The sequence below is a fragment of the Macrobrachium rosenbergii genome, chromosome 31 (assembly GCF_040412425.1).
Source record: "Macrobrachium rosenbergii isolate ZJJX-2024 chromosome 31, ASM4041242v1, whole genome shotgun sequence".
Taxonomy (NCBI): domain Eukaryota; kingdom Metazoa; phylum Arthropoda; class Malacostraca; order Decapoda; family Palaemonidae; genus Macrobrachium; species Macrobrachium rosenbergii.
Genome location: NC_089771.1, coordinates 17,949,767 through 18,021,855, shown reverse-complemented (window position 1 = coordinate 18,021,855; position 72,089 = coordinate 17,949,767). Strand labels below are relative to the sequence as shown.

Below are 72,089 nucleotides of genomic sequence, written 5' to 3'. Positions count from 1 at the left end.
TGGTCAAATCGTGTACATGGAAGTTAGTTACTATAGCCCTCAACTCATACCCTCTCTACAGTATCCATCACCATCACAATTAGGTTGGACTTATCTACTGTGTCAAACCAGTTGACTCTTTTATTGTTTGACTTGTACACTTCACTTGCTCATTTTTCAGACATTCCCTTCTGTCTTAGGCACAAGTATATAACCACCTTTTGGTAGAGACATAGAGGATTAGTCAGTCCCATATGAAGTTGAACTTCAAGAGCAAAAGCCTATTGATTACTTCTCTACGAGCCTGACTGCAAATATCCATCAGTACTGAATACTGCAGTGGAGCTTGGTACTGTTTTGCCATGTGGGGACTGGACTTTTGATGAAGTTGCTTGAATTTGTGGTCTCCATTTCCCGACAATGGTAAGAATTCAGACTTAAGCTCTGTACATGGCAAAGGTGCTCGTGCTACTTTAGCAACAACTTTCATTGTCATTCTTAGTCCTTAAGTGTTAAGGTATTGCATTTAGCTGTAATTTTAAAGAACATGAAGGTACTGTACTTGTCCATTTCGGTGTGGGTATGTCACCCTTATGGATTCCAGAGGTTTTTCATTCGCTGAAAGTTACATTGTGAAGTCTTGATATCATAGGTTTTTATTCTCTCCTAGTGAGTTGATGTAAAAATGGTTGACAGCACCATACTCTTTAATGTTTTAACCTTATTTTGGAACATTTTTAATTGTGTTTAGTGAATTTTATTTTTATTTTCCATTTTCAACCCTTTAAGGTCTGTACTGTTTGGAACAAACATTGTCTTTAACAAAACTTGCTGTTATACATTTTAGTTAAATGCATTAGAATAGATTGTAAACAATAATAACAGGAATCACATACTCTCTTCCCATTGTTTAACTGAGGATGTATAGATCTGTGTGATGTATACAGTGGTCAACATTTTCTTTCTCCATTGGTCATATGGTTCTTAGTCCAAGGATTTATTAGGACCTGATGACTGTTGAAAGAACAGAACTAACACCAGTGTAGTTTCATCCTCAGATTTTATCCCTCTACAGTCCAAAGCATGTCTAAGCACATTCATTCTAAGTTTAGTAACCGTATGCTGGAACTCTGGGGTTTCCTTCGCAGAAAGCATAAGTGTAGACACTGCTTATGATGATTTGGATTTTCTGAGGGAAAAAAAGGTGCAACAAACCTAGAGGTGCCATTGGGATTTGTAACTTGAGATCACATCATCAAGTACAATTTATCTTTTGTCTTTTCCTTATATGATTGCAGACGTTGTAGGATGAATGGTCTATTTCCTTCCAACCAGTTTATGAAGCCTAATTGGCTGTAGAGGTGGTGTTGGCCAGCAATTCCTTATCTGGGAAAGCTGTTGTAAAAGGCCATTCAGATTACCTCTTTGGTAGTCTTTTTGTCTTGTGAACTAAATCTCTATTGGAATTATTTTAAGAGTTCTTTGGCTTGACTTGAAGAGGGATCGGCTGTTATCCATGGGCTGACATTCCCCAGCTGTAATTGTGGCCTTTATGAACGCATAAGACTCATAGGCACGACCTTAGTGACTGTCACCTTTATGGGTCTTCACTGTGCTGAGGATATGGGTAGGGTATACCTGGAATTACCAACCCTAGAGGGTGAATCCTTGCTTCACAGTGACAGTTCGTACAGTTACTTTAGCTGGACTAATCCAGACACACTGGTGCTGTTGAAGTGCAAGACTATAATTCAAGGAGTTTTGTCATCACCATCCCAACAAAGCCACCCCTTGCCCATCGTATTTTAAGAATTTGCTAACGCAAAATTCCTTGTGTTACAGAGCAAAGCACTCTCCTGCATGCGTGTTTAGAAGCACCCTTTGCCTACGACTTTTGACTGAAACATGAAAATGGTCAGGGAGTGATGGTAGAACGATTAGGCCTAACTGCGCCTTGACTTTTTTTTTTTTTTTTCCAGCAGACCAGCATTCAAGTCTTGATAAGTTAGTTTTAGTTTTTATACAGTTACTGGTTTAGACTTTGTTTCCTCTATGATACTGCTAGCTTTAACTGAATTCTTTTAAGATTAGTTTGGTGTGAAAACATTGATTTTTCAGTGTGATAGATCAGTATGAAAGTATCTGAAACAACCATGGTGTTCTTAAGGCATTTAATTTTCTGATAGTTTTGTTAAAGCAACCCTAATCCTTTCCGAGATAAACCTAGTGTATCACCAGATGGTTCAGAAGTGAAAATTCACTTGCATTAATACCCCTCCATTTTAAAGTGTAACAACACTAACAAAGGCTTGATTCAAATTATAATTTCTCCACTTGTCCTAACGTATATAAAGTAGTCTCCTTGGTAATATTTGTAGGTTTGCTAACCTTGAGGTAGTTAAAAAATCGGGAAATGATTTGCTTAACAGCTAAGGCTGACATGAAAGGCATCTGTAGAGCTCATAGGCTGCTTGTTTTGAAATCTTCGTCTCACTCTCTTTAGTAAAGTATTATTCATTAAGTAGCTAAAAAACAAATCGAGATAAGCTGAGAGGTTAAACCCAATGTTTACATCTATAAGCCATACTAGAGTCACAGACGCCTTGCAGAAATGGTGGTGTAGCCTGTATAAATAATTGTACAATGGCAGAAATAAAAACAAATAACCAAACAGTCTTTAATTTACGTCCACAACGATACATTTTAAATTTTTGGGGTTATTCATCTTGACAATAAATGCCTGGAAGATTTTTGTATTCCTTGGAGCCAGCATTGCAGTGCCTGAGGAGGGAGCATCCTCAGCAGAAGGCATATAACAAGTCAGTTATCAGCTTCAAAGCCAACTCGAGGAGCAGTTTTCAAAGCTGACAGCAGATTGCCAAAATGGAAAAAGCTTAAGTGCCCCCTTTGTGCTTATCCAAATGGATTCCCGTTTTCTGTCACTTTCTTAAGAATGAAGACAGTCGGATCAGCTCAAATGTCAAAGAAGACATATATTATGTAATGGGAGCCCAAAGGGGAATGTTACACCACTAAGACAAGCCTCTGAGCACGTCATTCTTATGGCTGTAATTTTGTACTTAAGAGCAAATAACTTGGCTCAGTGTAGTATCGAGAAACATGCCAATAAAACCACCTACAGATTTTTACAGCCAGAGTTTCATTCTAATGGAAAGCATGAAGGCCAAAGAAATAATGTCCCGTTTCTATGGATAACATGCACACCTCTACGGGTGTTAACATACATTTTTCGTCATTTCAAAACCCTCTCTCTCGTCCACGTCTTATTATAGAAAACGGGTTTCATTCACCCTCATAGAAAACCAGAGAACATTCAGCAGAAGTACACTAACTACGATAAATATATTCTCGGTTATTAGCCCTTTTTAATACTGACATTGTACTTGACAGAATACTTAACCTTGAGCTGTAATGATAACTCACTTGTAAATATTAATAAATAGGGATGTTTATCCTTACTTTCAGAGATATTTATATGTAAAATAACTAGTTTCTCAATATGGAGTTGACTTAAAAACCTAGCATACTCCAGGTGTTTAACAGCCTATTCTTTGGCGTAGTCTAGCATTTTGCCACCAAATTTGACACCAATATGTCCGTAAAGATGATAAAATTGACCATTATCCCTGTTTATTAACACGAGAAACTTCAATTTTACCATCAACAATGGCCACTGATGTAAAATAGCATTAAATGCTGCAATGTCATGAGAATATATTGCTGTGCTAGCCCTAAATGCAGAAATATTGCTATACTAGCCCTAAATGCAGAAATATTGCTATACTAGCCCTAAATGCAGAAATATTGCTGTGCTAGCCCTAAAGGCTGAAATATTGCTATACTAGCCTTAAATGCAGAAATATTGCTGTGCTTGCCCTAAATGCAGAAATATTGCTGTGCTTGCCCTAAATGCAGAGACATTGCTATACTAGCCCTAAATGCAGAAATATTGCTGTGCTAGCCCTAAATGCAGAAATATTGCTATACTAGCCCTAAATGCAGCCTGAGTACAAATGCAGAAATACTGGCCTAAATGCATATACCTAGCCCAAATGCAGAAATATTAACTATATTTAGCCTAAATGCAGAAATATTGCTGTACTAGGCCTAAATGCAGAAATATTGCTGTACTAGGCCTAAATGCAGAAATATTGCTATGCTAGCCTTACATATATAAGTACTCCTGTCACTGACTTCACAGTCTTTTTATTCCCCGCTAGAAACAATATTCTTACAGAACTTTTTAAAACTGAAATAACCCAATCTCACTGATAATGCAGTATTAGCCTTCATTCTTTAAACACCCATATCCTGACAGACTTCATCGCTGTAAATTTGTCAAAAAAAATGCACCCCATTGTAACCTTCTGTAAAACATCACCGCCACACTGCTCAAATTCCGTTTAACTAAGAGCCACTACTACACAGTAATTTCTTGTAATAGTCATTGGCTAATACGTCTTGCTAAAATTTAATTTTTGATGACATTACATGCATTTTAGGTATTTAACTTCACTGGGAATAGAGAATTTTTGCTGAACAAAGTTTTTGCCGATATTCAAAAATACTAACTTTCAATAATAAATAAACCTCATGATGTGCTAAGTTGAATATTTACCACTTCGAGATCTTGTGCAAACGATCTTCTAAACAATTAGTATTGAATTTTTTAGTCAAATTCAAGCTTATTACTTATGAATTTTCCCCTCTGTGCACAATATTTATTTGCCAAGTATGAATAATCATCCATTCTTCTCAGATGTCTTGCAAACAAGGGATTTATGAGAAACTCAAAAGTAATGAAAAAATTAAATGAACTTTATTTAAAACTACAAGTCATCCTTCCAATCTTTATTACAGCAAAATCAATTGATCACACCAAGACACATACCAACTTCTCAAAAGCAGACAAGTGACTCAAATGCCTAATACATCATCTCATGGCCCAACACCATTCAATGTAAGTGATTGAGTCGGGTAAATGGTCAGAGACATGCAAAACTACTATCCTCCTGTCCCGTTCTTCCTCCCCCAGCAGGACAGCAGGTCGGACTAACGTCAACCTTCACCGTACACGTGGATCACCAGGCCAGTTTAGGCTCTGTGGGATAACACCTTACAAATTAATCTCATTGTCAGCCAATTAGGGAGGAATATCCAGTACCTGATTTGGACATTCCTTACGGTATTTTGGAGATGGGATGTTATCTCAAATCTTTCAGTTTACAGTTTGATCAAAACTGAAAAAATAATCAGTTTTGTACTGATCACCAAAACAAGCTCACAAGATGAAGACCTGACTTTTTCACATTTTCTCAACTGATACAGGACTATAAACATGTCCTGTTTGTTTAGCTTATCAGAATAAGGCAACAGGATTATAAGAATTGTGTTTTCTTACTGGAAAGGGTGACAAATCTATGTAAATTACAGTTTCATATGGCTCATATGAGCAGGGCTATAAATCGAGTTTCCCTTGCTCATTACAGCAGGGTTACAAGATAGTAAAAACACTGCCTTTTCATAACAACATTCAGGACAGGACTACCACTGCTAGAATTATGACCATCGAGTATTGAACAGGAAAACTTTACTGAAAGCATACTGCTCCTAATTAAGGCAACCTAATAACTTGCCTATGAAAAGATAATACCCTACCAAACTGCTGACAATCTTCAAGTTTCCCATAACTTGAGCATGCTTTTTTTGTCATAATTTAATATATGCCCTTGGCCCTTTGTCACTTTTCTTCAAGAATGACAACTCACTTCTTTAAAACATTTTTAATTACATGAACCTATGCAGCAAGCCCTCCAAAATTAACATAATTTTTATGTACAAAACTCTTCCAACCTCACACAATAAAGACAAAATATTCCCACACAACTGATACACTTTATAGGTACAAAACTCCTCCAAACTGACATATTTTGGGCACAAAACTCCCCCAAAATGACTATTTTTTTAGGTATGGGCTCACCTGGAAATTAGATATGTCAATGAAATGAAAAATACAAAAATTCCATGAAATTATTTTAAAACAGAAAGAATGACATAAACTCTGCCAAAATTCAACTTAAATGGCCCTTTTTAAGTATAAAAATCTTCAAAAACTGACATACTTTCAAGATACAAAACCCTCCCAAACTAATTAATTTTTTCGGGTACGCAACTCTCCGACCCTGACACACTTTTTGGGTACATAACTCCAAACTGACATATTTATGATACAAAACTCTCCTAAACTGTTATGCTTTTTGGATACAAAATACTCCTCAACTGACACACTTTTTGAGCATAAAACTCTAACAAACTGACAATTTTTTAGCATGAAACTCGAACCGACACATTTTTAGCATGAAGCTCTAACAAACTGACACACTTTTTGAGAGTAAAACTCTAACAAACTGACGCACTTTTTGAGCATAAAATTCTAACAAACTGATACACTTTTTGAGCATAAAACTTTAACACACTGACACACTTTTACAGCATAAAACTCTAACTAACTGGCACATTTTTTAAAAATAAAACTAACAAACTGGCGTACTTTTTGAGCATAAAACTCTATAAACAAACCGACACTTTTTGAGCATAAACCTCTAACAAATTGACACACTTTTTGAACATAAAACTAACAAACTGACACAGTTTTTGAGCATTAAACTCTAACAAATTAACACTTTTTGAATATAAAACTAACAAACTTTTGAGCATAAAACTCTAAAAAAACTTACACACTTTTGAGCATAAAACTCTAAACACTGATACACTTTTTGGGTAGAAAACCCAACCAACACTTGCACACATTTCTGGTAAAATAATTCCCTTCCCAATTGTCTTTCCTCAGGCAAAAAGCCCTCCATTTTTAGGCATAGCGCTCTCCTAAAAAAAAAAAAAAAAAAAAAGCTCCCTAATCATAAACTGGCAAATATATATAAAAAAAGTCTCACTTTTTTATGAAAAACCAACGCTCTTTCCATTTAAAAAATCTCAAACAAACTAAATTTCAGAGAAAAAAATGCTCCCTTGAATTCACAGGCTTTCTATACAAGCGTCTCTCCCAAGCTTAACAAAATAACACTTTCTTGAGAAAAAACTCTCTTAAACTAACAGACTTTCTGGAAAAAAAAAAATTCCAATACTGCTGAACTTTCAGGGCAAAGGCACACTCCCAAACCTAAATACTTTCGGGACCAAACCAATACAAATTTCCAAACTTTCAAAGTGAAAAACTCATGAACTTACATAATTTTTTATCTTGAAACTCCCAAGCTATGAAATGTCGTCATCCTTAAGCTACAAAATATCCTAAGACATGAATGGACTTTCAAATAATAAGCCTAATTCCACACAAACTAATAAAGACACCCACTACAAAAATCCGACAATCTAAGACTTTCTTGACAAAACAATTTAAAACACTTCCAGTGCAAAAAAAAAAAACTTCATAGCTAATGGACTTTCTAGGCAAAATCTAACAAAGGAAGACAACTTAAATGCAAAAGCATCAAAGCTAATCACATTCTGTTTGCAAATCTACAGTAAAACCAACAGACTGTGAAGGCCAAAGCAATCGTACAAACTTGTCAATGAACATATATCACCACAACCTTCTACTGGGAGAATATCACATACCAATAGATTTTCAAACCACCAATATATCGCAAGAACACACTTTCGGCACACTTTTTTGAAAAATAAACAAGACATTCAAATGCTTCAAGATTGTTCATCAGCTTTTTCCAGATCCTAAAATCGTCATTTAACAGATTTAAAAGTAAAAGGTTTCAAAAGAAATTTCTGAATGCAAAATATATGAAACTTTCTATAAATTAAAGAATAAACTGATGATTTAGTGGTATATAAAGTATCCTGACAGCACATACTTCTAGTTCAATTCTAGCCATTTTCAGACTTGGAATCAAAACAAAGATGCAGGAAACAAAGACTGTATCTGAATCAAAACCATTTTTCTGACGGTCGAATACTTTGTGAATGTACCATCTTCAATCAAGAATCAAAATGGCATTGGGCAGTGCCATCCGTGCAACTCATGAAATTTTCCTCAACAGGCATTACTTTTAATAAAGGCTACATACTACAAACCCCCTCTCATGAATTTGAGGCTAGTACTCCACTAGTTATGTGCTAGGATATACTTCCACTTCCCGCTCTCATTGCCAGACAAAAGTCTAAACAAAACAAAATTTTCAGTTACACAACTTTCAAATCCATTTACTTCTTAATTTTTCCTTAATGCATATCTAAATGATTTTTCAGGAGTTACAAACTGACTAAATCACAGAACTACCCAATCTGCATTTATTTTAAAATCGTGTACCTGAAACAACACAACGTCAATAACAACCGTCACTTGCACATGCTGAATGGCACACAATGCCTAATCAACACTAAACTCTAAATTCCAGTGCGTAATCAACCTAAATGAATACTAATCTCATTTGAGAAGTGATTTTATTACCTACCCAGGTCACCAACTCAATACAGAATTTCAATCCACTGGAACAAATGACATCTGAATCCATACTATTTTGGCAAACAATTTCTGGACTGCCACTATTTCAAGTAAATACTCTGGGCCAAACACCACGACAGGAAAAACCAGTTTTCCCACATGAGAATCACTGTCATAAAAAAGCTTAATTTGTCCAAGACTTTACCATCAAGGAAATAACTTTTTTAATTACCTAACAAAAAATTCCACCACAGTGAACTCTGAATGAAAACCCAGACACATTAAAAGTTTAAAATCAAAGTCATAAACAAACTTTGGAAAATCAATAACACTGAATAGTTTACAAGTTTATATAGTGTAAAACCAAATTTTTAACAATACTTTGAATGCAAAACCAACTCTGCTAAACATCATCAGCTTCAAACACATCACAACCCCATAACTTGATTGTAAATTTTCCAATAAGAATGACAGTTAATCCAAATAATGGGGTTCATAGCAGACAAGGTTTTTTGCATGCGATTGCACCAGGTTCAACTGTATGCAGTTAATCCAAAACAAAAGATCAAAAATATAAACATTTAGGCCAAATCCACAACATCTTCTGGAAATTGCAAGGTCATGTCCAAATGCTGAAAGGAATAACCTAGATCCTTTGAAAGCCTGAAACAGGAGGACAACAAGACTGGCGGTATTACACTATGGATCAACCCAGCCCAACGAGTTTTAAAATTTTTAGATGGAAGAAGACAACTTGCTAGGTACAGAAAAGGGTAAAAGGGGGTTGAAGCTGGCGACCAAGGGATTTAGAAACCATCCAAATCAAGTGTCTTACCATTACAGACTATCAATGAATTCCAGGTGACAGACAATAACCAATGTCTTCACGAAGACGTCAGTCTATATTTCGCACCCTCCTAACACCGTTCTTCAAAATGAGGTCATTATACTACATTTTCAATGCTCTTCTAAATAAACAGGAAGATCTTGAAAATATCTGAAATCAATGAGACAACCATTAACTGAAGTAAACATCTTTGTAATTACTGAATTTAGATCTAAGCTACTGATAAAGTCTTGAAAGGTCAATTAAGTTGAGGTCCAAAAAATTATGTTCATTTCAAATGACACAACCATTCCTCATTAACTTCAAAGCTTTCATGCTGTTATTTTTGTAAGGAAATAATCAAAAATGAGGAAAGGAACACCATTTAGCTGCAGAAGGTGACTTTGCAACTAAAACCAAGATATCATCCAATAACACAAAACTCCCAATACCTTGCCTTAGAAAATTTCATATTGATTACATTTAAACCTTTTTCAACACAACAGATCTTCATCTTTTTCCTATGCCAGATCCAAATCACTTCAAACTCCTCTAAAATTCACAACCTGGTTACCTGCTTTTGACTTTACAAATATAAAGAATAGTGTTGTTAGGCTTCTACGAGCAAAAACATAATTTTATTTATCCCTCTTTATGTCAAGTACACGAATAAAATGTTTACTACAATGACAATGACTTAATTTCAAGGCTGGTACCACATTTTATAATCTTTGAACAGGCAAGATGTAAGTCATATTCCCACTGTAACAGCTTGTGTGGATAACTTTAACTTCTTATAAATGTTCTGATACACTTAATGTAGTTTAAGACATATTTCACTTTTCCCATAGTGTTCCTGGTTTTGTTTTATGAAGAATAATCGTTCAACTGTGACCATCTCTGTTGAAGACTCAACCAGCATGTGATGTAGTTAATCATAAGAAGTAAGTAAATGTTGGATTTAACCAAGAAAATAAGGCTGGTTAACAGCTCTCTAGGAGCTGGCGAAGGAGAATTATTTTTACGTGGCTAAGAAATTGTTACTGGTTACCTGAACGGACCTAGGAAAAATTGTGAAACAAACCAACCATGCATGAGAAATGAATTTCTATCACCGAAATAAATTCCAATCTTGGCGCTACAAAAATCTCTGAAGACAGATCGAAAACTCTCACCCATGATCAAGAAATTATCCACAGAGCTCTAGGGTATAATTCTATTGACTAGAAACCCTTTAAGGCCAAAAGATCACCAAGTCTGACAATAACACATCGTGATCAGCCTCTTTGAACAAATTCTTCTACAAGCTATTTTGTAAATAATGAATTCTGCAACAAGATTTTGAAAACAATGTAAAGTCCATTGTACAACAGAAACAGCAATCACGAAATGCAACCGCAGATTCCAAAGTTCACTGGATTGGGCGTAGTAGAATGCCAGCTTGATGCTAAAATGCATTTAGAGCAAACTCAAATCTAGCTGTAACAAATCTTTGAATACAGTGTTACAACTTGATCATCTAGATAAAAAGTTTAATCAGCTGTTGCTTAGGCAAGAACTAATACGGCCATAAGACAGAAACAAATAACATGTACATGACACAAACACATAACACTGTATGACTACCCAGAAATAAATTTAATTTGTAGAATAAAACTGGTTAATATTCTACTCTTTTACACTAAACTGAAAATACATCTCGACAAAGCACGAAGGAAGCAATGCACTGTAAGCTGATTCTATCTTAACAACCAAAAATCAAGCATTAACACAATTCTATGAGTCTACTTTTAATCATGATAATACACTAGTCACAATACCTCCCGAATGAAATGGCAAACTATTTACAACTTCAGCACTGAAAGCTGGGATTTTGCAACAAGTCCTCTTCATCATGTAATGCTTGTAGTCTGTTTTCAGTTTACTATGTACTAGGTTCAGTGGGCTAATCAATGTATTTTAATTTGATTTCGTCCATGTTTACATCCCTATGCTCTAATAAAGAGAAAATTACTCAATTTTCTTAAACACATATTTATTCAGCATTTACAGATTCACTGATTGCTCTAGTTCTCATGAGTCCTGAAGCCATGCAACAAAGCCATTCAGTGCTGAAAAGTTAAGATAAAATTCACAAATTAAACAATGGCACAAAAATATTTCAAGCTGTTTGTGGAAAAACCTGTCATTCTTCATTCACATTTCAGGGCCAAAAAAACAACAATTACAGATTTCAGTAATACTCTAACCAGTAAGAAGTTAATATCTGAGAACAGTCACTTAAATGACAGGTATGAGCACAAAAGCTTAACTAATCCTATCTCTGGATGAACAGGGGCTTTTTAGGAAACATGTAGTGCAGACTAATCTTGACAAACAGGGCTGTAGTGATCTTCTGAAAGGACAAAAGAGCCAACATTTAAGAAGCTTCCAGGAAAACCTGTATAAAACTGATGTTGGATCTGGTTCAATGAACCAAGGAACAGGGCTCACTTCAGCTCTGTAATGGAGAATAGATTAATGTCTAAAACAATGAAGCTCAGAATTTGGCAGTTTTCAGATGAAACTCAGAGGACACCAATAAAAAAGCTAAACTAGGCAATGATGATATACTTGAAGAAGTGTGAAAGTTTTACCTTATGAAAATTATAATAGCAGTTAAGGAAAACATTGCAACTTGACAAATTTAATATAATGGATACAAAGGATCATCAGGAGGGTAGTCTGGCAAAACTCAATGGAGAGACCCCAGAGTCTTCTGTAAGAATGCAAATGGCCCCTTGCAAAAGTGTTAAAGTCATCAGAACTTGTTTCAAAGAGTACAGTTGCACTAAATGCATTTTCCAAAACTGTTCCAGGTAAACAGTTGTCATTTTCTTTCAGACCTAGGAAACTGCTTATGTCTTGAACTAGTTGCAAGTGCCCAGATTAAAAAAAAAAAAAAAAAGCAAGCTGAATAAGAAATGGGACTGGGCAAGAATTAAGCATATTTTTGGAAAACAATTCAAGCACAATCAATGAAATATTCAAGTCTGTTTCAGAGGCAAACAACACAAACAATTAAGTGCCAACTCTATTACAGAAGAATTTTGACCAAAGGAATCATTTGTTTATACTACTGGTCCTAAATTAGAAACTTAGGTTATATGATTATATTTTCTCTGAGCAAAGGAATAAAGAAGCAAAAAGGTAAAGTTGATTTCAAATCACCTGATCAAAATTGTTGTACATTCAGTGCCTCCAAAGATGGAGTGTCAAGACAAATAAAACAAAGTAGAGCTCAGACTCTCATGAGAACCGCTTTGTCAAGCTGAAATTTGTAGCCCTATCATAAAAACAACTCAAACTTTCACATTATATTATAAATTTTTCATTTATTTACATTTTGATTCAATTGTTTCAAATTATGGTAACTTAATCTTACTTTTCATTATAATTCTTGAAATTAAATCAGAAATAAATTTGCAAAGCTAACATACACAAAAGGATGTTTTTACCCATTAATCACAAAATAAAAATACATTCTAAGACACTATAGCACATGCTCATATGGCCCCTTAAGAACTTTCAGTTTTAATTAATGCTGGGGTTATGAATGGATCAAAATTTTGACAATTAAAACATCAAAGCATCCAGAAAACAGCCTAAACTAAAGATAACTACATTAAAGAGAGAGAGAGAGAGAGAGAGAAAACTCTTCACTACCAAAATCTCAAACTGATAGTTTCTCATACCATACATACAAACTGAAGTTATGTAACAGCCCTTTATTGTAGGTGGTTTCATACCACCAGACACTTTACGTATAAATGAATGTAGAATTGTTCTTGGAACAACAATAATATTACACCCCATCAGATCATCTCAAATCTATAAATTAATGCCTTTATCTCTTCCAAATGTTAAATTCCAATTTCTTTGCAACCTAACCTTTACCTTTTTTACACCATTTGTTGGAAATTACTCCTGCATGTGAAAACCTCAACAGGGAAAGATATCTTGTTAACAGTTAATTACCATCAAAAATTGGCTATAACATAACTAAGGGAGTCATTTTAAAAATGAATTTTTGTTTATAAATGAAAGTCTGGAAAATATTTATATAAAATAGCCAGCAAAAAAAAAAAAAGTTTTCAAGGCAATTTGCATTTTTCAATGTAGTGCATTGAGTTGCATTAAGATAAAGAAACATTTTCAGGTATAAATCTGAGTTTACTTATCCCTTGGTCTTGGAAAACATCTTGGAAAAGGTCTTGGATTCACAAGCCTAAAATATCTTTGATTTAAAGAAACTGTTTTGTTCTAGCATTTATCTCAGACAGTCATCTACCTAAAAATAAAAAAATAAAAAAACTACTAAAAAATAAACTGCAACTACAAAACAATGAAATGACAAAATCCCCTACAAAAAACCTGGACTGCAAAAAAAATGATACTACAAAAAAACTGAAACTACAAAAACCCTCTGATGTAACACTTTCAAATTGGAACACTTCTTACAAAAATCTGAAACTACAAAAAACCTGAAACTACAAAAAATGCCTCGACAAGATAAAAAGCAACCTAAAACTATCAAAATAACCTGGAAACAGCAAAAAAGATGCAAAAATTTATACAAGCTGAGCTAGGCAAAAAACCACTGTCAATCACTACAAAAAGAACCTGAGATTTGTTAAAAAACTGGGAATAACAAACCAAATTCAGAAATATCTGAACTAGCCCGAGCTGCTATAAAAACTAGAAACTTTAAAATCCCTACAAAAAACTGAAACTACAAAACTGAAACTACAAAAAAAACTGAAACTACAAATAAAACTGAAACTACAAAAAAACTGAAACTACAAAAAACCTGAAACTATAAAAAAACAAACTACCAAAAGAAACCTGAAACTTAAAAACTGAAACTACAAAAAGAAACCTGAAACTATAAAAAAACTGAATCTACAAAAGAAACCTGAAACTACAAAAAACTGAAACTACAAAAAAATTATCAAACTCATTTAAGTATTTAGCTGAAAATGATAGGCTATTGATAAAATAGGGTTTGTTCATACTTACCTGGGTGAATATATATATAGCTGTATTCTCCGAAAGTCCGATTAAATTCAAATTTCAGGCACCCGTACACGTGAGGTGGGAGGTCAGGTGGTTAGGCACCATTCCCACCGCTGGGAGGCGGATATCAGGGGAACCATTCCCATTTCCTATTCAGATTTTCATAAAGTGCCACTCCTGAGGGGAGGAGGTGGGCACTGAATATATATCACCAGGTAGTAGTGCACAAACCTTATTTTATCATTAAAATATCATTTTGTTCATGAAACTTACCTGTCAGATATATAGCTGAATCACCATTGGCGGTGGGGCAGAGACAGCATAGGATTGAGAAACAAAACAATGTAGATGGATTACATCTTGGTTCATACCTTTTAGCATAGCTGACTTCGATTACTGTCACCCAAGTCTGCGTCTGTTGACTGAGTTTCAACGAGGCAGAGACCTATATGGTTGGAGAGTTTCAGATGATCTGCCAACGACGTGACCACTATGTGACCAGATCTGTGAGCCCTCAAGAAGGAAGCAAAGAGGCAAAAATAACCCACCTGACCTACAAACATCGTGACTCAGTTAAAAACTAAGGAAAGGAGAGACTGCTCACAGTCACCCCAACCATAAAATTACTAAACAAAAATTTTTAAAAACTATTCCTAAACAACATTAAAGGATAGGATGGGTACTGCCTCCCTTCTCCCAAGATCGTACCAGCCAGCTCAAAAGGTCCCAATGAACAGCAAGACTCATACACTGTTCTTACGTCCTTTAGGTAATGAGGCGGGCCTGATACCAGCAAATGACCTCCTCAGCCGGTGGCATTCATAGCTATCGTTCAAGCCATGTTCTTTTGAAAGGCTACTGACATTTGCACAGCCCAACCTCATGCGCTAACTTTCAAAAGTTTGAGTCACTCTCCTGACAACTTTATGCTTCTTGAATGGCAGGACCTCAAGAAGAAAGCCAGCATTCTTTTGACATGGGGACGTCAGGTCTTCTCTCACCGATACACCATAACCTATCCATAAGACCTCTCTTGACTCTTTCGTCTTGTCCGCAGAACTTTAGAGTCGAACAACAGGCATAGCAATCTTTCTGGTTCTGACCCAGAATACCCGGCCAAACCTTTCATTTTCAAAGGACTTGGGCCAGGGGTGGGCAGGTTCTCACATTCTTGGCAAGAAACGACGGAGGAGCACACGCGATCGGTATCCTTTTAAAACCAATTAGCGATATTGCATGAATCTCGCTGATTCTCTTTTACGTGGCGAAACTAAAAATAACGTCATCTTCTGTTCGCCCTCAAAGAAGCAGCATGAAGCGTTTCAAAGGGCTTTTGCATCGTAATCTTAGAACTACGTCAAATTCCAAGATGGAAACCAAAACTGATGCACAGCAGTCGTCTCGAACGACCTAATGAGGTCATGCAGGTCCGTATTGTTGGCGATATCTAATCCTCCTGCCGAAAACCGACGACAACATACTCTTATATCCCTTAATAGTAGAGACTGCCAGCTTTCGGAACTTCCTGGGAAAAGAAGGAAGTCTGCAATCTGAGCTCACAGTGTCGTGGGAAGAGAAATCCCTCTGCGTTTACACCACTGCCAAATACGCCCACTTCGGACTGGTAAACGATAAGATGACTCTCCCGGCTCTTTAACGCCTTGCCACCTGCTTGAAAACTCGCTCTGTAGCCATTTCGATAGTCTGAACGCAGTCAGACCGAGAGCAGAGGATTTTGATTGCATCGTTCTGGCGGGCTGTCTTGAGATCTGGACGAAGAGGCAACACCTTGAAAGTCTACCAGAAGCGACGTTACCTCCGGGAACCACTCCTTGTAAGGCCAATACGGAGTTTTATCAGAGCTGGTCCTTGTGTCTTGCGACACGCCAACTTCCGACCACCCTCCCAGGATCTTGAAGGGGAGGGGAAAGCATAGGTCAGACGAGACCAGTCCCAAAGAAGGGCGTCTATTGATACTGCTCACGGATCCAGGACAGGAGAGCAGCAGAGCGGAAGCCTGTTGTTCTTTTGATGTTGCAAACAGGTCTACTAAGGGTCGACCCGATAAACTTCGGCAGTTTTGACACACCTCTGGTTCAGAGTCCACTCTGTCGGGGCAGTTGATGACAACACAGCAGGTCCGCTCTCACGTTCTGAACGCCTGCTACAAACCTCGCCAGGATCAACGTTCCTGAACTTCGCCCACAACAGGATCTCTTTCGCAAGGACGAACAGGAACCAGAATGAGTGCCTCCTGCTTTTTCAGGCAAGCTAGAGCTGTGGTATTGTCCGTTTACCTGGACTGTGCGACTGGACACTTGATCTTCGAAGAATCGAAGGGCTAGAAGAATCGCCTAATTCTTTCATATTGATATGCCAGGTCACCTGTTCCTCCAGGTGCTCGACACTTCTCTCTTCCCCAGTGTTGCTCCCCACCCGACATTGACGCGTCGGAGAACAACACTAGGTCGGGGTTCAGGAAGGCTGAGAGATGCGTTCTCTGGAAAGCTTCGAGGGATCCAACCACCACCTGAGATGCCCTTCACTGAGGGAAAGTTTGAGACAACTCGAGATTTTCCTTGTCTTCCCAGTTGTCTTGCAGGAAGAACTGAAGAGGCCTGAGATGGGTCTCCCTAGGGAAACAAACTTTTCCAGTGAGGAAATGGTCCCCAGCAGACTCATCCACTCCTCACCGAACATGTTTCTTTCCCTAGAAGGCCAGGACTTTTCCATGCTTTGTGTTGACGTTCAGGGACGGAAAAGCTCCGAAAGCCACTGAGTCCATCTGAATCCCCAGATGATACACGATGGACTGAGTTGGGCCAGGTGTGACTTTTCGAAGTTGACCAACAGGCGAGTTCTTTCATCCAGGATCAAAGTTTGCTTGAAGATCCTCCAGACACCTCTCCCCGATGACGCCGAATCAGCCAGTCGTCCAAGTAGAGCGACACACGTGCCTGTCAGATGCAGCCACCTTGCTACATTCCTCCTGATGACGGTGAAAATCATGGGAGCTGTGGACAGGCCAAAGCAAAGAGCTCTGAATTGATACACCTTTCCCTCAAGACGAACCTCAGAACTTCCTTTGACTGAGGATGTATCAGTACGTGGAAAGTACGCGTCCTGAAGGTCGAGGATTTACCCATCCAATCCCCTGGTCTTAAGGCTCCTAGAACAGACTGAGCCGTCTCCCATCTTGAAAGTTTCTTTCTCGCCTGAAGAAGTTCAGGCTGCTGACATCCAGCACAGGTCTCAACTTCCACTGTTTCAGGACCAGGAACAGCCTGTTGTAGAAGCCCGGGAATTCAGGTCTATCCAGACCTCTTCTACTGCTCTCTTGAGCATTGCCACCTTAGAGTCGTATAGGATCTCTTGTTTTTCTGGACCGTACGACGGAGGAGAGGTCCATGGGCGAAAGGCTTAGGAGGAGGGGGAGAAAGAAAGGGATCTTGTATCCTTTCTCTAAACCGAAAGGACCAACTGTCTGCCCCTCTCACTTTCCAGGCCTTGAAAACGAAGAAGCCTGGCACCCACCGGTATCTGGAGGAGAATCACATCACTTCTTGCCTACCACCTCTAGCAAGGGCTTTTCCTCTCGAGAGGTTCTTTCCTCGAGAAGAAGGCTTTGAAGATGATCCGGCACGAAAGGGCTTCTTCATCTTGGGTGAATGCTGACGGGTTGACGCTCGCCGAGGTCACGAACCGCAGGGCGCCGATGACTGAGCCAACAGGTCCTGTGTGGTCTTCTCTTGCAAGCTTGCAGCGATGTCCTTTACCATCAGGCGGGAAAAGATGACTGGAAAGGGGAGCAAACAACAGTTCTCCTTTCTGTGCCAAGGAGACGGACTTCGTGAAACCGCAGAAGAGAGACCTCTTCTTTGAGCACTCCAGTCGCAAAGTGCGAGGCCAATTCGTCAGAACCATCTCGGACCGCCTTGTCCATGCAAGACAAGATGCTCAAAAGGTCCGACAAGGAGATCGAGTCCTGACTCCGAGACTTAATGTCCAAAGCTCCAAGACACCAGTCAAGGAAGTTGAAAACTTAACGCCTTGAAAAGGCCCTTCAAAAGATGGTCCATCTCCGTAAGAGTCCAGGGAACCTTGGCCGTCGACAGATGAGACCTCCTACTCGAATCAACGAGGCGAAGTCTCCTTAGATGAGGAAGGAAGACGTAAGCCTAAGTCTTCTCCGGTCTCATACCACATCAGCCGCTTTTCCGAGAGTCTTGAAGGGGGAAGGGCGAAAGAAGACTTCTTGAGCTTTGCGAGTCCATCCACAAATGGACTTTCTTGAAGGCCCGCTTAGTGGAGAGCGATTTAGTCATCTTCAGAAATCCTGGGCTTTCTAGACTTAGTCGAAGTCAGTTGAGAAGGAGGGGAGAGAGGTACTGCTGGCAGAAACTTGTCGGAAACAATTCCTTCAACAGCTTGACGAGATCTGGTAGTCCGACGACGAGGACTGATCCTTCAACTCATCTTCAGACTCGAGACCTTGAGTCTATCTCCAACATCGGGCGGGGAAGAGCAGAGAGAAGTTGGAGAGGAAACACGCCGCAGGGACCTCTGCTTGGAAGAGGAACTGGCGTACAAAGCAGCAGGAGAACCAGGAACCACACGAGAGCCGACAGCAACGGCAGGTGGAGCGTCTTGAAGGAGTCAAACGCCCATCGGGCCACGCCTGGCAGCATGACGAGCTTCTGAGCGTCAATCGAGCGCCACGGGCAGCATGACGAACGTCTGGATCGCCTCTCAGAGCGTCGACTGGCAGCATGACAAACGCCAGGAGCCTGACGAAGCGCCATCAACAAAAAAGGTGAACGTGACGCCTAGAACGAAGGGAGGAGGGACGTCCTGGGGTGACGTCAAGACGATCCTCCCAACACCCTCCGGGGACGAGAGTCTAGGTTCCTTCCACGACGAGCAGGCGAAGCAGACGAAGGTGACGAACGAGGAGCAGAAAGGAGAACGCCTAGATCTCTTCACTGAAGTCTAACATCCTTCCGACGAGGACGGGACCTGGACTCTCTCTGCAATGAATGAGGAGAGTTGCTGCTGCATGGAGGCAATAAGGGTCCTCGTTGGTGACGCCTCTGGAGAATTACGTAACCTAGAGGCAGAAGGACGAGGGGCGTCCCTAATCCTCTTCTCTGAGGAGGAGAGCTCTTGGAGCGCGCTCAAACACGTCTTCTTGGGATGACGTCCGGTACTTCTTTTGGCGGGGGAAACGCATCCACAAACTCTGGCGAGGAGCACAGAGTAGGAGAGAGAGGACGTGAAGCGTCCCTCCTCCCTAAAGCTTCTCTAAGAGGGCGAGAGTCTATCTGACGGTTCCAACCCCTGCGTGGGGGAGTGTGTCAGAAGACGAAGAAGCAGTCCTTCAGGACCCGAACACGATCGAGCCTGGGCAGCCTGGGAAACGCCTTCAGGACCCGCCGAGCGGGACGCCAGACTTGGTGGGGTTCCCGTCACCCTCCTTCAGCTTTCGGCATGCTCTCTCCCTGAGTCCTGGGAGTCCAGCAGAGGTCCAGGCCTAGAGGCATGATGGGGCCAGTCTGGGACGCCCTCCACTGCACTGGGGCACTAGTCACTTCACAACACTTTTCTTGGAGAGCTGACACCTTAGATTCTAAAGCACAATCGATTCCATCATAGCGAAAGCATATTAGTCTCCACTGGCACGATCTCAGGGGCTGGAGACAAAACCACAGGGTTAGGATTCTAAAGGTACAGGAGTTAGGGCCGACATCAACACTTCCGCAAAGAGAAGCACTCCTGAGGAAGACCTCCTCAGTCGATCACGCTCCAACTTCCTCACATATTTATCATCACGCTCCATTCATTTTCAGACAAAGAAGCACATTCATCACACCTATCATTCAACATGCATATATGCTTCCTACAGTTAGAACATACAGTGTGAGGGTCAACCGCAGCTTTCGGCAACCTCACCTTACATTCAGACATCACACACGCATTACCAGCAGAGCCAGGACCCAGACATAATGATAATCTAAATCAAAACCCAAAGAAAAGTCAAAGCGTATGCCGATCTACCGATCCAAAGTCAAAATACCAAAAGACAATGAGATACCAAGAAAAAGCAAATCTTATGACGGAGGTGCAGACAACAGTTGTTGACAACACCGGCGACAGAGAAAATCTGAATGGAAAATGGAATGGTTCTGATATCCGCCTCTCAGCGGCGGAATGGGTACTTACCACTTGACCAGCACCGCGCAGCCGCGAAATTTGAAATTTGTCGGACCTTCGGAGAATACAGCTATATATATATCTGACAGGTAAAGTTTCATGAACAAAATATCAATTACAAAAGTTTTTCCACAAAACTATTTCAAGTTATGGAAACATTCAAAAACAATACTTATTTCTAAATGAATTTTGTATTATATTTGCACTTCAGGAAAATGACTGAAAATAAGAAAAATAATCTACTATAAATCTTGAAAGTACTTAGGTGTATATATAATACAACAATTTAGATAAAATAACATAGTGGACTAGACACATTGGATTTACAATTTTAGTGTTCTGGCGCCACTGTAATTTCCATATATACCCATTATTCTAAAGATCTGACTATTAGAGTATTTTTTCATAGAGAAATATTCACAAATGATGTACTTTCAAACGACAGACTAAATGCAACAGAAAAACATTAAACTACCAAAACAGAGTTTTTGGTATTTTGAACTATTAAACAAGATGTGTTTTTAGAGGGGTATCAAGTATTCAGGAGCAAAATTTGAGGGGTATCCATTTCCCCTACCGGGGTCCACTGTAACCAAGAGTTCTATGCTACATGACTAAAAAAAAGAACAAAATCAGTTACCCCCAAAACTTATTAGTTTATTAAATATAAAATAGTCAAAATGTAGCCATGGCTACCAAATAGCTGATAACACAATGACAAGAAAAATAAAGTTTAACATTCTGTAAACTGTAATATCTGATAGCTGATATCTTAACTGCTATGAAATTCAAGTGGAAAACTAAGTATCTTAAACCATAGTGAACTACCAGATTTTTTATGGCTTATCATGCATTATGCACACTCTTAAAAGAAGTACATGTAATACATTACTTTTAAAAGAAATACATTTAAAGCTCTACCTACACAAACATACTCAGCTACCTGATAGCTGATATCAACCTGCTACGAAATTCATGTAAACATAATTATTTATCCTGATACGACCTAAACTGTTTGACAGCTGAATTCAAAACATATGCAAAATGAAAAACTATGCATCCTGATACAGAGATTACACTTAAATGTTTAACCTAAACATTAAACTTAAATCTAAAACCAAATATGCTTCCTCAAACATACCATGCTACTTGTAGCCAAAAAAATATACTGATAAGAAATTAAACTAAAAAGAGCAATGTACCTTGAAACAAACTGACCTACCTGACAGCTCAAATCAAATTCAAGAATCTCATATAAAAAATAACTGTCTTGAAGTACAGTGGTGCCACATTTTTGATACCAAGATGAAACATTTTCAAAATAAACAACGTACCCTAATATGTTGAAATAACTGCAATGGTAAACTGATACAAAAATCCCTAAGAAACTAAGTTCTGAAAAACACACTGAGCTATATGTCATGGATACTAAACTTATAAGTGAAATGAATTAATATTAAAGTATACTCACAATCAAAAATTGAATCACAATGCTGAGGCATGTGGCAGATAAAACTTTATAATAATTTTAAGTAAAAACATCAATTTAATAACCAAACATATGAGCTACCATATGGTAATTATTAAATTAAGAAGAAATAGTCAGAAATATATATCCTGAACTCTTCTTCAATGTAAAGACTAAAAGCTACTAAATTAGGAAGTGCTTTAACTCTAATCAACTTGAATGCAACAGGCACTGGAAAGATAAAACCAACAAAAAAATACTATAACCCTATCCTACATTAGTCAAAGGTGATATATTATGAGAAATATAACCTTAACGACATTTTATAATAATGGGCCATTTTTTTGGGTCAATTTGTCACTAACAAGAACTACCATTTGTAATGACCACTAATTCTGTAGCCCTATCAAATATGATCAATAAAACGAAGTTGTTTTTTTTTAACCTTTTCTTCATTAGATATTGGAAGTCCGAGTAACATATTTGTCCTGTCAAATGTTTTGATCTTGTGATTCACACCCGGTGAACAAATTAACAAGTCAAATTGACATCTAGCTTGCAAGACATCTAAGATACAAGATAACTAGTTATAACTGGCACTGTATCCTATATCCTGCTTGTTACTGGGGCAGAGATGGACAGGGTCTTTATTATCAACGACTGTCATGTAAGTAATAAAGTAATTACAGATTGGACTGCACTACAACACAGAGACAGAGGCTGCTTCGTTAAATTTCAAAAAGAAAATCATAATAAATACATAATCTGAATTAAGTATTAATATTATTATTATTATTATTATTATTATTATTATTGCCACATGGGGCTGGCTTTAACATTTGTAAAACCATTTCAAAATTTTCTATATATCTGGTAAACTTTATAGTGTCAATAAAATCCACCCTCCCTCTCTCTGATTTGTCTTAAATCATCTAGGTACTCTAGTGGTTGGTTCAATCATTTTCAGAAAACATCCATTCACTGCTCTAGCTAACTTACTCTCTCATGGTACCTTCAAAGACCAGAGAGACTGTCCTATTATGCACCAGAAAAGACCCATAATTATTTGGGAAATGTAGAAAAATTGAAACAAAATGATATTTTAATGATAAAATAAAGTTTATCTCTACTTTTACCTGGCAGATATATATACAGCTGTATTTTCTCCGAAATCCCAGAATTTCAAAACTCGCGGCACACGCAGTGTGGCCAGGTGGTTAGCACTCATTCCCTGCCGCTGGGAGGTGGGAATCAGAACCATTCCCATTTTCTATTCAGATTTTCTAGTGCCACTGTCTCCTGAGGGGAGGTGGTAAGGTCTATAATTGAGATAGTATCTGCTAGTAGGCATGAACAAACTTTATTTTATCATTAAAATATCATTTTGTTCATGAAACTTACCTGTCAGATATATATATACAGCTGAATCCCACCATTGGAGGTGGGTAGAGACAGAATAGGATTTAGGAAACAAATAAATGTAGGCGATTGACGCCTTTGGTTCTTACCTGTTAGCATAGCTGACTTCTGAGATTACAGTCACCCAAGCCTGCTTTGCTTTACTAGAGTCTCCAGCAAGGTAGGGACCTATAAAGCTGGTGAGATCTAGATGATCTGTCCACGGGGGCATGACCACAATGGACTAGATCATATGACCAACTGAGAGAGGAAAAGAGCAACAACCAACACCTGGGACCCGACAGAGGTCCAGGCCATTGAACCTAACATAGCTGATTGGGACGTACATCGGTCACCCAACAACCGAGAATGCAAAACCAAGATTAGAGTCTACCACCAACCCTAAAGGACAGGATGAGCATTGTGAGTTCTCCCCAACACTGTGTCAGAAAATGTATGGGTCCCAGGAAGAACAGTCATAAGGCCGATACACATCTGAGGGCAAAACGGGCAAACGACCAATTACCTGACCTAGAGTCACTGGTACCCAGAAGATCGTTAAGAGATTATGTTCTTCTGGGAAGCCACCGTAACCTCGTCTTGGCTCACTTTCGAGCCCTCACTGGTCCTAAGAGTCCATATGTCACCGTCTTGGCAGGAAGAATGAGCCCTATGGGACGGATCTGACAAAAAGAATGACAGAGCATTCTGGACTTGTCAGGCTCCTAACTGAACACCAGAATTGCTCCCTGCCGGCCTCACTTTCTTCTGGCTAAGTAGAACAGGTCCTGACAGGGCACAAGACTTTCTCTTGATTCTTGGTCCAAGAATCTCCCTCAAACCTTTGATTTCAAAAGTCTTGCTCATTGGTTGAAGGATTTTCATTTTTGCAAGAAATCCAGGCCTAGAAGAGCAAACATTAGGACCTCGGAACGCCAATGGTGCTAGCTAATAGCCTGAACTTCACTAACCCGTCTTCACGTCCCAGAGAAGCCAGGAAACCGCCTAATCTAGTCACGCCTGAGAAGGTGGTACCCAGAAGATCGTTCAAAAGGACATGACATAAGAAAGCCACATCTAGGTTCCAAGGGGAGTCATGGGCCAGGAACCTAACTTTCAAAAGATCTCAAGATCACTGAAGATCTTGAACGTCGGAAAGTGCTAGGCCTCCTGTGTCGGAAGACTGCCAGTGCATTCTAGAAAGAGGCAAATATATTTGACAGAGCACTGCCAGATTTTTTCTCCTGAGATGCAGAAGGAAGTCTTCTGGAGGCAAAAGGTCGAGGTCTGAGGGAACATGACTCTTTCTGGCACCATCTCCGAAAATTTGGCCCACTTAATTGATAGACCTGGGCCAAGGGGTCTTGGTTCTGGCGATAGCAAGCCATACTGCTTAGAAAACCCCCCGCATTATGGGCAACTTCAAGAAAACCGAATGATTATTGAGAGCGGGAGGTTCTGTAAATCTGGAAATGGGGCAGAGCAGTTAGAAAAAACCTCTTGTCAGAGTGTCCTGGGAAGTCCACAAGGAAGGTCATGACCCCAGAACCAATCTTGATGGCCAAAAATTTAGAAAGTCATCCAGGTTCCTTCCGGACGCTGAGAATTTTTACGGATCAGTCTCCCAGGATCTTGAAGGAGGAAAAGCGTGAAAGATCCTTGGCCCTTCCAGTCCTCCAGATAGGGCATCTGAATGCAGGGCCTAGACTCAAGACAGGAGAGCAGTTTTGAGGTACTCTTTGAAATGGGGCTGCTCTGAGCAGATCCACTTAAGGACGTCCCCATAACCTCCACAGATCCAGACACACCTCCTCGTGAAGGGTCCATTCTGTCAGGCAGAAGCTGATGTTGTCATCGAGAAGGTCCCGCGATATTCTCCACGTCACTGCAACGAACCCTCGAGAATTGTGATCCCCTGAGCATGAGTCCAAAGCAGGATCTCTTTTAAGGGCTTGAACAGGGAACGAGCAAGTTCCTCCCTTGCTTCTGAGGAAGCCAGGGCTGTGGTGTTGTTGGAATTTACTTGTACAACTCGCCTGACACTTGGCCTCGAAGAATTGAAGGGCCAGCAGGATAGCCCCTAATTCCTTGAGATTGATGTGCCAGGACACCTGTTCCCCTCTCCAGGTGCCTGACACTTCTTCCCTCCTAGTGTTGCCCCCATCCTCCCTGGGAGCGTAGGGAAAACAACACCAGGTCGGGGCCTGAAGACATAGAGAAACGCCTCCTGCCAGTAACAAGGGGGTCGAGCCACCACCTCAGGTGAGTCTTGAAAGACGAAAGATCTTCAGGTCTTTCCAGGTCCTCCTTGTCTATCCAGTCCTCCGCTAGGAAAAACTGGAGCTGCCTGAGATGAAGTCTCCCAGGAAAACAAACTTCTCCAGCGAGGAAATGGTCCCCAGCAAACTCATCCATTCCTCACCGAGCATGTTTCCTTCCCAGAAGGATGACGATTTTTCCAAGAATTGTTGTTGACGCTCCTGGGATGGATAAGCTTGAAAAGTTACTGAATCCATCTGAATCCCCAGACAGACGTATGGACTGAGTCGACAGATGGGACTTTTCTTCTGTTGACTAGAAGTCCCAGGGACTTTGTCAACTCTAAATTCGTCGAATTTAGTCCTCCAGACACTGAGCTAGGGAAGAAGCTCGAATGAGCCATCGCCAGGTAAAGCGAGAAACGAATCCCCGCCAAGTGAAGCCACTCGCCACATTTCTCATGATCACCGTGAATATCATGGCTGTGCTTAGACCAGCAAAGAGCTCTGCAATTGAAAGACTCTTCCCCTAGTACAAAACCTCAGGTACTACTTGACTGAGGATGTATGGGAACATGAAAGTAAGAGTCTTGAAGTCCAGAGAGACCATCCAATCTCCTGGTCTTTAGAGCTCCGAAAACAGACTGGGACGTCTCCATCTTGAACTTCTCTTTGACAATGAAGCTGTTCTAGCCTGCTTGACATCCAGTACAGGTCTTCAACCCTCCCGACTGTTTCGGGGACTAAGAACAGTCGGTTGTAGAACCTGGAGAGTCCAGCTCCTGAACTTGCTCCACAGCTCTTTTTGCGAGCATCTGCTCCAAAGATCTAAAAGGATCTGTTGTTTTTCCCAATGGTAGAGGCGACAGATCCTGGGCGACGTACAAAGGGGTGGTGAATCGAGAAGGGGATCTTGTAGTTTCTCGAGAACTTCAGAGGACCAAGAGTCCGCCCCTTCGCCTCCAGGCTACCGCAAATGAAAGTAGCCTGGCTCCCACAGGTGTCTGGAGGTGTTGAAGATCACTTCTGCCCTGGGCTTAGATGGGGCTGCGCTCTGAAAACCTCCTACTTGCGGAGTCAAGATCTAGAGGAAGAAGCCTCCACGAAAAGGGCTGTTTCTTCTTGGAGGACAGAACTGATCGCCGACGTTGAAGGGACTGAAGGACGCCTGGAGACGCCTCGGGCCAGAGAGATCCTTGAACAAGGACTGGGAAGAGATGGCCTAAGACTAGAAGCGGAGGTCCTGATTAAAGGCTGGGGGAAGAGATGGCCCCCAAAGGCAAACCAAGTACTGACCAGCCCTTTGTGAACGCGCGAAACTGACTTGGTAGTGAAAGGCTGTGCAGTTACACAAGGCCCTTTCTTCAAAAGACCTGTACAAAAGAGGGAAGCCAGTTCTCTGAGCCATCCCTGACTGCCTTATCCATGCAGTTCAAAACACTGATAGCTCCCAGGCTGATCGAGTCGGGCTTCTAATCCTGAGGTCCAAGAGCACCTAAACACCAGTCCAAGAAGTTGAAACTTCCATATGGTCGAAGAGTCCTTCAGATGATGGTCCGTCCGACATCGTCCACCAAACTTTGGCAGTCGACAGGAGGGACCTTCTAGGCGCGCCGACCAAGGCTGGCGAAGTCTCCTTGAGACGTAACGAAGGAACTCGAGCCGACGCCCTCCCCGGTCTCATACCATGCCCGCCTTACCGCAAAGCTTAGAAGGAGATAGGGCAAAAGAAGTCTTGCCTTGGGTCTTCCTTCCTCCATCCAAGCGTTAACCTTCTGAAGGCCTTCTTCAGCCAGTGAAGAAGTCATCTCACAAACCCCGGCGTTCTCCCTCGTCTAGAAGAGGCAAACAGCGAAGGAGGAGAGAGAGCCGAGGGTTTAAACTTGTCACCAAATAAGTCCTTAAGAAGACTGGCAAGCCAACACCCGGCAGTCGGAAGACGAGGAAGGGGGAGGCTGATCAAGGACTCGCAGGCTCCAATCGCCAGAGAGACTTCTCCTTCATGAATGGGCGAACGGTTACACAGAATCACAAAAAGCTGGGATCTACGGAACAAGGCCTTGAGGTCCGGAAGCACGGAAGAGGGATCAGGCGCCTGCAGGATCAGTGCTCTGAGCGTCCCGGACGAGCGACTAAAGAGGCGTCCTGGCGAGCAGCCCAGAAGAGGATCCGATCGGGAGTCAACGATGGCGGTGCGCTGAGCGTCCTGCTGAACGTCCCGCGCCGGGCAGCGAGAGAGAAGCGCCCTGACGAGCAGCCAATGAAGAGTCCTGATAGCTGCCTTCAGGAGGCGTCGTGATGATGACAGAATCACGAGAGGGAACCCGTGGGAGCTGTGAGGACGACAGGGCTAAGAAGCAGGAGACGGTGTCAGAGAAAAGGAGCAGGAGAAGGGGACTTCCTGACTTTAATGGGAAGCCCTTAAGTCCTTTACGCACTGCCCTTGATTCTTCTCGGCAAGAAGAGAGGCCAACTGGAGCTGTACATCCTCGTAAGATACTCTGGAAGGAGGTCCTATATCCAGGAGGAGAGAACCCACGGGAAGAAGAGGGGCGAGGGGACGCTCTTCTTCCTTTACAGGAGCAAGAAACAGCCTCTCTTCTTGTGGCGTGGAAAGTTTCAAAATCCCGGCATGACGGAGAAAACTGACGTGAAGCGCCTTTCTAAAGCTCCCTCTTCAGCGGCGAGAGTCCTTTACGAGAATTCCACCTCACGAGGGGAGGACGCCGAGGACGGTGCAGTCCTTGACGACTGTCGAAGTACGATCCTTGGCAGCCTGGGAAGTGACAACAGGACCTGCCGCCGAAGGGACGCTAGATTGGTGGGAAGCCCCTGCAACTCTTGGCTTTTTACATGCCTTCCCTGAGTCCCGGGAGTCTGACAGAGGTCCAGGCCTAGAAGCATTATGGGGCCGATCTGACGCCCTCCACGATTACCCAGGGGAAACACTACACTGCACAGCACTTTGTAGCGAAGACACTTTGTTTTCTAGAGCACGGATGGTGTGTCTATGATCCCATCAGGCCAAACCCCCTGACAGACACAACTCAGCCAAGGCAAACCACAGGGACAGGTACAACAATGTCTAGCTGGGGGTTATCAGGTGAAGAAATAGAACCCTGTCTCTTACACTACACTCCTGGAGGAAGACCTCCTGATCCTAAGTCACGCCTAACTCTCTACGAACATAGGAATCATACAATTTCCAGCTCATCATCAGACAAAAGCTCACACTTTGCAGCGATCATTGATCAAACATACATGCCCCCACACCTCATGCAACTGGAGGAGGGTCTACCAAGCCTTCGCAGCCTCACCTTGCACTCACTCACAACATACCTGAAAGCTAGCAGAACTAGTACCAGACATCATTCAAGAGCAGTCGAAGCAAATCATAAACAGTCCACAAAAGCGTATGCCAATCCACAAGCCAAAGTCAAAACCAAAAGTCAATAGGAATACCAAGCGGAAAACTATGCAAGTTAACGAAACTAGAGGCGGAGGTACTGCAAACAGATGTTAACAGTACCGGCGAGCAGAGAAAATCTGAATAGAAAATGAAGGAAATGATTCGCCACCAGCGCGTGGAATGAGTACTAACTACTCCAAGCCAGCACCGCGTGTGCTGCGAGTTTTGAAATTCTGTCGGATTTCGGAGAAATACAGCTGTATATATATCTGACAGGTAAGTTTCATGAACAAACTGAAGATTTCACAATCCAGCATCAACATTTTATGTGATTTATGACTACTACAAAGACTTACTTACCTCGTTCAAATTCTAATTGTAATAACAAAACCTTTATCAAATTAACTTTATCTTCATGAATATTGTTTGAGCTACTGGCAGTGACATTCCACAACCTTCAATTTCACTATTTTCATTCTGTCCTTGACTCTTGTCCTAAACTTTAAATTAAATTATATTTCCTGTTTCTGTAAAACCAAAAACTCTACACAAGTAGCTTTGGCTCAATCTAAACTACTATTTCATCCCATCCAAATAATACATATCCCCAGACATCTTATTTCAAGTTCATTTACCACTTACCTTTCTTAAAAGTATTTCACAAATCTCCTGCCATTTTCTCTGTTCAACAATTATTTCCTTCAAGTTTACCTTTGTTAAAGTGTTTCATAACTTTCTTGGATTACTTTCTTCAAGTTCAGCAATTATTTCCTTCAAGAACTTGCAAGTTTTAAACCTGAAAAAGTATGAAACAGACTAACGGAATCATAGAAAATGAAGGTCTTTTTACCAGCAACTTATTTAAACAACATTAGCTATAAACTGGGTTTCAAGCATCCTATACACACATCACTGTTATTGAGAGGAGACATAAATTCTTTGCCACTTCTGAAATCTGTAATGATTTATCAAACACTTCTTTCTGAAATTCCACTTAATCTCAGTAACAGTAACTGTTAATGCTATAATGTTTGGTCTACGATGTGAATGAATTATTATAATCATGTCTACTTGGGTGGTTAGCAACCTCACCTTTCCGGCTACAGACCAGAATTAAAACACACAGGAAAGAAACTTGAGACTCTTTCTTGAAATATCTGCAGTGGCCCCTCTTGTCCTGTGAGTTAAGTACGCACTGATTAGCTGACTGTGGCTGGTCAAAACCAAGGTAGAAAAAGTATGGGACTAGCATTCACATCCCACCAAGAGAAGCAAGGTGGTAAAGTTCAAGAGACTCTGGAGCCGACCCCGCAGAAAGAAAAAGGACCCTCATTAGGTCTATCTACACTTCACAAAATCAGGTAAAATTCATCTTCCTAACCTAATTATTGGTTACTTTAGCAAACAGATGTTTCTGTCAAGACTTTTAAGAGCTATTATAAAATAACTCAAAAACAATATTCTTCTCTCCCTCATCCATCATTCATTTTCTGTCCGTAGTTAAACCCTAGTTAAACTTTACTGTATATCATATAATTTTTGAACTTCTGTCAATCACCTGCCTAATATTTTAAATAAATCCCATCTTTTTTAAGTATGCCTAATAAACCCAATATAATGTAGTCCTCCTGTCTTGCTCTCTGAACAAGTATTATTTTGTTAGAGAGAGAGAGAGAGAGAGAGAGAGAGAGAGAGAGAGAGAGAAAAATAAAAACTGCAGAGAGAGAGAGAGGAGAGAGTAAAAATAAAACTGCAGCATAAACATGATTAACATCATTCTAGGTTGCCATTATGTTCATTCTTTAACATTTCACAAATTTTTCTCTAGAATCGAGTAAAAACCATAAAAAATATACTGCACAAACAACATGAAGTCTACAGTTTTGGTTTTTCCTCTAAAAATGCAGCATAAAAACATCTGGATTAACATCATTCCTAGGCTAAGTCATTATGTTCATTCTTTAATATTTCACACAAAATTTCCCTAGAATCGAGTAAAAATCATAAAAAATATACTGCACAAACAACATGAAGTCTACATTTTGGTTTTTCCTCTAAAAATGTTCCAGTTATAATGTTGAAATAAATCAAGATAATCAGGTCATTGAGCAAACAGAACTTGCTCTCCATATTAGAGTTTATGCAATTAAATTCGATGCCACCATGGGTTCATAAACTACAGATCACTGGGTCTCGGCAATTGGAATTTTAAAATGTGAAAAAGCCCTGGCTACTTTGGTTAAGAACAAATATATAAATCCGAGTAGTGTAAGTTAGATTTAGGTAGTTCCTTTATGATGAGTATAACCCAAAAATGGCGCATGAATCTGGAAAGGTGGGGGATTTATAGTACTATTATTTTGATGGTGTGCCACGGAACACAATCTGACTAAGACAGTAATACCCTAATGTTCTGACTGGGAACACCTTTAAACAGGATGCCACATCTTAACAATGCCAGTTCAAAGCATTACACTTTCAGTCCTGAAGAATGAATATTTACAACAACTTCAAAAGTACAATTTTTAAACTAATTTCTGATTTTAATAGTTGTAAATATCTAATTTCTTGAACTGGAACACCTGAAATAGGTTTTTTATTACATCCTAACAATGTCTTATACTCTTGGTCCTGAGGAATTAGGAATTTATAACTAACTTCAAAATCAACTTTAAGACCTATTTTAACAATTCAATACTAACAAGTTTGTAATCAACTTTTTAAAATCCTACTTCAACAATACCAACAAGCTTGTAACCTGCTACATAATATTGCGCACAGGCTTATAAAACTGTTATTAGTTTTGCGGTAAAAACACTTAATGCTTATATATATCACAAGAAAGGTTAAACTTTCTAAGGAGACTTACACTGAACTTCAGTCCAACTACGTAATTCAAGATGTTACAGACTGATTTTGGTTCCAGCTGTCTGTCCAACTATCACCACCTTATGAGTTTTCACTTTCGTTCAACTACAAAAAATTCTGACATTTTCATATACTGTATTAGGTTTATATTAATGCTAAACGTCTACTGTATTACTGTATTATGAAGCAATCATTACCTTTTTGTACTACCACAACCTACTTATAATCAAAATTTTCTATAAACCTTCTAAAGCTGAGAATTCAAACATTTACAACAAAGAAAATAAACTTTTACGAATAACTTTTCCACTTGTAGCAGGTTTGATGTTTGCGCTTCACAGAGCCCCATCTACAGATGCAGGCTTCACATTCCTCCAGCTTCTCCATATAAACGAGTCATAAGTGTATTTCACTTCAGTGCTCGCTGGCTGCGGTATATGTCAAGAGCAGCGACAGATCTGTAAAACAAAAGCAACATTTAATTGCCTCCAAAAACCAGTCAAGTTTTCATTTTGCACACATTACAGCACATACCTAACTTAGTTGATCTACCTTCATGTTTATTGGGTGCTATTATTAACAAATCAGACTCAGGATGATTATTTTTATGAAACATTAATTTTCACGTAAACTGCACTTTTTGGTGCCAGAAAATACTCATATGTAAAAGATATGAGTTTGTATACAGTAATTCATAGGAACAAATGTATTATTCCAAAATACAGGCTTTGAATCAAACTAGAATCAGATTATGAGTGAGGTTTAAGGGAATGGCATTCTTTGAAAAGATGTTTTACACCATCTATCCATTTTTGATAGATGACACAAATACATATTCAGTAGATTCCTGAAAAGGGTACAGTTCCTAACCCTATATAGTTATGCTGGCATTAATCTACGTTGGCACTTTCAGTAACAAGTAGTCTTGAGTACTGTATAAATGATCTTGCTTATGCTATTACCATCTCAACTTTCATATATATACGAGCAAATTCTCGGCTAGAGCTTGCTTCGCTCACGGGCAAGTTATTTTTCTGAATTAATTTTCCACTCACAAATCTCAATCTCAATTATTTTGTTTCATCATAAAATATGGAAAATTCAAAGCAAGAAAACACACATATATACTTACTGTATGGCCAAATCAGAATGAAATACCTACAAGGCCTCTTTAAAAATGATACTGTCAGTTACAGTATGGTCTCCAATTTTCCTTTCTTGTGAGTTCTCAGAACCCTGAACAAGAGGTGAATCAAATGATTGAAAGCGAGACAGGGGTGCGGAGGGAGACACCAACTTTGTCAAATGTTTCTCCTTGATCTTTAATAACCTGGACTTGCAGCACCCCTGGTTTGAAATCTATTACCACCAATCTAGTGCTAATGCAAAGGCCCTTGGCCAAGCACAGATTGCGAATAAGCATAAAAACTTCACCTTTCTTCAAGTTCAGTATATGTGGGGGCAACCCAGCCAAGTTAACGTTGACTGGACAAAGCAGAACTTTTTGATGTATGGTCACATCGTCTGAAGTGAAGGACTGTCCATAAAGCTTGTCAACTAAGTTTGCACAGACACACTGCTTAGGTAAAGCAACCAAAAATTCAGTCTTGGCATTCTGAGGCCTTGGCAGTGTACCATTACGAAGTTGCAACAACCACTAAGCAAACTCAGTTTCCTCTGGCTGAGCTCGCATGTTAATCATTTAGCGGTAGCCTTTGAAAGTGCTGGAATACGTGACTGCTTTTGATGCATTTTCTAATAATTTGCAGTCTGGTGCCTTGCTGTGCAACGGACAAGACCTGCCTGAAGTCACTGCCAAGCACCATTACTTCACCATAAAACGGGTTGTTTAGCTTCATCAGGTCATGCAAAACACAAGCAATAATGTCCAACATGTCCGATGATGCCATAGGTGCTTCATTCCAGATAATTACATCGGTTTTTCTAATTAACGTCTTTTCTTTTTGGGACAAATGGCAGGAGGAATTAGGACATATGTCATGTGCGAGCTTGAATGAACCGTGACACGTCTGGCCGCCGGGCAAAAGAATGGCTGCTATACCAGTAAATGCTACTGACATCACTTTCTTGTTACATCCACGAAGCAAGTTTATTACGGTTTCATATGGGTAGGTCTTTCAAGTGCCCCACGTCCATCAATGAAAAAGCAGTTTGGGCGCATTTTGTCGCTGCTGTTTACTAGGGCCAAAATTGCATCAAGTTTGCAAGTACTATAACACCTGGCATACTATTTAATGGCAAATGTGATTTCAACTGTTGGCGAGAGACGATTCTCTGCACCTTCCATAGGAAATTGAAAGTGAATATTTCCGACCCTGTGTAGGGCCTCTTTTCCAAAAGACAATTGTAAAAAGTTATTTTTACCAAGTTATAAATGTTTTTTCTAATAATTTTTTTTTTATTTCTTGTAAAATTATAATTACAGCTCACACAATATCATAACAGATAAGAACCAAAATCAGTAACAAATTCTGAGTACATTTATTGTAAAATATTTACGTGTCTTTGGATGGGAATGGTGGACAACATTCTCCTATGACATCTCAAGTAACACTGATCTCCCCTACCTGTTGGCTGCAGGGTTGCCATTTGGATTTGAAAATGCACTGCAGGAGCTTCAAAATAGGAGCGCTATGTGCAGCATGCCAGGGATATTTTAAATCCCCAAAATTATAAACTTAAATCTAGTTTCACCAAGATCCAGGTGTGCAATTTTCAAACACTGGTTTTTATTAAATCATATTTCTATATCAGGTGGAGGAAGAAATTGTCGCATCGATAGAGAGCATAGTTTGGAAAAAGAGAGAAAGATCGGTCTCCCATAATATAACAAATGATAATGCGGAAATTAATTTCAATACAGTGGGGCAAAAGACTCTGAGAGGCAATCAGCTTTAATGTATTTATGTTATCAGCTGAAAGCACTATATTTGTTCCAAAAGCCAGTTAGCGGTAGCGCTGCGCCAGATAGGAAAAAGCGCCAGACTGTTCAGAACAAAATAGATCTAGCGCGAACGAACGTTGAAAATGGCAACCTAGCTGGCCAGAAGTAGAGTTGCCTTCAAGAGTTGCCATTAGTCATTTATGGCCCACTGAAGTGGTCTAAACAAAAGGTCCCTCTGGCATTTTACGCCAGGGTCACCAATACGATATGTGAACTTCTCCACCTAATATTCTTGATTCAAGAATACTGTACTATCTCATAAACTTTTTGGAACAATGTGATCAATGCTAAAAATTGATAAAAGTATTTTTGTTTAATGGGTGCAAACAGGGCTGGGTGCGATAAGTGGCGCTGCCATCGACCGGCCAACTAATCGGAACACAAGAAACCTGGACACGCAAACAGAGGCAGAAAGGCAACCAAGGAAATTAACATTTTAGATACTGTATATATTGTAAAAACATCAGAAATGTGATTGTTGATAATAATGATTTATTCATTGTTACTAAAGGAATATTTCTTGCATTCATTTAATACTTTCGGTTACCATTAGATTTGAACAGTCATGGCACTGTACTTTTTCAAAGATCATCAAACCAAATAGAAAAATCAATTTTCATAAAGTCTGAAACTTACAGATTTTGATGTTCACTCCTTGGCTCTTGTCCTATGGTGCATTCTTTCTTCCATTTTGATGCTTTATGGATGTACTGAAATGGCCATAGGTTTCAAGGCATAGCCACGTCTGAAAAAATAAAAGAATCTACATTATTTATTTATCAGGAAAAAGTTCAGCTTTTGCCTCCAAATCCAAATAAGAATTTCTAAGCTTGTTGTGACTAATAACATTTATTGAATTCTCAACCCAAATTACCAAGTGTAGTAGCTTTCCCCATTTATAAGTATTTTCCCTGTAATAATCACATGCACACAGCAAGAAAGTTAAAGAGGAACAAGGGTAGCACAATATGCTGTAATTAAAATGATCAACAAGATATTTACAGATGAATAGTGTTACCCTTTCATTTTAAGTTGCTTGTGTTTTGATGCTCATCCAAGTGGGATTTCAGCTTTTTTTTTTTTTTGTCCCAGTGCTTTATAAGGATGGCAGCTTATTTTCAACATATGGTATTATTTTCATCTGGAAATGTGGGTAGGTGGACAATGCTGAAACGTGATTTGTTCTTTTGTTCTAAGTTTCACCATTCAAGCTTGGGATTTTAGAATTCTGGCGTTGCTTAAAAAGCAGCTTGGTCAAGGTTCCTTTGGTGCAGATGTCTAACTGTTCTTCCTGGAATTATTTTGGCTGTATTGTAAAATTTTATAAGTGTGTTTTTAATGTACAGTATCTGACATTCATTTCAGTGGCAAATTAGTAATTTTAAAGATAAAAAAGATACCCTTAAATACTCCAGTTATGGACCACAATGGAAAATGGGTTTTTGGGTTGGGGAAAGTGGGAAATGAGAAAAATACAAGGTTTATTAAATATTTTCAAAGTGAAATCATAAACTAGCAGAGTAAACGATCCAGTGACCTAGATAATTAGATGGGGTGTTTGCCTACCCAACCAGGTAAGGACCCAGTGTCCTAGGCTAGGTTGGAACCCTATTTTTTTATTGTAATTTGCAGTGCCCTGGGTTAGCTCAGCTAGCTGCGGGCCTGGCAAAAGCAAGGCCTAAGTTAGACAGTAGGTTAGATGAGGTTTAGTCAGGTTGCAACCTTATCATTTATTTCAATTTACAGTGCCCTAGGTTAGGTCAGGTGTGGGTCCTATGCCAGGTGCTGAATCTGGTCCCCACGTTAAATCAGTTTGAAACACATCCCTGCATTTCATTCACCTTGTTTTCCTAAGCCAAAAACCCCACTATGTCCCAATAACTGTAGGATATAACTGGATGTCTAGTATCTCAGACAATACTAATCTGCTAGTAAAATGAAAGCAAGAAACATTTAAAACACAAACTAAAACTTAAGAACTCTTTTCAAATACAGGATAAGGTAAAACTGAAGGCTACTACTGTGGTCTGGTTCCTGCCAGTGGCTGACAGTAGTATTCACCGCCTTTTGCTTATGCTTTTGTCTATATTTCAGCCCTTTTGTTTGTGTTTATGATATTTACAACCTTTTCTTTATGCTTCTATGTTCATCAACAAGGGGCTGGTGCTAAACGCCAATTTTGCACATAACCTAGCATTTACTCTACCAGAGGGGCTCAGTAGTAGTATTCAGTTTTACCCAAACACAATTGTGGTTTAAATTAAAAATTTACCATAACATACCCCACAGTCAAAGACAAGGAACTTAAAATTTAATGTGGTACTGGTAATACCACTATAGCCTAGCTCCATCATTTGCACAAATTATGTCATTTTAACATAGCCCAGTCTATCTTTCCCCATTTAGCCTACCAACAACAGAGCCAGACATTCTGAACTCTGTCTATCTCCTGAGGATTCCCTGGTCCAGCTAAAATCCTAAAAATAAACAGAACTCACTAATTATGTTACAATTTAAATATACAACAAAAGGAGGGTAGCCAAGTGAATACTTTCATGCCTACTAGGCTACCCTACCTGTAAATCATAGGACAAAAGCTACATTCTATGCTACTCAAGATTAACTTAGATTTACATTAATGTTATTAAGACACTTTAAACAACTTGAAATGTACCTAGCAAGTCGACTTGAGATTTATGGGATAGGCTACCATTGCCCAGTAAGCAAATGTATTATGGCGGTCTGAAGTTGACAGTCAGGGAAGCACTTTCCTATTTATAATATACAACAAAACAGGTTACGTTCATATATCGCTTAAATCTGTCCTATATACTCATTCATAAACTTTTCATGTACAAGTAAAAGACTTACAATCAACGTAACGTGGATGCGTGATCAATTTCGAATTAAAGTAACAGCTTTGTTTGGAACGGTGAAACTGTCACTTGGCCAATGGCATGGGTTCCATATAGTTCCAATACTATCTGATGACCATGGTGGGAGTCTCCCAGGCTGTGTCTTTGAACAATATTTCAAATAATTTCTAAATAGTTTCATTACATATGAAAATCTTGATGGTAAAGAAGCTTTCACCATAAATACAACTGATGATGTTATCTGTTATCATTTCCAAACAACAGTTTCAATAGGATGTATAGCTCTACAGAAGGAGACATTAACTGAAAACCCCACAATCATAAACAGCTGATATGTCAATGCAATACAATGGAACATCGTTAAATAAACCATGCATTGACTTTGGATTGAATAAAATACATATATTAAGGAAATTATTCAGCAAAGATAAAGTTGGACTTTACCAAGAATTGAAATTTTCCTCCAGGCTTTTATTGTCTATTTGGGAGAAACTACAACAAATGGAAATCGTTCCTTACAGAATGGACTACAATATCAATAAAATGTCCCAGTTCAGCTATACTCTATTAACACTCAATAAATCAATATTTAACTCGCGTAAATATGTTATTCAAAATATTTCCCGTTTTCTATAGTGCTTTCTTAATCCCGGACAGAATTGCTGTGACATCTGTTGAGAATTATATTAACTATAAAATAGAAAACAAACAAATATTAGTAGCTGGAAACTTTTTTGTTTACATGAAATTTAATCTTCGATTTCACGGGAAATATAAACAATTTCATCAAAGTTATACAGAATATAAATTATAAATGAATTTTTATATTATTTAATTCTAAATTATATAGATTTTTATGTGAATAATTGATAAAATAATTTAAAAAATAAACATTACATGACAACTATTCTATGTCAAACTTTTTGCAATATACTCCTATTGTCTAAGCTCCAAAATATTAGCATTTAGAAAATTTTTATTTCCTATAGTAAATTATATTTTAAAAATTATATAAAAGAATTAATTATTAGGTACTTAAACGTGAGAGTAAGGATGTATTTAACCTAGAAATTACTTATCTGAAAGGTATTTTCCTAAATAAGTATGGTAATAGAAGCCCTGAAGACAAATGTAAATGTTGACACTTTACTAAGAGTACAACACTTGCGTTCTTAAATAATTGTTAAACAGGCATTAGAATAGCATTATAATAAATAAAAATAAATATTGCTAAGTATTAAGTACTTGAAGGTTAAATTTTAAAAAAAATACCTAACATTTTGAAAAGCTTTTGTTAGGCCCTCTTGTAAAACAAGAAACAGACATCATTAAAAATGGGAAACAGACCTAAAAATATATACAATAGTATTAAAATATATTAAGTGAACTTGAAGTGAATGGGTATCATATAGGTATTACATTAGATAAATAGGGAAATAAATAAGTCTGGTTTAGATTATTTAACTGATAAACGTACTATAATGATATACACAGTAAAGGGCAATATCTTGCAAATACCAAAGATGTAATCTTCAAATTTCAGATTTCTTTGTGAATGTATCTCTGTTCCATTTACAATTTATAATATTAAATGAATAATTACACTAGTAATAGAATCCACTTGCTAAAGTTCATCAATTTAGCAAAATTAATATTTAAATGATCATTGGAAACTCTCAGAAACTGCCTAACTTGAATACCTTTGATATAAGATAATCCAAAGTTAAAATCTTTGTGACTAAAGTACAGAAAAGTTGATATACACCATATTTTCGATATTACAATTAAAAAATGCTTATTTATGTCTTTTAACTTTTTCATATCACTGCCGTATTTCTATTTTAAGCCTGTTTCCCTGCAAAAAAATCGTCTGCTCTTTTTCGTCAGTTGGTGATTTCTTATAAAAAGACTGTTGTCTTGTTTAATATTAAATCTTATTTAAAATTTACTTTGTATTTTATTTATCTATAAACTATTACATAAAACTATATCAACATTAACAGTTGTATGAATAATGCCTAATTTTATTGCTAAATAAGTGTTTTACAAGGATTTTTTCTTTACAGGTTTTGGCAACTTAAACAGCGCAGACGAATTACTGAAAAGACGACAGCAACGAACTTTTAAATTTTTTAAGGTAAACAAATTTCATTGACATACCTACAGTTGAAAGATTTTATTTTTTTCATCCATAACGAACTTTAGAACTGCAAGTTCTGGTTTTCTAACTGATATGCACGCATCCTCACCTATCTATTTAATTTTACACCATTATATCTTAATAAAATGTGACAGGACCTCAACAAAGTATCTCTCACCCCACCATAGTAAAACCTTTCAGAAATCTCTCTCTCGTAAGATGCATGGTTACACACAACAGGTCATAAAGAAGGCTTTACTTCGATGCCTTAAATAGCTTAAAGGGGATACCACCAAGAGAGAGAGAGAGAGAGAGAGAGAGAGAGAGAGAGAGAGAGAGTTGGTTATTATCTTACACTTGAATTTTATGGCAGCCAAATGGAAAATATAATAATAATATTATTATTATTATTTTTATTATTATTATTATTATTATTATTATTATTATTATTATTATTATTATTATTATTATTATTATTATTATTATTATTATTATGTGTACCTTTCTTATACAGAGGACGTCCCTTTAACCATTTACAGTATTTGATAATATTTAACTTTTATTGTTTATGCTCGCGGAATTTCTAAAACAACTTTTCCTGTCATTGTAAAAGTTGGAACGTCATGGTGGGTCCTTATATTGTCACCACCGCCATTAACACAAGAAGAACAACTCATACTCAAATAGTCAACTCCAGACTCATTCCACTTTCTTCTACACACACATTTGTACTCAGCCAAATGAAACGCATTTATCGGAAAGATACGACGATTTTGATTACTACTGAGATAAGGTACCGCATGCCGAACTACTCCAAAACAATTCACAGATTTCAATGAGGAACTAATGAGCAGCCACAGACAGCCCACATTACATTTGACCTGATCTATCTCGAAAAACAATTCCATTTTGTTGTAGAGTCTGAGATATTTAGCATATTCACATCTATAAAAACACTGTTCTGCTGGCGGATGTAACACCTAATATATTCCTGTTTACGATCGATGTTTGACTTGACCTCACACAAAGTTTATTATAAGCGTTCGAGTTCCCCAAACTTCTGCAAGAATGGCAGTGGAAGATAATAACTGCAGTTGCTCATTAGGCATTCTGTTGGGGAGTCAATGTAAGCTAGGCAGTCTTATGGTCCATTGCCTGACCTTTGAAACTGAGGACACAGAGAAGATCAATGGAAGCTGATTGTCTTTAGTTTGTGAGTCATTGCTTTGGGTGCCAAATAGCCACATTGCTTTCTGCTCCTACTTGCTTTGAGGAGCCTTTGTTTTTCTCTGGGGCTTCAACAAGGGCCAGCCATACTGCAGTCTCATGCATCATGTTATATATATATATATATATATATATATATATACATATACATACATACATATTAGTGAAGCAAATTTGCAACCACCATTAACCGCATAAACATGTTAATGACATGCAGACACCGAGCATTATTTACATGATAACAATGAAAATTTCAAATTTCACACATAATTTTACCCAACACACAGCGTCAGCCATCTTTACGACCCATCTCACTGCATGGGTATAATTTCGAAAGCCCAAACAACTGGTAGAGGTTTTGTTACCCTTTACAGTCACACTTATTTGAATTTATTACATCCTAGGTACGATTCCTCTGGGATAATTACCAATTGCTGACGTCATGACCTTTTGTTTGTTAGTTGCATATCGAAATAACCCGTGAATTGAGGTCCTTGCTATTTAGAATATGCTGAATTCTGAAATTTTCATTTCATGGTAGTGGTACTTTCTTTTATTACTGGCCTATTATATTGTGACAAACTATAATAATACTCTCTTTGAAGTGATTCGATGTTTATTGTAAACATGATCATTACTATTATAAATATTAACAGTAGTGGTAGTAGAACCACTAGTACTGCTAATGATAATTAATAATAATAGTAACTGTGGCGAATCCACCTGTTTTACAGGAATCTTCATCTCAAAATGTGAAGAGAGGACCAAAATATGAGATTCTCTTCATTTTTATAAAAGCAAACTAAACATTCCAGTCCAATTAGACAATTTTCCTAATGGTACGGTATAATATGTCAATGCTTCCTAAAAAAGAATATTGTTGAGTCTTGCCGTGCTGCGAATAGAACTTACCATATAGCCGATTGAAATTGCAATAATTCCTTGAGGAGGAAACTTGAAGAAATTACTCAGCCTTATCTGTGGTGGACCAAATGATATCATCTGTCAGGTCGCTTCCCATTTCCAGTACTAACACGCGATGGTAGATTGGTTACTGGTCCTAGGAAAAGGGGTTTGACGGCTTCGTTGAGCTTTTTAAAGGCAATCATTGACGATGTCCTCTCCCTGATACTTTCATATCCTGTGAACCCATTTCTACAAAATTTACTTGTTCAGTAATCCAGTAATGTTAAGGAAAATTCTGGATAATCTTGATAGCTGTGAGAAGATCCGGATGGTTTTTAGCCTTGTTCTTTAAAATGTTTCTTGTGTGTGTTGTTCCTAAGATTACCAGATTCTATAGATTTTGTGTCGACATAGTATCTTTGTTGATGAGAAAAAGCTTAATAATACAGTGCCTGTTCCAAAGAGCGGTATGTGCCTGCAGTAAACTTTGCGCTGAATCTCTTATTCTCCTCGTGCTGTCTAAAACTGCTGGAAAACTTATTTTTAAGCCATTATATAAATACTGTATATGAAAGCTAAAGGATTGTTAATTGATAGTCAATATGCATACAGAAAGCAGTTAGGTACTTGTGATGCTCTTTTAGACTTGACATGCTATTTGCAAGGGAACCTTGAGAGTTTTGAATGCAGAGTAATTAAAATAGATTTTAGTGCTGCTTTTGATCTGGTAAACCACATGGTACTTACTTACAAACTTCAGAATCTTGGAGTGGGTGGATATGTCTTAGGATTACTTCAAGATTTCCTTACAGGTAGGCAGCTGCGAGTTGCTGTGGATGGGATCTTTAGTGAACCAAGACCTATTGTGTCTGGAGTTCCACAAAGCAGTGTTCTTGGTTCACTGTTATTTTTAGTATGTACAAGTGATATGGTTGTTGGCATGGAAAACAAGTGTTCAGTATGCCGATGATGCAACACTTGTGGGTGTAGTCAAGTCTCCACTTATGAGAAACGAAGCTGCCCTCAGCCTCAATCGGGACATGGACCAAATCAGGGAATGGTGTAATCGGTGGGGTATGAGGCTGAACTCCAGTAAAATGAAAACACTATGGATTAGCAGATCTCGTACAGATTTCCAAACCCATCCTCTCCTCCCCTTCAGGTGGATGGAACTTTACTGATCAAGTCTGAAGCTTTCACTATTCTAGGTGTAACTTTTTACTCAACACTAACTTTTGAGAAACATCCAATGAAAGTTTCCACAAATGCTGCACGAAAGTTAGCTATTGTTTGTAAGGCCTCATGTATTTATGTGATAAAATCAAAGCAACCTGTTTTAGGTCATTTGTGCTTCCTTTACTAGAGCTAGAATATTGTTTTCTGGTGTGGATGTCTGCTTCTGCCAAAGATTTATCTCTTTTACATAGAACGATATGTTTCTGTTTCCTAACAGTAGCAGTTATGATTTGGACCACTGGCGGATGGTCTCTTGTTTGTCACCTTTCCATATACTGTATTTCAACAGATATCTTTCACATTCACAATTGACCCCTGATCTCCTTTATTTGCCATGCATTATCTATACTTTGCATATAACTTCATATTCAGGCCTTTTTATGGTAAGTATACCTATAATAAAAAAAAACTCCACAATACCATATCATCTTTTTTCTTTAAATTAATAACTTTTATCTCTTCCTACAGGTGTTCAACTTCTTCAGCCTAACCTTACTCCAATTTACACCATTCATGGGAAATCGGTCCCTATACGAAAACCTTACAAGGAAAGATATCTTATTTAATAATAGCATCTAATTACATGGCTACTATCCTAACTATTAACAGGGCTGGTTTTAAGCCTATTTGACCAATTTGATTAAATTGGGCACTGCGCTTTAAGGAGACCCCATGGCAGAGTTACCGTTTGAAGCATTTTCTGTATTCTAAGAGGAATAAACCGCTCCTGAAAACATGACAAGAAGAATGAGGAAGTATCATTCCTCACAATATTATGCATCTTATATTCTCCCTTTGAAAATCATTTTTATATTAGACAAAAATATCATCTTAATTTCTATAATATTAATAATATATACTGTAACAATAATAACAGTGAATATACCATAGCAGCCTATCTCTGAGTGCAAGATGTTGCCATCTCAGGTTAAAGAAAACAAAGTTTTGAGAGAGAGAGAGAGAGAGAGAGAGAGAGAGAGAGAGAGAGAGAGAGAGAGAGAGAGAGAGAGAGAGAGAGAGCGAGAGAGCTTGAATGTCATTGAGTTTGAATCTCAGTGTAGGGGAGGGAGAAGAGGTGGTGTCTGAAGACTAAGCGCCTGTACCCTAGCCCTGGGCACGTCTGTCATGTTTGTGCATGGGCTTTGAGCACAGAACACTGTGCGGACTTTGTTTATACTTCAGTCATGCAAGCACATACTTATTATTTTTCAGTGCCAGGGACTTTTTATTGTTCCTACCTTCTTTCTTCCTTCCTTTTCTTTCCTTCGTTATTTCTTCCTTCTTTCCTCTTCTTCCTTCCTTCTTGTTAATTTACAGTTTTTTTTATATCAGATTATTGTTGCTGTTTGTCTTTTCTAAAAAGATGATATAAAAAGCCTTTACATCATGACAAGCACAAGCAGAGATCAAGACAAAGGGCACAAATATTTAAGTGGCAGCCAGAAATGAGCACTGACCAAGGCTAAGGTAGCCGAAAATGAAAAGCATAGAGGTGCTATAAAAAATTCCTTGTCACTCCATCTTTGAGGCGGCCATGTTTTGAGGATGAAGAAAACAAAAACTATAAAGAAAATGACAAAGCTGCGTTTAGTCTTATTACAGCTCATAAATACAACGATGAAATTAATAACAAATTAGAAAAGGATGACGCAGCCATGAATCAAACTGAAGACGACCTCAATACACCAGAAGACAGTGCCAAAGCAGAAAGCTTACTTATAGCCAGAAAAAACAGGCCTAAACATCATGCAGTGATAGGTCATCCACGAGTACAGTTGTAATTAGCATTTTTGATGACCCAACCAGTTGGCCAGCAGATATAAATCAAAATGTAAGAGATTATTTAACAATGAAAGGTCCTCATAGTTCCCGTGAACAACTTTCCAAGAAGTGAAAAGGGATTGTTTTTCAGTTTCACTGAAAGAAGAGACTTCCAAATGTGAAGGGTGTTGAAAGACCTTGGATTATATACTCTCAGTTTGCTGATAGAATTTATTGCTTTTATTGCAAACTTTTTAGTAAAAACACAGCCAGTACATTATCAACAAATGGATTCAACAACTGGTCTAATCTTCAAACAAGGTTATGTGAACATGAAAATTCAAAGAACCATTGGGAAGCCACATGGAGTTTCTAGGAGTTACACCAAAGGCTTTGTAGTGGACAGACAACTGACAAAAAACTTGAAATAATTGTCAATGAACATGCAAAGCACTGGCAGCAAGTATTCAAAAGGCTAGTAGCAATAGAGCAGTTTCCTGCTGAGAGAAATTTAGCATTTAGAGGAACAGATGAAAAAGTTGGTAATGAGAGTGTGCACAATGGAAACTTTTCATGTCTTGTTGGGCTGTTTGGAAAGACTGACCCTGTTCCTGAAACACATTTGCGAAAAGTTTTGCGACCGCATGCCCTTGCTGTCATCGACCACAGTTATTGGCTGTGGGCCTCGCCTTTGACTAAAAAGTCCACCTGCGAGGCAGCAACTTCCTCAGTTATTGGCAGTGGGCCTAGCCTTTTACTAAAAAGTAAGACTGCAAATCAGCAGCTGTCCTTTTAGTTGCCTTTTATGACATGCAGGACCTACAGTGGTAGTATTCTTACACCCCTACCACAAGGCAGTTAGGGAAACAGAAAACTTTGAAGTTAGTATTGGATTACACCAGGGGTCAGCATTAAGCCCATTTTTGTTTGTGCTGGTCATAGATGTGTTGAGTGAAAAGATCAGGAATGAAGTGTTGTGGGGGTTGTTGTACGCTGATGATCTGGTGATTACTGCTGAAGATGACGAGGACTTACAGAGAAGGGTTGGAGAGTGGCAGGAGTCTTTAGAGAGGGGTGGCTTAAGGGTGAATGTGAATAAAACAAGAGCTTTTAGTGAGCAGTAGTGAAGATAGAGACAGAAAAATAATACAAGAAAGAAGAGGCTCGATTATAAAACAGGTGGAAAAGTTTAAATACTTAGGATCTACTTTAAGCCAAGAGGGAGGATGTGACGCTGAAGTGGACAGTAGGATAAAAATGGTGTGGGGGAAGGAGAGAGGTGTAGCTGGAGTTGTATGTGATAGGAAAATGCCAATTAAGCTAAAAGTCAAGATCTATAGCACAGTGATAAGACCAGTGTTAATGTATGGACCAGAAAACATGGCTCTAAGAAGAAAAGAGAATAAAGTTGGAGAGAACAGAGATGAGAATGCTGGGGTGGATTATGGGAATATCGTTGCTTGAGAGATTGGAAAATGATGAAATAAGAAGATGAGTAGGCTTAGTAAGGATAACAGTGGTGATAAGAGAGTCACGATTGAGATGGTATAGGCATGTGTTAAGGATGGATGATGAGGAGGGAGTGAAGAGGACTTAGGAAGAATCTGTTAGAGAGGAAGAAGATCGAGAGGAGACAGAGGAATTAGATGGCGAGATAAGGCAGAAGGAAGATATGGAGAGAAGAGGTTTGGTGGAGGATGATGTTTTGATAGAAGGCAGTGGAGAAGGCGCATCAGGCAACCGACCCCTTAACGTAGGGATAACGGTGGGAAAGAAAAGAAGAAGAAGAAGACGACTCAGAATTAACTACTACACATTATGGCTGCAGCTGTTTTGAATGAGATACTTGAACATATAAAAGCAGCTAAGTACTACGCCATTATTTTAGACTGCACACCTGATATGAGTCACCAAGAGCAAATGTCTCTAATGATCAGGTATGTGTCTGATGGAACCTTGGCTCTTTCAGGTGTTTATGAACATTTCATAAAGTTTATGCAAGTTGAAAGTAGCACAGGAGATTGAAATAAAACATTATTAAACATATTGAAAGAATTAAATTTAGAGGTGAAAGACATTCGAGGCCAAGGCTACAACATGAAAGGTCAGACATCTGGAGTACAAGCACGACTGTTGAATGGTAATTCAAGAGCTTTTTGATAGCATAGTCGCTGTTTCGTCCTCAAGGAGTTACCTTCCGTGGTCTACCAGAGCTCCATGGTGCTCTGGTAGACCTTGGAAGGTAACTCATTGAGGACTCAACAGCGACTACCAAAAATAGGTTTTTCCTAAGTCAAAACCTGTTTTTTTTTGTGCCCTGTGCATGTCATAATTATAACCTTTTACTGGGAGATGTGGCCAAGTGTTGTCTAGATGCTATAAAATTTTTTGGGATCTTTCAGGGAATCTACTGTACATATTGTTCTCAGCACCAACTAGGAGGTGGGCAGTTTTTAAAAAACAAGTACAAGGGTTATCAGAGAAACTCTTGAGCAACACAAGGTGGGAGTGTTGGATTGATAGTATTAAAGCTATTCGTTATCGATAGGGCCAAGGTAAAAGCAGAAGCTGAATCTTTAGCAAACCAGCTAAAAGACTACAAATCTATGGTTTCTTTGATATTTTGGTATGAAGTAGGTACTTTATAAAGTTAAATATGTAAGCAAGGAACTACAAGGTGAAACAAAGGACATTGAAGAAGGCATGGAGTCATTTGAAAAACTATGATCATGGCTAAGAATTTATGGGGAGGGGGGTTTAACGATGTTCTAGTAGGTGCAAATGAATTGGCCGAAGCTTTTAAATTACCATTGGAGTTTAGACTCACTAAAAACTAAGTAGAAGGAAGAGAATATTTTCATATGAGGCAAAAGATCAACTTTTAAATGATCCAAAAGAAACATACAGGAATGTACTTCAGCTTAGTGTTAGACCAAGCTATTCAATCTATGGAGTCTAGACTTAAACTTAAAAGCCATATAAAATTATTTGGATTTCTAAATAACTTTTAAAGTTTACAAAAAGCAGAAATAAAGAAATGCATAGCAGACCTTGAAGCAGCTTCAAGTGACACTACAATAAAACAGAGCACTGATGGAGAGGTAGTTACTGAAACAACTACAAACTACAAAGAACTTGAAGCTAGGAAAACTTTCTTCCCTCCAGTGTCATTAAGCCTCAAGCTGTTTGAATACCTGGCAATAAACAATCAATTTACAGTATTTCCCTTTTGCTTTTATTGCTTTGAGGATTTACATAACAATGCCTGTAACAGTCACATAGGGTGAAAGAAGGTTTTCAAAACTAAAACTAATTAAAACATACTAACGGTCAACAATTTCACAAGGGAGACTAAACAATTTGACTATATTATCCATAGGAAATGACATTGGTAAAACTAATGACCGAAAATTATTTTGAAAGATTTTGCAAATAAAAAAGCCAGAAAAGTTGTTCTAAAAGACCTGTGTATAAACAGTATGCTTGTAATTGCCTTACCTTGTATTAAAATATTAAAAATTTCATATTGTCTTTTAATATTTAGTATATATCAAGCATTTAATGTTTTTTTGGTTAAGTATATTACATGAAATATAACATATATTTATAATTTTCTAATTGGGCCCTGCAATTCCTAGCACTGGCCCTGACTGCTAAATAGTCCACTTAAAAATGAATTTCCCATTTACCTGCTTATAATGAAAGTCTGGAAAATATTCAGTCCTCTAGAAAAAAAACAAACAAAAAAACTGACCATTTTCAAGGCAATTTGCATCCTTCTAGAAAGTCAATGTGGCATTAAGATGAAGAAACCCTTCTCATAACCGAGTTCTTTTATTCCTTCATATACCAAAAATATCCATGAGTTATTTATTTGCAGACCTATGACACCTACTTCATTTAGAGAAATACCCAGTTTACTTGTTGATTCATCTACCTAAAATATAGTTTTCAGTAAAACCAAAATATCCTCAAAATAATGCATTTGAGTAATAACAAATTCATAAGGTAAAATACCATGGTCAGTAGTACCAAAATTACCTGTGAGTAATTCTTTGAATTTGATTTTAGTAATTAAGTTACTACTGTATAAAGAACTACTATTAATGTAACTTTCAATTTGGAACTTTCCTATGCTAAGTGTCTTGAAACATATGCAGATGCCATGGTAATGATGCTCTTGATAAGGTACTAAGCAGCACTTAGCATATTAACTTTTATGATAAACAGTAAGCAAGATGCATTATTTTCATGGCAAGCTTTGTACAAAGATACTGACGTCAAATCACTTGACAGTTATGGTAAGTTCTCCTTTTGTTAATAAAACTGAAATATGAATTAACTAAATTCAGAAATATCTAGTAGCCTGGAGCGTAAACAAGTACATACTTCAGGAATAGATGTCCCTCGTGTCAAACACAACCTGTATATAACCTAAGTCCTCCGGTATAAATACTAACACTTATGTAATATTACAATGATTTATGACCTAAAGGCTATCAAGAATTCAAACCTCAATTAAGTGATATAATTCAGTAACTGAAACACACTATGGATTAACACTACAAGGAGTATATGAGAAGCTTATCTCCAAGTCCCTACTATGATGGAGGCTATTTATATATCTATAAGACTTGCTAAGACAAACTATCAGAACTCATTTGTATTTTAGCTGAAAATAATATAAATTCTATGAAAACTAATACTGTACTTTCCACAAAACTGTTCCTAGCTCTATTGAAATCCAGTTTCTCATTGGACAGGTTGGTATTATTCCTGGCTAGCACTCTGCTGGGCCCGTGTTTGATTCTCCGACCGGCCAATGAAGAATTAGAGGAATTGATTTCTGTTGATAGAAATTATTTTCGTTATAATGTGGTTCGGATTCACAATAAGTTGTAGGTCCCGTTGTTAGGTAACCATTGGTTTTAGCCATGAAATATAAATTCTATCCTTCGCACAGCTCCTAGGAGAGCTGTTAATCAGCTGACTGGTCTGGTTAAACTAAGGTATACCTAACTTTTTCTATTGACATCCACAAAGATATTCTAAAAATTCAATCAATCCTATTATCTCTAAATGAAATAGTGTATGCACTTCAGGCAAACAACTGAAAATAAAATAATACTAAAAATCTTGAAAGAACTTAGGTATATACAGGTAGTCCCTGGTTTACGAGGGTCTGCCATTTAATGCCCGAGTTTACGCCACATCTTTCAGATATATTCCTCAGAAATTATTTCCTTGGTTTACGACGCATGTTCCAGGGTATGATGTCACGCCGATCTGATGGAAGAAATATGGCCCAAAACTGCAGAATAATAAAATTTGAGTTTTATGAAAACCAATAAAAATGCAGTAGTTTACATTGTTTTCAATACACCCATAATAAAAGTAATGCTTTTCAGGATTTTTGACGATTTTTGTTTACGACGATTTTTCGGCAAGCCACTTATCGCCATGCAGAAGAATGAAACCCCATTGTAAACAGGGGACTGCCTGTGTATACTTTGTACCTAGACGAGTATGCACTGAACAATAACCTAGTGGACGTGACACAACTAAGAATTCTAAGTGAATACATATACTAAAAAAATTAATGAAAATCAGTTATCCTTAAACATATTACACTATTCAATATGACATAGCCAAAATGTAGCCATGACTACCAAATAGCTGATAATACAATGATTAAAAAATAATGTTTAGCATTCTGTAAACTGTAATACCTGAGAGCTGATATCTAAAATTCTAGTGGAAAACTATGCATCTTAAACCATAGTGAACTACTCGATTTTTTTATTACAATACACATGATACTTCAGAAGAAGTACATGTAATACATTACTTTTAAAAGAAATACATTTAAAGCTCTATCTTCTCAACCATACTCAGTTACCTGATAGCTGATATCAACCTGCTAGGAAATTCAATCTAAATTATTTACCAGCTGAAATCAAAATACCTGTATATGCACAAAGAAAAACTATGCATCCTGATACGGAGATTACACTTAAATGTTTAACCTAAACATTAAACTTAAATCTAAAACAAAGTATACTTCCTGAAGCATACCATGCTACTTGTAGCCAAACAATAAACTGATAATAAATTCAACTAAAAAGAGCAACGTACCTTGAAACAAACTGACCTACCTGATAGCTATCAAATTCAAGAATCTTATATAAAAAATGACAGTCTTGAAGTACAGTAAGCTACATTTTAGTATATATCGAGAGGAAAAATTTTCCTTCAAGATAAACAATGTATCCTGAAATATGTTGAACTAACTGCCAGCTTATGCTAAGCTGATATGAAATCTTAGTACTATAGGAAACTAAGTTCCTGAAACATACTGAACTATATGTCAGCTGGTACTAAACTTATAAGAACTCTCAGTAAATGCTTAATAGGTAATATTAAAGTGAAATGAGTTTTAAGTACATAGAAAAAGTGTGGATGAATAATACTGAGGTATGTTGGAGCCAATCATAAAACTTATAATAATTTTTAAGTTAAAACATCAATTTACAACTAACCATATGAGCTACCATATAGCTAATTATTAAATTAAGAATAAATTAGCTTAGAAATATATGCCAGGCGGTCCCCCGTTACGACGGGTTCCGCTTTGCGCCACGTCAGAATCTCGAAAATCGCGCTGGGGAAGTCGAACATCGCCGAAAATCGTAAAAATCATAAGAAAACCTTACTTTTAATGCTCTTGGCATTGAAATGATATAAACTGCATTATTATTGGAGTTTTACATCAAAAAAACCTTCAAATTATGGATTATTCTGCCATTTTGGGGCATATTTTTCCGGCGGATCGGGCATTTACGTGCTGGTCGCAACCGTGAACATATGCCAGGAAACAATTTCTGATGAATATATTTAAAGCACAACTCCTCGGAACGTCGTAGCCGGAACCGTCAGAAACCGGGACTGCTTGTATCCTTGAAATACTGGACCTGAAGCAGGTTAAGTAGTAAAAAAATAAACAGTTTCATGAATTTTCCTTAATGTGATGAAGACTATTACTGTCTATGAAATTACAGGAAGCAAAGATTAACTCTAATCAACTTGAAGTCAACAGGCACTGTTATGACCCTGATAAACCAGCAATTGTAAAATACTATAACCCTATCCTAGTTTTAAAAGTCAAAAGGGGATAAGATACCTTACAATGCCTAATTATAACTCTTTCCGATATTTATGATCAAGAGGTCATTTTTCTGCTTCAATTCTGTCATTAACAAGAACTACCATTTGTAAATGACCTCTACATTCTGGCCCTTCATGCAAATATGATCAATAAAAATCTAGTTGTCTCTGTAACACTCTTCTTTCATGGTAGAAAATCTTGGAAGTGGAAGTCCAAGTATGATATATTTGTCCAATCAACATGTTCCAATTATCCTTGTAAGTATAGACAATTCCCTGAAAAGACAAGGAACAAATTAATGAAGTCAAATGAGATTAGCTTGCAAGGTACAAATTAATGAAGTCAAATGAGATCCAGCTTGCAAGGTGCTAAGATACAAGATAATTAGTTATAACTGCCCACAAGCATCCTATATCTATGCCCCTTTTACTAAGAGGGACAGAGTTGGGACAGGGTTTTTATTATCAAGGACATCCTAATGAAATTTTATTCAGTCACAGTAAATAATAAAGTAATTATAGATTGGACTGCACTAAAACACAGAGACAGAGACTGCTTAGTTAAATTTCAAAAAGAAAATTACAAGAAATAGCTCATAAACTGAATTATTATTATTATTATTATTATTGCCGACGCCATAAGGCCCCGTTATAAAGTAAATGACTGTTTCTACCTTATGACTGAAGGGATTTGCTTTAAATTTTTACCACTTATTCTACAACTAATAATGAAAATTCCCTTGTGGGGGAATTTAGAAATTCAACCTCTAAGTTCATTTGTTTTGCAGTTGACAAAAATCATGAGCCCCTCAATCTGCCTCTGAGACATTTGAGGACACAGAATAAAGGTTCTTAAGGACTACAGGCCAACCCACACACATCTCAAAAGAGGTAGAAAATTGGCTATCCATCTCTCTGTTGGAAAACCCCCAACAAGAGACGGCTGATTTTCATTCTCAGATAAGTAACTGACTGGGTCAGAAAAGCATAGTTTAGTTTGCATATAGATCAGAGGTTCTCAACCTTATTGCTTAGGTGGCGCATTAATGATATATCAGGAATTTGACGCAGCACCAACTCTACAGTCAGTGTAATATAACTATTATTATATAAGCATGCTACATATTCAACTGACACAAAGGTACACACTATGTAGGGCTCACAATATTAATTCAAAATACAAAAATAATACGGCAATGGTTATGGATAATGAGCACCTAATGTAATAATAATAATAATTGTTACTACATATTAATAATAATCTTATTATTATTTTCTATTATTATATATGGATGACTTATCGAGCACATGGGAATGATGTACAAATATACATCCCAGTTGCAGATTAAACATGCCCGATCAATCGACACTTACGCCTGTCTGGCTTTTGCATATCCTTTTTCGATGTTAGAGGGACACAAGATAAGCACAACTATTTCCTCTTCAACACTCAGCACCCAGACTCTTCTTAGTTTTGATGTTTAGAGTGTTGAAAACCTAGTTCACACAGATATGAGGTCGAGAACTGCAGCAATATTTTCTGAGGCCATATAGGAGCATGTTTTCACACTTATCCACAAGCTTCCTAGCGATACATCCAAAGTACCCAGTTTTAGCGCAAGTCATTACGGATGTTACTCAGTTCCTCTTCTCGCGATTACTAAGTTGTGGCTTGCTTGAGGAATCATGGATGAAGTTGATTTTCACGCGAATCATACTGATCAGCAGATATATTAGAAATATTTTCAATGTTCCATTCAGAATTTCAAGGTGCCTTGACGCGTGGAATGATGTTGTGTATTTAGCTTCAGCAGTCTTTGAAACATATCGGCATTGCAATTACTCACCCTATCTTTCCAAAGCCTTTATTTTCCAGCAAGCCTCCTTTTTATTTTGTCAGATGATGTTAACATATTTTCTTTATTTTTTCCCTTGCATACAAGTTATTAACCTTTGTTTAGATGTTCAAATATATCCCCAGGTGCATAACTTTTGCGCCCAAATTTCATCAGCCAGAACTGCAAATCTGTGTTTTCCTGAAGAGTAAAGAAAACTATCATTTCTGTCTCAGTTCACAAGATCGACAACACTTTTTGTTCTGGATAGCCACCTGACCTCTGTATGGAGGAGAAGGTTTTCGTGGGCAGATCCCATTTCTTCACAGAGAATGAAAACAAGTCTTGTCTGCTTTTGGTCTGCCGTTTCTTCATTGACCATCTTACAACACTTTCACACAAGCTTTTAATTCCTGTCCAAGTAGTTCTTGTAAATAAGATTTTCAGACAAGAACAATGTGTTGTAATCAGGGTGTGGGTCTTCTGCGCTTTAATGACATTTAAACTTTTTACTGATCCCACCATAGATGAACAATCATCTGTGTAAATTCCTCACACATACTTCCACGTCAGTCTTTTCTTTTCAAATATTCTGCTACTGGGAGAATATTCCCTGTCCTGAAGCTTTTTGCACAAGTTCCTTTGCAGCACAAAACTGTTCAGTTATTTTATTATCACAATATATCTGACGAACACTAGTAATTGGGATTTACCTCCAATATGAAGTTGACCTCATCTGCTTGCAGGAGCATAGGCTGTTATTTTGTCTTTCATAAGCTCACTACAGTCTTTTCAATCGTCAGACGACGATTCCTGATTCGCCTACCAATACGCCGTCCGAGAGCTGGGTATTTTTTACTTTTTTCAGCCTCATCACCAAACAAAGTTTTCACTACAGAAAGCAAGTTGAAGAAAATATGGCCTCGCAACTGAATGAGGTTTCATGGTTTTGCTCTGCTCCGCCACAACAACTTGCTTCCTGGGTGCTTTTCTCCCACACCAACTTTTTTCTTAAACCTAAGCCTTTGTTGTTTGTTATCTTTCAAAAGTCTTTTAAAGTAATCCACAGGTTTCTGAGAGAGGTGCTTTGTGTTTTGTTGTTAAATGTCTTTTTCATTTTCATAGGAGTCATATCATATTTGTCGTTAACAATGCCACAAACAATGCAATTTGTCTTGGACAAAAACTCGTCATCACAGCAAGTAAACCCAAGTTCTAGATAACTCAAGAGTATAAGTTTAAATGATTTTACTGCTGATGTCCTTGCTGTTATGTGTAAGCCACACACACCTTGACCTGAAGGACTGGACAAGATTTCAGCTGTCACTTCACTTTCCAAGCTTGGACCTGCAACAAATAATCTCACTTCTTTAGCGCCACTTCACTTTCCACTACATCGGATATGAACAAGACGGCTATTTTCTCAGTAGTTAATCTTGCTTGAGATTTCCAGTGTCTTCGACACGCATATTTTATGAATCATTATCAACTTCCACCCATTCTGCTGCTGTCAGTGTCAACAAGATGCCGTTTGCTTATGATAAACTTTTTCCATGTTTTGTAAGGTTCAGACTTATTAGCCACAGTAATAACATGCACGACGGTCAAAGATGACTGTTATGGTACTACCTTCCTCCCACAGCCAGATGAACGCTGGGAGAGGGGAACGGAGGTAGCTACAAAACGTGTATAGTACTCGTGTTATTTGTAAAGGAATGTGTTCTTTCACACACACAGACACACACACACACACAATCATACATACATACATGCACACAGACACACACACACATATATATATATATATATATATATATATATATTATACACCTATCCATGAAATTTTCACATACTTTGGGGATAATCATGGTGTAGAGTGGGTACATGCAGACAGCTTGAGAATCACTGATATAGATCAAAACCCCTGAAGTAGACACAAAACAGTTCTTCACCTCAAGGTCATCATAAAAACTCCTTTGTGAGAACAAAACCAGTTGTCCAAACAAGAACTACTCTGATTCTGCAGATAACTCCATACTAAAACTTTGACTCCAGAGGGAATACTTTACTCACTAAGCTGTAATTGGGAAGTGCAGGCACGCGGTCCTACGCAGTTCTTTCTGAAAGACTGGGCCAGGAGCATACTGAAAGACTAATGAAAAGGAAGCATATGAATAAACTTGTTGAGGCATAAAATGCCCATGGCTTGGATGGTCCTCATTGTGTAATAACTGTCCACCTATCTTCCAAACTCTTAAACTTCTCAGGAAGGTGATAAGGGTAAAAGAAATAACAAAAGGTACAAAGTATCCTTCCCTGAGAGCCAACACTACCAAAGATTTGACTTGACACTTTGCCAGGCACTTATGAAAGTCTGCACATGGCCTACTGAGGACCCACACAGCCTAATTGAACTGGGAGTTCAAAAACATCATTTATGGTTACATGTAAATTTTCCCACCTAGCACGTGAGCCATAACACTACTGAAGCAGAATTTGAGAGCAGTTTGGGCAATTCTACAAGGAAAGGACATGCAAAAAAGGCTGTAGTGGCAAGTCATACAGGAAGACTTCAAAGGTAGTTCTAAGAATCTAATATCCTGATTCAAGGTATTTAGGTGATAGCCTTAAACACTCAGGGGTTAAGGAGACAATGATGAGCCACTCTCAAAAAACCGCTACTAATGGTTGAGCAAGGGTACTGAAATGAATGACGATAATAACTGTCTGCCACTACAAACTGAGCCGGGAGAAAAGGAAAAGTATCTTCTCCACAAGCCTGGAAGCAGGTCTATCAGGGAGAGGTTACAAGTCTGATGTGCATCATCAAGAAACACTACTTTCAGGACCAATATTTAACCGTTGGCTATCATTAACACTATGGCAGTAGTAATGTAGAAATTCTAATATCTGTTATAGATTGACATATCCACCCCACGCCTAAAGGTTGTCCACTAAGCCATTAGGCCAGTATTTATTCTAAAATATAGCTCAAACTATGGTATTTAGGCCCATGGTACCTTAGCCTAATGTACATGGTAAACATGGATAGCTTTAGCCATTGTATTGCAAGCTGATGTTGGGCTGTGACCTGTATACCTTATGCAAAAACATAGCCTACAAGATATGGGGAATGTAGATAGTAGACAAAGAAAGACACCACACACAATAACATACATCTACATATGAGTATACACACATACATAAGCCTATCTACATATGCATGCAAAAAAAAATTACTCATATATATGTGTGTGTGTATATATATATATATATATATATATATATATATATATATATAAATATATATATATATATATATATATATATATATATATATATATATATATATATATATATATATATATATATATATATAATATAAATATACATTACTCTTGCAGTAATTGAGCTGTAGCACTAAGAACAAAATACTGCAATCAAAGGTACTTCCGCTTCACAATTAGGCCCAAGTACCTGACCTATTAGAGGCAACTTAGACTATATTGTATGTAAGACCTAACCCAGCTCTAAACTGCTTTAGAAGTGGAAAAGACGCAGTATCATTCCTCTAGTATTTTCTTATACTACACAAAATTTCATCATCAGAGCACTCATTATCTTGACAAGAAAACCACACTCGTGCCTCTGCTAGGCTAACATCGGCCACGTGGTCATTCTGCAAATTCAAAACATTTGGTTTCCACAAACTCTACCTATACAGCCTAATGCATTCATCTTTGCTTGATGTAGATGACATGAAGCAAAAAACAGAAAACAAGCACAAAACTGTACAGGAGAAATTTTGCCAGAAATCATCAAAATATAACAATGCCGATTCACATCTCTACAAGCAGACGGCATGAAGAGTTCTGACTAGAACATATACATTCCGGGAAAACAGGCGACTGCAGAGACAGTCCTAATGGGGTAGCCAAGGGTAATTTGAATTTTTTAAAATGCCGATCGCACCTGATAACGTGAAGATGTAAACTAACTTTAACAGTAGGTAAGATTCACTCCAAATAATTAAAAGTAGTTTTGCAGAACATGAAGATTCCACAATCCAGCACCAACATTTTATATGTGATTTATGAACACTACAAAGACCTTCTTACCTCATTCAAATTCCAATTGTAATGACAAAACCTTTATCAAATTAACTTTCTGTTCAAGAATATTGTTTGAGCTACAGGCACTGACAATCCACAACCTTCAATTTCACTATTTTCACTCTGTCCTTGACTCTTGTCCAAAACTCTAAATTATTTCCCGCTTCTGAAAACCCAAAACCTCTACACCTGTAGTTTTGACTCAATCTAAACTACTATTTTATCCCATCCAAATAACACATCCCCACATTCATCTTATTGCATGTCTACTTCACCACTTCACTTTCTTAAAAGTGTTTCACAAACTTACTGTATTATTTTCAAGTTCAACAATTATTTCCTTCGAGTTTACCTTTGTTAAACAGCCATAACTTCCTTGATTATTTCTTCCAAGTTTAGCAATTATTTCATTCAAGAACTTGCAAGCTTTAAACCCGGAAAAGTAAGAAATAGATTCATGGGATTGCGTGGAAAATGGACGCTTTTACTCTGCAACTTATTTAAACAACATTAGCTATAAATTGGGTTTCAAGCATCCTATACACACATCACCATTACTGAGATATAGACAGATAAACTCTTTGCCACTTCTGAAATCTGTATTGATTTCATCAAACATTTCTTTTGAAATTTAATTTTTAATCTCAGTAACGGTAACTGATAATATATAATGTTTGGTGTACAATGTCAGTGAATTATAATTATGTCTGCCATTTGAAGTGGTTAGCCAGCCTCACCTTTCCAGCTAGAGACCAGAGTTGTTATCACAGGAGAGAGAAACTTTTGAGACTGTTTCTTGAAAAATCTCACGGTGGCCCCTCTTTGTCCCATGCTGTGAGCAAGTATGTATTGATTAGCTTCTTTGTGGCCTGGCAAAACAGGGTAAGCTTCCCAAGGGTTAAGTTTAAGAGCCTCTGGAGTCAACCTCAAAATGACAGAGGACCCTCATTAGGTCTACCTACACTTTAAAATCAGGTAAATTCATCTTCTAACCTAATTATTGATTACTTTAGCAAACTGATGTTTCTATCATGACTTTTAAGAGCTTCTGTAAAAATAACTCAAAAATAATATTCTTCTCTCCCTCATTCGTCATTCATTTCTGTCCCTGGTTAAACTTTATATCCATTATTTTTGAACTTCTACAATTTGCTGTCTAATAATTTAAAATCCATCTTTTTAAGCATGCTCCAATGAACCTGTATAATTATCCTTCTGTCTCACTCTAACAAATACTATTTTGCATTAGGTGATTAGTAAGTAATATTTAATGAATATCCATAGAGAGGATCCCCCATGGGGGGGCAGTCTGTCATGGAGGCATTCTGGAATGTTTTTGAGCAGGCCTGGTCCGGCATAATTCTCATTTTTGCATATTTCGTCTGAATTAGAACGCCGAACAGCAACTTATCACTCTGCTGTTGTTCGAACCGCTGGCATAGGATTTGCCAGTGGCGAAGAAGCTTTCCCAACTTAAAACTAATCAAAACTAATCCGAGATATTCTAACTGACTTTAAACTCAACTTTTTTAAAACCTATTTAACAATACTAAAAGCTTGTAATCTCCTAAATATTACTACTCATAGGCCTATAAACTGCTGCTAGTTTTATGCTTAAAAACCTCCATCACTTATATATCGTTGGTGAAGGGTTTAAATTTCTGCTGTGATTTAAGTGAACTTTTAATTTCAGCTTTTCATGAAGTTTCACTTTTTTGATCTAGTGATAACACATTCTGATTCCAAAAACTTTCATACAACATGTTTATATTCGTAATGCTAAATGTCTATTACCATATTATGAAGCACTATTTTTTGTACTAAATAATAAACCTACTTATGACAAAAATTTTCTATAAACCTTTTAAAGCTGAGAATCAAACCATTACACTAATAAAAACACCTCATGAACAAGTTTCCGCTGTAGCAAGGTCCAACAATCCTTTGTGCCTCCACCAAATTCCCATTTACAGAGATGCCAGTTCCATCTTTCCAGCTTCTCCATATAAACGGGTCTTTAGCGACGCGTGCTTACTTTAGTGCTCGTTGATTACAGTATATATTGTGGAGCAGCAGCAAAAGATCTGTAAAAAAAAAAGCAATATGCAATTGCCTCCAAAACCAAAATCAAGTTTTCATTTTGCACATTACATACCACCTTAGTTTTATTTTACGTCATGTTTATAGGTTAACTTTATTAACAACCAGACTTAAGGAATGATCATTGGCATAAAACAGCAATTTTCAGAGCACAATACATTGCATTTTCCTTCCATATCCAAAACTAGTCTTTTACTAGAATTCCTTTGGTAGCTTCAGAAAATGCTCCAGTAAAAAGATAATGGTTTGTATAATTTATAGGGACTTGAATGTATTATTCAGCTGGATAGACTTTTTAATCAAATTAATTAGATTATAAATATGGTTTATGGAACAGAATTCTCTGGATAATTACTGGCAGTCCTCAGTTTACTGACAGGTTCCGTTCCGATGTCATATTGTTTCGAAAATTGAAAGTGAAAAACCTTCTTTAATCCTTTGGGTGCCCTTAAAACACTGTAACCTTCATTTTATTGAGTTTTTATAAAAAAAAACTAAAAATGGACCATACTGTCATTTTGAGCCATATTTTTCCAAAAATAGATTGGCATCTAATCCCGGAACATACATTGTAACCTGAAGCATTTTTAATGAATATATTTGAAGAGTGTCATAAGCTCCGGAATGTTATAATGGCTTCCGTCATAACGCAGAGGACTGCCTTGTTTTTAAGTATAATCAAAACTTTAAGACTATACAACCCATTCTATATGTTCATAATTCCACATAAATGGACAGTTCTTGACCTACATTTATCATGTGGCATGACAGCATTGGTTTACATTTTGACATTTTCTAGTAACTAGAAGTCTTCACTACTTAACAGAAGGGCCTTCTAGAAATATCATTGTTGATCTGACGAACTAATGATTCATTTATTGTTATCAAATAAATATTTCTTGCATTCATTTAAAGCTTTTGTTACTATTAGATTTCAAGTCTTAGTAATTCGTATGTTTCTAAGGTTATCAGTCAAACAGAAAATCAGTATGTGCACAAATTCTTAAACTTACAGATTTTAAACATTCGCTGTAGTTTGATACCTGTCCTATTGTGCATCCCTTCTTCCATTCACATGCTCATGATGTACTGAATGGTGTAGGCCTGAGGTAAAAACCTTTCTCTGAAAAAGAATCTACATTATTTCATTTATTGAAACAATGTCCACTAACTCACATATCATTTGTTTGGAGAGAAATCATTATTATCTAGTAAGAATAGCATGCTTGTTATGACTATTAACATTTACAGTACTGGAATTCTCAGCCCAATTAACAATAATTTTTGTACTATCTTTTCCCACTTAATAGTATTTTCCCCTGTAATAATCATTTTGCACCACAGCAAAGTTAAAGAGGAACAAGTATGGCATGGCATGCTGTAGTTAGTAAACTCAACAAGATATTTACTGATGAATAGTGCTATCCATTCAGACTTCAGATTAGTTTTCTTTTGTTCCTGTGCATTGTGAGGATGGCTAGTTTATTTTAAACATCTGTTTGTTATTTTCATTTGGGAATGTTGGTAGGTGGACAATGCCGAAACATGACGGTTCTTTTGTTCTTCAGGTTTCACCATTCCAAGTTGGATTTTAGAATTCAAGCGTTATTTGAAAATCACCCCTTTGGTGCTGATGTGTCACTATTGTTTCTTGGATCAAGTTGTGCTGTATGGCAAATCCTATTGAAGAATTTTTTTGTGTTTTCAATACTTCTGACATTCACTTCAGGCAGTAAATTAGTTGTTTGGGACCTGGAAGCCATTGCATCCTACACACTTATGGACCACAGAGGAAAATCATTTTAGTAGGGAGACAAATATAGGGGATTTAGTCTAATGTCTGACTTTTTTTTTTTATTATGATTACAGTATGCTTAATTTAAAGTTTTCTACCTGTACCACACAATGTAAGTTAAGGACCCAGTGACCCTTAGTTATGTTGGGTGAGAGGGTTCACCACTTGGCCAGATAAGGAGACAGTATCCTACACGTTCAGATTTGCAACCCTACTGTTAATTTGTTTCTGGTGCCTAAGTTGGTTTAGGTTGGGATGAAGGTCAGTCTGACCAGGTGAGGACCTAGGTTAAATGTAATTAGCATGTTGCAATCTATAAAATCTAATTCTACTTGCAGTGCCTTCCAGGTTTGTTAGGTGAGGTGGGGTCTGGGCCAGGTAAAGGATCTTGCCCAATGTTGATTAGAGTTAAAAATACATCCCTGAATCTCCTCCTTCTTTGTTTCTTTCACCCAAAATTCTTATTTCCCACTGTGTCCCTATAACTGTAAGTTTAGGCTAATTGGAAATCCTGTATCTTGAAAAATACTAATCTGCTGCCGAAATTAATGTCAGAAATTGTGGGTTAACAAAATTTACAACAACTCACTCATATTCCACAGTCAAGGATCAGGTATTTAAAATTCAATGTATGCTGCTAATACCACTTTGCAAGAAACATAAGTTTTTAAAACAAAACCATATATATATATATATATATATATATATATATATATATATATATATATATATATATATATATATATATATATATATATATATATATATATACACACATATATATATACAAGTGTAAACCTGTCACTACAAGCAGGTCATGCCCAGACCTCGTTTTGATACTGTGAATGCAGGTTTTGAATCTGCTATGGGTGTCAGAATCTCTTTTGTATTCTTCCATTTGGATCTAAGTCTTTGTAGTGACAAGCATGTCCAAAAGTATGAAGAGAACTCGATTAGCTACCAATGATTATGTTTGACTTGACACAGAGAAAATGGAGACAATATTTTCCTATGAAAATAGCAAATTAATGCTATTTCTCAGATAAAGGAAACAACATAAACACCATCAGTTTAAAGCTTCATCCACAGTAAAAATGCCCCTTTTCACTTAAATCTGAGGTATTTCAGAGAATATGACCCAACCAGACATATCCTTACCTAACGTAACCTCAAACTGTGCCTTTACCTGGCTGGAGGGTTCCCTGTCTCCTGAGCCCCCTACAGGAAGTTGTGACCCATTCTGTGTAAACGGAGGTTACATGGCCTGGCCTATGCTATCTCTTAATTGTAGTGCAGGTATATCTGAAGGAATATGACCTAACCAGGCTTATGGACACTAACCTAACCTCAGACACTTACAACTGACCAATGAGCTGAGCTATGACCAACACTTCTCAGTCCACAGAAAAGAGGCTTATGTGTATTTACAATAGGAAAGGGCATAAAGTCCCATGTAAAGGGTAAGTTGCAAATTACTACCGCTCCCCTCTGGTTTGGTAACCACTAGTTTACATGCAAAATGGGTACCGTGTTGTTACCAGCCCCATCAGGATGAACGTAAACACAAGAATGAAGACGTTAAATATCTTGAAATAAAAGGCAGTAAACATTCCAGTCAGCGACCAAAGCGGAGGTAGACCGTTGGTAGTTGGCCTAATCTGCAATTTTAACCAAAGGGATAGTCTAGGCTAGGGTTCAGGGCTACTGTAGCAGGCATTTTGGATTATGAGCTATTCAGATCTACCTTAACCTAGAGCTAATTTAACTTTAGATGCCGTGCCCTTACATGGTTGAAGTGGTTCCCACCACCTGAATCCCCACTAGGCTAAAATAATCAGATGCTGTGTCTAAAACTGCCCAAGGGGTTTCCCACCCTGAATCCCCTAAGTAATCAGATGCTGTGTCCTAACCTGTGCCGAAGGGTTTCCCACCCTCAGAATCCCCCTAAGTAATTGGATGCTCTGTCCTAAACTGCCTCAGAGGTTTCCACCTCTGAATGCCCCCTAAGTAGTGGATGATGTGTCCTAACCTGGCCGAAGGTTTCAACCCCATGATCCCCTAAATAATCGGAGGATGCTGTGTCCTAACACCCAAAGGGATTTCCCCACCCAGTGAATCCCCTAGCTCAAGTGATAGGATGCTGTGTCCTAAACTTAGCCAAGGGTTTCCCACCCCATAAACCCCCCAAAATAATTGAGCACTGGCATCCCCTGGCCAAGGAAGGAGTATGGCAGGTTCCTTACCCTGAACCCTCCAAAGTAAGGTCCTTCAGGAGGTCTGGGGTTCATAACGAGCTTAGCAATTAATTAGGGTCAACTTTGGGGTCAGTAAGCTGGTAACGGCTCCAGTCTTACGTTAAACTACCCCACTAAGCTATGTATTACCATATTTGACATAATTACCTATACAATAACATGTCGAAGCGCCATTAAAGTTGACGTGCTCAGGAAGACCCCAAACTGACAGTTTCCATTTTAATTTAAATGTCCTTTTTAAAATTATGTATTTGTACTTTTATGTCTTTGAAACGCTGTAATATTTTTCTCAGTACAGCCGAAGATGACCTTTACGAAGGTCAAAAGCTCCCTGTTCTGTATTTACTCACTTAAAAATGGTGCTATAGTTACTACTAGTAGTAGTAGTAGTAGTAGGCAGAAATTTGGCAATGAAACAGCTCTCTTGTTTTTTTTTTTATTCCTCCTTTGTATTTATTTTTGTCTCTGTATTACATAAATCTTTTTATAAATTCTTCCCTATTCTCAATTTCCCCCTTCAGCAGATCTGTAAATAAAAGTATATTTGCTATCAATTCCTCTTTATTTTCTTAGTACGGCTGCTGCACAAATCTACAGTATATCTATTTCTAATGTCATTATATGCTGAGCAATAGCGTAAGAAATGTTCAAAGTTTTCATACTTCTCTTCACAGCACAAACATTATGTATCTTCCCCTTTTAGCCTATTCCTATCGTTTAATTCTAGTGCGCCTAGTCTAACCCTAATGATCAGCATTGTTTTTTTTAGTGTTTTATTTATATTTTCTACAGATTTTGAAGGTTGTCTTGCCATTCATTTTTCTCTGCCATGCTTTTTTTGTCACAGTTATTTGTCACCTCTTTTAACTGCTTACCTTTAAACGATTCAATTTTACTTGAGTTTATATTTAATTCTTTCATATACTCCTTTTCTTAACCAATCAAAACAAACACGGGTTAGGATTAAATCTGGTATTTATGGTAATGTGTCTAGTAAAATCCTCGTAAAACGAATCTTTTTAAAATTTATTTCTTTATATCACTTATAAATAATAATAAAATAATAATTTTACACTTTTATTTAAATCTTTACATCAATAACGATTTAATAACTATGAAATGTTACTAAAATGAACATTACCAAAATCTCCGTCATCATCTTGCGCCAATAGGAATTAGATCAGACTCGTAAAGTTTATCTTGTTTAGATATATTTCTTGTAATTAGTGAAATAAATAATTATATATATAAACTTTTAATAACAAAATTTAAAGGCTTTAATAATGATATAAAATATCGCTAAGATGACAAAATTACCAAAATCTTCGTCATCATCCTGAACCATTAGGAATTAGATCATGTTTCGTAGTAGTGCCTTGTATAATAAGCCAGATCGACTTTATAACGGATGTAACTCTTCTTTAAACTGGTTGTTGGACCTGTGTGTAAACGTGTCGATTCTCTCTGACTTCTCTCTCCAAAAAACATACTTTCTGGCAAAGAAACGCCATTTACTTCCTTCTAGATGCGATTAATAGACGGCTGAGATTTGTACAAAGTTGCATATGTGAATTTGTATCAGGGTTAGAGGGATAATTATGATTATTCGTCATTTCATTTAATAGAACTTGGTGTATTTTTGTAAATATAAACAACAGGACCGTTGCCATGGAAACGGGTGTTTTCGCTAAACCGACATTAAACAGGCCTCATATACATTTTGACTCACCATACACTCACACGTACTGTGTATTTGCGTGTTTACAAGACCGAGTTGCGTAAATATAACACAGTTACTTCTTAGCAATATTTATGCAATTTAATAACAGCTTACAAGACAAAGGTAAACCATTAAGGTAATAAGGCGGATTATTCCAGGCCCCAGGAACTGGAGGAGAGAGAGAGAGAGAGAGAGAGAGAGAGAGAGAGAGAGAGAGAGAGAGAGTGTTACAAGGATTAGGATGTTTCAAGATTTATTAATAGTCCATCCGAGGAACATCATGCTCACTTATCTCTAGGAGCAGGTTTTACTGTTCATTCACAGTGTTCTAATGATTTTGTCTAGCTTTCTTTTAAACTCTTCCACACAGTTGCTGTTTACAACTTCTGGGTGGCAGTTTATTCCATGTGTCACATATCTTGTATGTGAAGAGTGCCTAATGAGATGTGTTGTATCTCTTCAGTTCTGGTTTCCATCCATTATTTCTTGTCTGGTTTTCGTTTAATGTGAAGGGTTACTGTCTACTTTTGTTAAGCCTTTCAGTATTTTGAATGTCTCTATCAGTTGTCCTTACAATTGTCGTGTTTCTAAGACATACATGTTCAGGTTTTCTAGTCGTCTTTGGTAACCTATTTGCCTGATGGATGGAATTAATTTTGTGGCTCTTGCTTGTACCCCCTTCTAATCTATTTATATCCTTCCTTAGTGTTGATGATTAAAACTGCTGCATACTCAAGATGAGTCTAACTATGGATGTGTTCCTTCCGTTTCCTTGTTTCTGTATCTGAACTGCCTCTTTATGTACCCCACTAGTTTCTGTGCCTTTTTTACCAGCGACTCAAAAGCCACAAAACAGTGTGGATTTTAAGTCGCTGGTAGTAATGACTCCAAGGTCCCCTTCTTGTTCCGCACTATTTATGTCATTCCCAAGCAGCATGTAGTTGGCACGAGGGTTGTTTGTTCCTTTTTGTAACACTACATTCATCCAAGTTAAAAGGCATTTGCCATCTTTTTTACCACTCTCTCATTTTCCTAAGATAATTTCTTAAACTTTCCCACTGCATCTGGGTCTGCTGCATTTTACACCCTAGTTTGAGTGTCATCTGCAAATTTGGCTATCCTGCTAGTTAAGCCACATCAATGTCATTGTGTAAATCAAGAAAACAAAGTGGACCAGGACAGAACCCTGAGGAACTCCTTTGTCACATCTGCCCATTCTGATTCTTCACAGTTTATTACGACTCTGTTTTCTATTAGTTAGCCAGTCTTCGATCCAGTCTGCTATTTCTCCTACAATTCCTAAAGCTCTAACTTTTGTCATTAGTTTCTTGTGTGGAACTTTGTTAAAGGCCTTTTGGTAATCTAAGTAGAGTATATCTATTGCTCTACTACTGTCGTAAATACCAAGCATGTTATGAAAACGTCCAAGAGGTTTGATAGGCAGGATCTGTTTTGTCTGAAACCGTGTAGACTGTTTAACAATAGGTTGTTTCTAATAATGTGATCCACAATTTGATCTACAATTATGGGCTAAAAAACCTTGCAAGGGACTGATGTTAGACAGATTGGTCTATAATTTCCTGGCTCTTCTCTTAGACTTTTTTTTTTGTAAACTGGGGCACATTTCCTAGTTTCCATTCTTTTGGTGCCTTTCGTTGTTCTGCAGTTGTCCTGTAGAGTTTATATAGGTGAGGAACTATCTCCTCTTTTAACTCTTTAATCTCTCTTGGATGAATCCCATCCAGGCCAGGAGATTTGAACTTGTTTAGTTTTTCTACTTTGTTTTTAACGTCTTCTTCTGTAAATATTATTTTGTCAAGCGGTTCTGCCCCTTCATATTCAATAGCTGGTTCAAGGATTGAGGTAGTGTCTTCAGTTGTAAAAACACTAATAAAAAAATTATTCAATAACTCCGCTTTTTCCGAGTCTGAGTTCACTAGGTTTCGTCTATATTCTCTTAAGGGACATATGCTATTTTTTATTGGCTTCCTACTATTAACATGCACAAAGAATTCTTTTGGGTTTTCCTTACAAACTGATGCAACTCTCTTATTGTCATTTATCTTTGCATTTCTTACTAATTTGTCCACCATTTTAGAGAGTTCTTTATGCCTGCTCGCTTCTTCTGGTGTTGGGTGTGGAGTCGTTGATTTGTACAATCTGTCTCTTTCTCTTATTTTATTTTTAATTTCTCTGTTGAACCACTTAGGCTGAGGGTTGCCGTTCGACTGTATCTGCTTTAATGGTATACACCTGGAGCGTTTTTCTGTGTATTCTTCTAGAAAGGCTTCCCAGTACTTATCTATGTCTGTGTTCTTGTCGTACTCTAGATATTTTACATGCTCCTTTAGTTTTTTTAAGTCTCCTCGACGGTAGTCTAATCTCTTTAGTCTTTTCTTTTTTATGGCGAATATTAATATGAAATGTAATAATTTTATGGTCACTTTTTCCTAGATTTGCACCAACTGAAAGTCAGACACTAGGTTATCTTCTGTCGATAGGACGATGTCCAGTATGTTGTTTCCTCTAGTAGGTTTGTCAACTCACTGGTGGAGGAATTCATTTTAGAAAAATTCTAAAAGTTCCTTTCCTTCTAAGTTTGATGTAGAGGTCTTAGTGTCCCAGTGTACTGATGCATTGAAATCTCCCATTATTACGCAGAGTTTGTTTGTTATTTCTTGTCCTAGTAGTGCATACAGCTCCTCGTCGGACATTTGTGGTTGGTGGGGAGGTCTGTACACTAATATTGGAGTTAGCTTCTTCCCTAAACTGCTTATTTTGATGCCAATTACTTCTTGCGTGGTTGTAATTTTACACTCTGCTGGACTGAGCTGGTCCTTGACATATGACATAATGCCTCCACCTTTTTGATTGGGTCTATCTTTTTTGAACAATTTATATCCTGCTATTTGGTACTCTTCTGCAAATTCTCTTGTTGCCTCTTGTATCCATGTTTCTGTGATACCTATTATGTATAGTTCTTCACTTGCTATCAGTGATTTGAAGGGATCTACTTTGTTACGAATGGATTGTGCGTTAAACTGCGCCAGTCTGAGGGACTTATCTATCTTCTCCTTTGTCCTCGGTGGCTTTACTGGTTCCCCTTATTTTCGCTGTTTCCTGCAGTGCTAGTACTAACCAAATTCTGGGAGCTTTCAGACTTCTCCCCTTGAATGTTGAGAGAGAGAGAGAGAGAGAGAGAGAGAGAGAGAGAGAGAGAGAGAGAGAGAGAGAGAGAGAGAGAGTATGAAAGACTCCCGAGTTTTGAGTTTTGACAGAAGTGATATATATAATACCAGGAATATACCATCTTCATAACCCAGATTTGTACGGTTTTTTTGCTGATACGGTTTTTTTTGTTTTTTTTTCGCTGAACCCCAACCCAGACAAACGGCTGAAATCTTGCGAGGACTTGCAAATTTAAGTATATAATGAAAGCACAAGATTACGAAGGTACTGTTGATATGCGGGGAGGGAGAAAGGAGGATGGGTAGTGGCCCCTATAAACAAGGGTCATTATAACCTGGGCGGGTCTTGTGATGCTTAAAAACACAGACAAACCGAGTGATAATTTCATCTTAGCATAAATCCTACTTCATACACACTTCAGAATCTCTCCCTAGATTATAGATAGGATAATATAGAGGCTAAGTATAGAAGTTAATTTTAGAGCCTAAGTAAAGAGCCAAAAGTATATTGGCTCTAGTATTGAGCCTATGGCATATAGGTTATAGTATAGAGGCTCAGGAGAGAAGCCAAGTATAGAGAGAGTTTGTCTTAGAGCGGCCAGAAAAAATATGTTTCCGTTTTCTTTTAAGGCTTTGTTTTCTTTTATAGTTTCTCTAGCAGTGACTTACCTAAATGAGACCAGGTTCTTTTGGCTTTTGAATTCTGTTAAAAAAACACACCCTCTTTAGTTTAGTTTAGTTTTTAAACTAAGTTGACTGATGATTCAAAGTAACTAAAGACACGTTTACAACGCTTCTCATTTTAAATAAAAAATTCTGAAGGGAATTATGGTTAGACCGAACGTCTTATGGTAAACGACGTTTATGGTATAAACATAGTTGACTTTTATGTAGACGTATATCAGGTTACTCACTGTATGTGTAGGCATAGGGAAATAAAATGGCTAGCCAGTCTTATGAGGGTCACAAGTTTCGCATTTCTGTTTATTGGCTGCTAAGTCCTCGTCTAATTTACAATGACAACAGTGATTCTCTATGGAAAATGGCGCATTAAAACACTTGCAATCTAATTTATACACCTACGACCCTTTATTACCGAAACAGCAGCAAACGCTGTTCAAAAACATGTCGAGGAACTGATTTATCACTATGAATCCCAGATGCCTTGTGTTCCGACACTTCCAGACCAGACCGTAGGGGACACTGGAACCCCTCCTGCGGCACTCCTCCCAGTAGACGTCCGACAGAGGGACGGTGCTGCTCCATACGGTGAGGTTGGAGCTCCTCGGTAACAGCTCGTAGGAGATTTTGTTACAATGGTCGACAAGTCTCCGGCTCATGAACTCGTTCTCTCTGACTATCTGAGAGGAGAGAGAAGAGGAAGAAGAAGAAGCCACGATGGTATAAAGTTTTCCTGGAGAAGAGGCAAAGGGAGGGAGTGATGATGCTGTTAAGGGAGGGTTTCCAAAGAGAAAAGACGATTAAGGTTTTTTTTTTCTAAGCGAACAGGGGCTTAATGGATTTTTTTTTTAAAGAGAAAAGAGGATGAAGGGATTTTTTCTAAGAGAAAAGAGGGGTAAGGGATTTTTTTTGCAATAGAAGAAAGGATTAAGAAATGGATTTTTCAGTAGAAAAGGTTAAGGGATATTTTTCTAGTATAAAAGAGGATTGGGGGATTTCTAAGAGAAAAGAAGATTATTCTCTGTATTTGATCACTGGGTTTGGGAAAACCGCAACATTCTCCATTTGTCAAACAATTTGTCAAATATGAATCCTCTTGCTGTAACAACCAAAGTTAAGAACAGAAATAAAAGAATAACAAATACACATAAATAAAAAATAAAGGTAATAGGTAACATATACATGGTTTTCAAAACAAACTTTTCAACAGACCTTCAAATGGTCTTGCAGTTTGAAGACAACTGGTGTGGTCTTTGAAAATTCTTCCAGCAGAGGAGAAATTTCCTTCAGGTGGTTGAAAAACAGCTTGGAGGAAGCCTTAATGCCTTCGGCGAGGTAGATGAAGCTTGTAACTTGCATGAAATGCAGCGTTGTGAGAGACTGTAGAGAGAGAGGAGAGAAAAGAGAGAGAGAGAGAGAGAGAGAGAGAGAGATGAAAAATCGTTGAAATGGTACTGGTCCCTGGAATGGACTGTGAAGTATTTACAAATTTCACGATCACGATATTTTGTACAATTTTGATGAGCAGCACCTTTGATCAGACCTGAAATTCAACCCCCAAGAACTAGACTTCTGAGTTCCTATTTTTATTCACCAGAGCTGGTTTTATTGTAGCTAATAGGAATGAGCTCACATTTTCGGAGAAGACAATCCTTTGTTAGAATGCTGGCGAGAGTAATTAACTGTTTAACTTGATAATTAAATTTACAGTGCTGTTGCCTTTACTGGTCCGATTTCTTAAACGTTGGAGCAATTATGCAAAGACTATTGACTTTTTTTCAGTAAAATTAACAGAGATATGCGGGTGAATGTAACCTTGGTTCAGAAATCTAGGCTCAAATTCAAGATATGATCAATTACAAGGATTTCACTAGAAAGTCTGGCAATGGGTTTGCCCTGATGGCCAAATGAATAATGACGCAGGACCTCCAAACTATCTTAGAAATGGAAGACAAGAGACTCTTTCCTCACCAGTGATTAAATAGGTAGGTTTACTCGAATTTCCAGACATCCAGGAAGCTATGTATGAGGGCAATAGAGCCAGTAGAGGATCCCAGTAGAACGTGAGCCTCAGCGGGACGTCCAAGTGGATGAGTTCGTGGGAGTTTCCTTTTTTATTATTTTTCCAATCTACCTGGTGGAAATCACGATTCCCCC

The 72,089-nt window shown here is 37.9% G+C and overlaps 1 long non-coding RNA gene and 1 pseudogene across 2 annotated transcripts; one reads left to right on the top strand and one right to left on the bottom strand.

Moving 5' to 3' along the window:
• Positions 1–29,786: 29,786 nt before the first annotated feature.
• On the bottom strand, positions 29,787–37,903 carry LOC136855244 (uncharacterized). 2 transcript variants are annotated; one of them, XR_010857962.1, is made up of 5 exons: positions 37,808–37,903; positions 35,573–35,681; positions 32,267–32,429; positions 30,196–30,280; positions 29,787–29,899 (listed from the first exon to the last, which is right to left on the bottom strand). It is a non-coding gene; the product is annotated as an uncharacterized lncRNA (long non-coding RNA). The 2 variants fall into 2 exon arrangements; XR_010857963.1 differs by having other exon boundaries at positions 32,274–32,429.
• A 6,484-nt stretch (positions 37,904–44,387) lies between these two features.
• On the top strand, positions 44,388–45,458 carry LOC136855296 (zinc finger MYM-type protein 5-like; annotated as a pseudogene).
• Positions 45,459–72,089: the final 26,631 nt, after the last annotated feature.